This window comes from Loxodonta africana, chromosome 7, assembly GCF_030014295.1.
Source record: "Loxodonta africana isolate mLoxAfr1 chromosome 7, mLoxAfr1.hap2, whole genome shotgun sequence".
NCBI lineage: Eukaryota > Metazoa > Chordata > Mammalia > Proboscidea > Elephantidae > Loxodonta > Loxodonta africana.
This window is the reverse complement of record NC_087348.1, coordinates 23,252,691-23,307,145: the sequence shown is the minus strand read 5'-3', so window position 1 is coordinate 23,307,145 and position 54,455 is coordinate 23,252,691. Positions and strand designations below refer to the sequence as shown.

Sequence of the window (54,455 nt, the reverse complement as noted above, 5' to 3'; positions counted from 1 at the left end):
TTTTTTTTTTTTTTTTTTTGTATTTCATTTTGTTCTCCTCTAATTATTATGATTTGTTTTCATCTGGTGCCTGAGGGTTTCTTTTGTATCTCTCTTTCTATTTGTTCAAGTTGTAGGGATAATTCTTTGATTTTGGCCCTTTCTTCTTTTTGTATGTGTGCATTTATTGATACTAATTGACCTCTGAGCTCTCCTTTCGCTGCGTCCCAAAGGTTCTGATAGGAAGTGTTTTCATTCTCTTTGGATTCTATGAATTTCTTTATTCCATCCTTAATGTCTTCTATAACCCAGTCTTTTTAGAGCAGGGTATCATTCAGTTTCTTTTCCCTGCTTTTTCTGTTATTGATTTCCACTTTTATGGCCTTATGGTCAGAGAAGATGCTTTGCAATATTTCAATGGTTTGGATTGTACTCAGGCTTGCTTTATTACCTCATACGTGGTCTATTCTAGAGAATGTTCCACGTGCACTAGAAAAGAAAGTATATTTGGTTGCTGTTGGGTAGAGTGTTCTCTATATGTCTGTGAGGTCAAGTTGGTTGATTGTGGCATTTAGATCTTCCATGTCTTTATTGGGTTTCTTTCTGGATGTCATGTCCTTCACTGAAAGTGGTATCTTGAAGTCTGCCATTATTATTGTAGAGCTGTCTATCTCACTTTTCAACGCTGATAGAGTTTGTTTTATGTATCTTGCAGCCCTGTCATTGGGTGCATAAATATTTAATACAGTTATATCTTCTTGGTGTATTGTCCCTTTAATCATTATATAGTGTCCTTCCTTGTCCTTTGTGTTGGATTTAACTTTAAAGTCTATTTTGTCATAAATTAATATTGCCACTCCTGCTCTTTTTGATTGTTGTTTCCTTGATATATTTTTTTCCATCTTTTGAGTTTTACTTTGTTTGTGTCTCTAAGTCTAAGGAGTGTCTCTTGTAGGCAGCGTATAGACAGATCTCATTTTTTAATCCATTCTCCCACTCTCTGTCTCATTAGTGCACTTAGTCCATTTACATTCAGCATAATTATGGATAGGTATGAATTTGGTGCTATCATTTTGATGTCTTTTTTTGTGTGTTGTTGACAGTTTCCTTTTCCCACTTAATTTTATGTGCTGAGTAGATTATCTTTATATATTGTCCTTTCTTCACATTCTATGTTGTCGATTTTGTTTCTGCTGAGTCTCTATTTTTTCTTGTATTTCATTTTGATGAGTAGAATAGTTGTCTCCTTTGTGTTTACCTTTTTACCCCATTTTTCTAAATTTAATCCTAACATTTATTTCTTTGTATCGCTGTATCTTCCTCTCCGTGTGGAAGATCTATGATTACACTTCTTAAAAGAAGATTTTTTTTTTCTTAGTCCCTCTTTATTATTTTAATGTTGACTTCTTTTATATAATAACATCCTTGTTACCCTGTTTTGGCTTTTTTTTTTTTTAAACTTGCTTTGTTTTTTTAATTTCCCTTTCTGGGTTGACTTCTGATTGCTCTGCCCAGTGTTCTAGTCTTGGATTGATACCTTATATTATTGATTTTCTAACCAAAGAATTTCCTTTAGTATTTCTTGTAGTTTTGGTTTGCTTTCTATGAATTCCCTAAACTTCTGTTTATCTGGAAATGTTCTAATAACACCTTCATATTTAAGGGACAGTTTTGCTGGATATATGATTCTTGGCTGACAAATTTTTTCCTTCATTTTTTTAAATATGTCATCCCATTGCCTTCTTGCCTGCATGGTTTCTGCCGAGTAGTCTGAACTTTGTCTTCTTGGCTCTCCTTTGTAGGTGACTTTTTGTTTATCCCTACCTGCTTTTAAAATTCCCTCATTATCTTTGGTTTTGGCAAGTATGATTATAATATGTCTTGGTGACTTTATTTTAAGATCTACCTTATGTGGAGTTTGATGAGCATCTTGGATAGATATCTTCTCATCTTTCACGCTATCAGGGAAGTTTTCTGGTAACAAGTCTTCAACAGTTCTCTCCATATTTTCTGTTATCCCTCCCTGTTCTGGTACTCAAATCACTCACAGGTTTTTTTCTCTTGAGGCAGTCCCACATGATTCTTAAGGTTTATTCATTTTTTTTTAATTATTTTATGTGATTTTTCTTCAAATATATTAGTGTCAAGTGATTTATCTTTGAGTTCAGAAATTCTAGTTTCTACCTGCTCAATTCTGCTCCTCTAACTTTCTACTGAGTTGTCTAATTCTGTAATTTTGTTGTTAATCTTCTGAATTTCTGATTGCTGTCTGTCTATGGATTTTTTCCAGCTTATTAAATTTTTCATTATGTTCTTGAATAATTTTTTAAAATTCCTTCAATTGCTTTGTCTCTGCGCTCCTTGGCTTGTTCTGTATATTGCCTCATTTCCTTCCTGATGTCTTGAAGGATTCTATTCATTAATCTTCTGTATTCTGCCTCTGGGAACTCCAGGAATGCACTTTCATCTAGGAAATCCTTTGATTCTTTGTTTTGAGAGTTTGTTGAGGTGATCATGGTCTGTTTCTTTATGTGAGTTGATATTGACTGCTGCTTCCAAACCATGTATAAGTTATTGTATTAGTTTATTTCATGTTTGCCTTCTGTGCCATATCTCCTTGCTTTTTTTTTTTTTTTTTTTTTTTTTGATGTGCCCATATGGAATGCTCGAGTGAGTTAGCTTGATTATTTTTGTTTTTGGTGCTGTCCTGTCCCCAGATGGCTACACCTGTTATCAGTCTAGGAGTCCATTCAGTTTTCTTGTATGACTTCAGCTCAGGTGTCCAGGTAGCTGATCATCAAGTGTGTGGTACAGGCTCTGTCCTATGGTCTTGGAGGGGCAGGGGTGATTTGTGTAGTTACCAGTATCTGATTACAGCACGGGGTCATACTCTGAAGAAGGCAGGGTGCTGAAAATAGTCCCTCATGTGTCTCTGAGGAAAGTGCGTCCCTGCACCCTAGAGCATACAGGTGGGTGGTTTCTGTAGATGGACCATGGGCCCCCAATATTTTTGGTTCTATCAACTGGTAGGTACCAGTTAACCTTGAACCCCTTTTGCAGGTGGCTTGGTGACCTTAGTGGAACCACCAGTCCTTAGGCACCTGATGTGGGTAGGTGAGGACTCTGTTTAATATGCAAAGCAATGTCAAACATCAAACACCCACCTCTCTGCCACACAGCTGAAATGGTTGGAGTCTGCCAACAAGGGCCTATTTTTTAAAAATAGGCCCATACAGGTACTTGGAGAGGGGGAAGGTACTCAAAGTCCAAGGACCATTATGCCTAGACAGGAGCTGCTTCTGTCCTGAGCTCCCCTGGTTAGTGGAGCTGGCAAATTATCTTTTCCCCCAATTGCAAATTTATTCCTTCTCCAATGCCAGGAGGATGGCTCTACATGCTCTACAGGGGCTATCTCAGGCCCAGGAAAATCAGCTACTGAAGCCAGCTTGGGGGCTGGGGGTGTGCTAAAATATACACCAGTACTTCGAGAGCACTGTTCTTCTCTGGTTCCGGAGGTGTGAGTAGGCTGTGTGGCTGACTGCTTCTCCCTGAGGAAACTGCAGCCAAGTGCTAGTACCAGCCCACTGCCGCCATTCCCAGGAATGGTGCCTGAGGACTCCCCGAGATTCAGGTCTGATAACTCCTCTCTGCTTCTGAACTGTCCCTTTCTCCCCCTGCCCCTCAGTTCGTTTTCTAAGCTTGCCTTTGATGTGTAGGACTTCTAGCTTGTCAAAACTATACCAGTTTCACTTGTTTTTTCAGGTCTTTGTTGTAAAAGGGCTCACTGGGATCATCTGTCTATTCCACCATCTTGGCTCCACTTCTCCAATTAAATCTTATGGGTCATAGTCTGCCTACCCCTGAACTGGATTATATAAATAATGTATGCTATGTTTGTACATTAGAATTCTACATAGCAATAAGAATGATCTGCTGCCAACAACAACATGGAGAAATCTCATAAACATATTACTGAGTGGAAGATCATCAGAAATAAAAGTATAAAAAACTATGATCTCACTTCTATATAATTCAAAAATATATAAAATTATCTATTATATTGTATAACAAATGGTTGTGGGGCCCATGGACAGTCTCCGAAAACCTGATAATGTTCTGTGTTTTGGTCTGTGTTCTGGCACAGAAATATTTTCATATCTGAAATTTTATTTATGGTACAATTTATTACTTGAGAATTTTGTATAAGCACATTGTACCACAGAAGATATTTCATAAACAGTCTATTCACTATGAGACAGTAAACAAAAGAACTTCTATTATGATTTTTTAAATCTCTAGCAATTTGCTTTAAACAATAAGTTTTCATGTTTGTAAAAATCACACAGCTTTCATAGACTATTTCAGTAAATAATTATCCTTTATATTACTAAAAATGTACTGCCTTGATAAGAGCAATGATGTTCTTATAAACTCAGAGTCTCTGCTAGTCTCGTTTGCAGCACCATGGAGACTGAGTGACTCTGGTTCTCTTTGGGGCCAGTATCAGTCATTGAACTTCTTTTATAGCAGCCATGCTTCAATGCCAGACAACTATTTTCTGAAGCAAGATAGACAGATAGACAGTTGCTTACATAGTCATATGTTAAGGACACTGGTGACACCAGAAAAGTTGTTTAGATACAGGTTTAAATTCTACTCAAATCTTTTCTTCACTTTTGTATCTGATGTTTGAAGTTCCACTCAAATCTTTTTCTTTGCATGAAGAATTGTTTATAAATTAAATAGTCATTTTCATAGGATAGGTTAAGTAAATCAATGTACATAAATAAAAAGGAGTACAAAACTATTAATAATACTTGTATACATATAAAGTGTGTTTATTATGGTCATTTTTCTTTATTTTTTTTTTTTAATCAGGCAGATTATGTAACAAAACATAGTTATCCCTAGGTAGTGAGATTTTGGTTAGTTTTTTCTGTCTTTAAACAATTCTTTATTTTGTGCATGTGGTTAAAGGGATAGTGTGTGTGTGTGTGTGTGTGTGTGTAGTGTGTGAATGTGAGCATGTTTGTAGTGTATGTTATGAAATTAATACATAATGCTTACATACAATGAATGATAGTTGGCCAGAGATCATTTAAGTTTTTTTTTTTTTTTAAATCAGGTATAATCTTGGACATCAAAGTAGATAGGAATAAAAGACTAATGGGGAATAAGTTTGGACTATATTCAATTTCTGAACTTAAATATACGTCTCCATTATGGGGTCTAACTACAAAATTGGAAGGAAAATAACTTTTTTTATAAAATACGGTTGATTATCTGGATCAAGTAATTGTAAAAATCATGACCATGGACTCTAATATAATTAATTTTTTTATTCTATAAAACAAAAATTGTTAGTGTCATGGATTGAATTGTGCCCCCCCAAAATATGTGTCAACTTGGTTAGGCCATGATTCCCAGTTTTGTGTGGTTGTCCTCCATTTTGTGATTGTAATTTTACTATGTGTTGTAAATCTTAATTTCTGCATGTGGTTCATGAGGCAAGATTAGACTATGTTAAAGACGATTAGGGTATGATTATAACACCCTGACTAAGGCTACATCCCTGATTCAATGTAAAGAGAGTTTCCTTGGTGTGTGGTCTACACCACTTTTTATATTACAAGAGATAACAGGAAGGGAAGCAAGCAGAGAGTTGAGGACCTCATATCTCCAAGAAAACAGCACGGGGAGCAGAGCTCATCCTTTGGACCTAGAGTTCCTGCACCTGAGAAGCACCTTGACCAGGGGAAGACTGATGACAAGGACCTTCTTCCAGAGCTGAAAGAGAGAGAAAGCCTTCCTCTGTAGCTGATGCTCTGCATTTGTACTTCTAGCCTACTTGACTGTGAGAGAATAAATTTCTCTTCATTAAAACCATTGATTCTTGGTATTTCTGTTATAGCATCACTGGATGACTAAGAAAATAAGAATTACCATTGGTATTACATAGGTGTGTGTGGAAATAACATGATTTAACTTGAATGAAAGTCTACTGAAAACTCTGTACAAAACCAAACCAAACCGTTGTTGCTGAGTCACTCTAACTCATGGTGATCCCAAGTCTTGTAGTGCAGAAATGTGTTCCATAGGGTTTTCCTGGCTGTAACCTTTATGGTTAAGAAAAAATGATGAAATAAAAGAGTTGAACAGAAGATTTTCAAGGACTTCTTGAGAAGACAAAGTATTATAATGACACCTGCAAAGAGCAGGAGATAGAAAATCAAAAGGGAAGAACACACTCAGCATTTATCAAGTTGAAAGAACTGAAGAAAAAAATTTAAGCCTTAAATTGCAATATTGAAGGATTATACGAGGAAAATATTAAACAATGCAGGAAGCATCAAAAGAAGATGGAAGGAATACACAAAGTCACTATATCAAAAAGAATTGGTCAACATTCAACCACTTCAGGAGGTACATTATGAACAGGAATCAGTGGTACTGAAGGAAGAGGTCCAAGCTGCACTGAAGGCGTTAGTGAAAAACAAGGCTCCAAGAATTGACAGAATATCAATTGAGATGTTTCAACAAATGGAAGCAGTGTTGAAAATGCTCATCCATCTATGCCAAGAAATTTGAAAGACAGCTACATGGCCAGCAGACCAGAAGAGATACATATTTATGCCTATTCTCAAGAAAGGTGATCCAACAAATAGCGGAAATTATTGAATAATATCTTTAATATATCATGCAAGCAAAATTTTGCAGAAGATCGTTCAAAAGCAGCTGCAGGAGTATATTGAAAGGGAAATCCCAGAAATTCAGGCTGGATTCAGTAGAGGACATGGAACTAGGGACATCATTGCTGATTCAGATGGATCCTGGCTGAAAGCAGAGAATACCAGGAAGATGTTTACTTGTGTTTTATTGACTATGCAAAGGCATTCAACTGTGTGGATAACAAATTGTGTATAACATTGCGAAGAATAGGAATTCCAGAACACTTAATTTAGTTCATGAGGAACCTGTACATAGATCAAGAGGCAGTCATTTGAACAGGACAAGACAATACCGCATGGTTTTAAGTCAGAAAAGGTGTGAATCAGGATTGTATCCTTTCCCTATACTTATTCAATCTGTATACTGAGCAAATAATCTGACAAGCTGGACTACATGAAGAAGAATGGGGTATCAGAATTGGAGGAAGATTCATTAACAACCTATATTATGCAGATAACACAATGTTACTTGCTGAAAGTGAAGAAGACTTGAAGCACTCACTGATGAAGATCAAAGGCCACAGTTTTCAATATGGGTTACACCTCAACATAAAGAAAACAAAAATCCTCACAACTGGACCAATAAGCAACATCATGATAAAGGGATAAAAGATTGAAGTTGTCAAGGATTTCATTTTACTTGGATCCACAATCAACACTCAGGGAAGCAGGAGTCAAATAATCAAAAGACGCATTGCATTGGGCAAATCTACTGCAAAAGACCTCTTTAAAGTATTAAAAAGCGCAGATGTGAGGCGGGGCCAAGATGGCGGACTAGGTGGACGCTACCGCGGATTCCGCTTGCAACAAAGACTCAGAAAAACAAGTGAATCGATCACATATATAACAATCTACGAACTCTGAACAACAAACACAGAGACGGAGAACGAACAAATACGGGCAGACAGCGATCGTTTTCAGAACTAAGAGCCAGCGTACCAGCTGATTACCTGGAAAATCTAGTTTCCCAGTGATGGCTCGGAGACAGCAGTCCATATCAAACCACATAAAGAAGCAGACCATGACAGCTTCTCCAACCCCCCAAACAAAAGAATCAAAATCTTTCCCAAATGAAGATACAATCCTGGAATTATCAGATACAGAATATAAAAAACTAATTTACAGAATGCTTCAAGACATCACAAATGAGATTAGGTCAACTGCAGAAAAAGCCAAGGACCACACTGATAAAAATGTTGAAGAACTCAAAAAGGTTATTCAAGAACATAGTGGAAAAATTAATAAGTTGCAAGAATCCATAGAGAGACAGCATGTAGAAATCCAAAAGATTAACAATAAAATTACAGAATTAGACAACGCAATAGAAAGTCAGAGAAGCAGACTCGAGCAATTAGAATGTAGACTGGGACTTCTGGAGGACCAGGGAATCAACTCCAACATGGCTGAAAAAAAATCAGATAAAAGAATTAAAAAAAATGAAGAAACCCTAAGAATCATGTGGGACTCTATCAAGAAGGATAACTTGCGAGTGATTGGAGTCCCAGAACAGGGAGGGGGGACAGAAAACACAGAGAAAATAGTTGAAGAACTCCTGACACAAAACTTCCCTGACATCATGAAAGACGAAAGGATATCTATCCAAGATGCTCATCGAACCCCATTTAAGATTGATTCAAAAAGAAAAACACCAAGACATATTATCATCAAACTTGCCTAAACCAAAGACAAACAGAAAATTTTAAAAGCAGCCAGGGAGAAAAGAAAGGTTTCCTTCAAGGGAGAATCAATAAGAATAAGTTCAGAGTACTCAGCAGAAACCATGCAGGCAAGAAGGGAATGGGACGACGTATACAGAGCACTGAAGGAGAAAAACTGCCAACCAAGGATCATATATCCAGCAAAACTCTCTCTGAAATATGAAGGCGAAATTAAGACATTTACAGATAAACACAAGTTTAGAGAATTTGCAAAAACTAAACCAAGACTGCAAGAAATGCTTAAGGAGATTGTTTGGCTTGATGACCAATAATATCAGGTACCAGCACAATACAAGGTTACAAAACAGAACGTCCTGATATCAACGCAACTCAAATAGGGAAAGCACAAAAACAAACAAAGTAAGATTAATTCTAATAAATAAATAAATAAACAAAATAATACACATAACAGGAAATCAATAGATAAACGATCACAATAATCAAAAAGAGGGACTAAATATAGGAGGTATTGAATTGCCAGATGGAGAGTGATACAAGGCGATATAGAATGATACAAGTTAGGTTTTTACTTAGAAAAATAGGGGTAAATAATAAGGCAACCCCAAAAAGGTATAACAACTCCATAACTCAAGATAAAAGCCAAGAAAAACATAACGACTCAACTAACATAAAGTCAAACACTATGAAAATGAGGATCTCACAATTTACTAAGAAAAAGTCTCAGCACAAAAAAGTATGTGGAAAAATGAAATTGCCAACGACACACATGAAAAGGCATCAAAATGACAGCACTAAAAACTTATTTATCTACAATTACGCTGAATGTAAATGGACTAAATGCACCAATAAAGAGACAGAGAGTCACGGACTGGATAAAGAAACACGATCCATCTATACGCTGCCTACAAGAGACACACCTTAGACTTAGAGACACAAACAAACTAAAACTCAAAGGATGGAAAAAAATATATCAAGCAAACAATAAGCAAAAAAAGAAGAGGAGTAGCAATATTAATTTCTAACAAAATAGACTTTAGACGTAAATCCGCCACAAAGGATAAAGAAGGACACTATATAATGATAAAAGGGACAATTGATCAGGAAGATATAACCATATTAAATATTTACACACCCAATGACAGGGCTGCAAGATACATAAATCAAATTTTAACAGAATTGACAAGCAAGATAGACACCTCCACATTTATAGTAGGGGACTTCAACACACCACTTTCAGAAAGGACAGGACATCCAGTAAGAAGCTCAACAGAGACACGGAAGACCTGCTTACAACAATCAACCAACTTGACCTCATAGACTTAAACAGAACTCTCCACCCAACTGCTGCAAAATATACTTTTTTTTCTAGTGCACATGGGACATTCTCTAGAATAGACCATATATTAGGTCACAAAACAAATCTTGGTAGAATCCAAAACATCGAAATATTACAAAGCATCTTCTCAGACCACAAGGCAATGAAACTAGAAATCAATAACAGAAAAACTAGGGAAAAGAAATCAAATACTTGGAAACTGAACAATACCCTCCTGAAAAAAGACTGGGTTATAGAAGACATCAAGGAGGGAATAAGGAAATTCATAGAAAGCAACGAGAATGAAAATACTTCCTATCAAAACCTCTGGGACACAGCAAAAGCAGTGCTCAGAGGCCAATTTATATCGATAAATGCACACATACAAAAAGAAGAAAGAGCCAAAATCAGAGAACTGTCCCTACAACTTGAGCAAATAGAAAGTGAGCAACAAAAGAACCCATCAGGCACCAGAAGAAAACAAATAATAAAAATTAGAGCTGAACTAAATGAATTAGAGAACAGAAAAACAATTGAAAAAATTAACAAAGCCAAAAGCTGGTTCTTTGAAAAAATTAACGAAATTGATAAACCATTGGGTAGACTGACTAAAGAAAAACAGGAAAGGAAACAAATAACCCAAATAAGAAACGAGAAGGACCACATCACAACAGAGCCAAATGAAATTAAAAGAATCATTTCAGATTACTACGTAAAATTGTACTCTAACAAATTTGAAAACCTAGAAGAAATGGATAAATTCTTAGAAAAATACTACCTACCTAAACTAACACATTCAGAAGTAGAACAACTAAATAGACCCATAACAAAAAAAAAGAGATTGAAACGGTAATCAAAAAAATTGCAACAAAAAAAGTCCTGGCCCAGACGGCTTCACTGCAGAGTTCTACCAAACCTTCAGAGAAGACTTAACACCACTACTACTGAAGGTATTTCAAAGCATAGAACAAGACGGAATACTACCCAACTCATTCTATGAACCTACCATCTCCCTGATACCAAAAACAGGAAAAGACATTACAAAAAAAGAAAATTACAGACCTATATCCCTCATGAACATAGAAGCAAAAATCCTCAACAAAATTCTAGCCAATAGAATCCAACAACACATCAAAAAAATAATTCACCCTGATCAAGTGGGATTTATACCAGGTATGCAAGGCTGGTTTAACATCAGAAAAACCATTAATGTAATCCATCACATAAATAAAACAAAAGATAAAAACCACATGATCTTATCAATAGATGCAGACAAAGTTCAACACCCATTTATGATAAAAACTCTTACCAAAATAGGAATAGAAGGAAAATTCCTCGACATAATAAAGGGCATCTATGCAAAGCCAACAGCCAATATCACTCTAAATGGAGAGAACCTGAAAGCATTTCCCCTGAGAACAGGTACCAGACAAGGATGCCCTTTATCATCACTCTTATTCAACATCATACTTGAAGTCCTAGCCAGGGCAATTAGGCTAGACAAAGAAATAAAGGGTATCCGGATTGGCAAGGAGGAAGTAAAGCTATCACTATTTGCAGATGACATGATCGTATACATGGAAAACCCTAAGGAATCCTCCAGAAAACTACTGAAACTAATAGAAGAGTTTGGAAGAGTCTCAGGTTATAAAATAAACATACAAAAATCACTTGGATTCCTCTACATCAACAAAAAGAACACCGAAGAGGAAATAACCAAATCAATACCATTCACAGTAGCCCCCAAGAAGATAAAACACTTAGGAATAAATCTTACCAAGGATGTAAAAGACCTATACAAAGAAAACTATAAAACTCTGCTACAAGAAATTCAAAAGGACATACTTAAGTGGAAAAACATACCCTGCTCATGGATAGGAAGACTTAACATAGTAAAAATGTCTATCCTACCAAAAGCCATCTATACATATAACGCACTTCCAATCCAAATACCAATGTCATATTTTACGGGGATAGAGAAACAGATCACTAATTTCATATGGAAGGGAAAGAACCCCCGGATAAGCAAAGCATTACTGAAAAAGAAGAAGAAAGTGGGAGGCCTCACTCTACCTGATTTCAGAACCTATTATACAGCTACAGTAGTCAAAACAGCCTGGTACTGGTACAACAACAGGCACATAGACCAATGGAACAGAATTGAGAACCCAGATATAAATCCATCCATGTATGAGCAGCTGATATTTGACAAAGGACCAGTGTCAGTCAATTGGGGAAATGATAGTCTTTTTAACAAATGGTGCTGGCATAACTGGATATCCATTTGCAAAAGAATGAAACAAGACCCATACCTCACACCATGCACAAAAACTAACTCCAAGTGGATCAAAGACCTAAACATAAAGACTAAAAAGATAACGATCATGGAAGAAAAAATAGGGACAACCCTAGGAGCCCTAATACAGGGCATAAACAGAATACAAAACATTACCAAAAATGATGAAGAGAAACCAGATAACTGGGAGCTCCTAAAACTCAAACACCTATGCTCATCTAAAGACTTCACCAAAAGAGTAAAAAGACCACCTACAGACTGGGAAAGAATTTTCAGCTATGACATCTCCGACCAGCGCCTGATCTCTAAAATCTACATGATTCTGTCAAAACTCAACCACAAAAAGACAAGCAACCCAATCAAGAAGTGGGCAAAGGATATGAACACACATTTCACTAAAGAAGATATTCAGGCAGCCAACAGATACATGAGAAAATGCTCCCGATCATTAGCCATTAGAGAAATGCAAATTAAAACTACGATGATATTCCATCTCACACCAACTAGACTGGCATTAATCCAAAAAACACAAAATAATAAATGTTGGAGAGGCTGCGGAGAGATTGGAACTCTCATACACTGCTGGTGGGATTGTAAAATGGTACAACCACTTTGGAAATCCATCTGGCGTTACCTTAAACAGTTAGAAATAGAACTACCATACAACCCAGAAATCCCACTCCTCGGAATATACCCTAGAGATACAAGAGCCTTCACACAAACAGACATACGCACGCCCATGTTTATTGCAGCTCTTTTTACAATAGCAAAAAGCTGGAAGCAACCAAGATGTCCGTCAACGGATGAATGGGTAAATAAATTGTGGTATATTCACACAATGGAATACTACGCATCAATAAAGAACAGTGACAAATCTCTGAAACATTTCATAACATGGAGGAATCTGGAAGGCATTATGCTGAGCGAAATGAGTCAGTTGCAAAAGGACAAATACTGTATAAGACCACTATTATAAGATCTTGAGAAATAGAAAAAAACGGAGAACACATACTTTTGTGGTTACAAAGGGGGGAGGGAGGGAGGGAGGAAGAGGGTTTTTTATTGATCAATCAGTAGATAAGAACTGCTTTGGGTGAAGGGAAAGACAACACACAATACAAGGAAGGTCAGCCTAATTGGACTGGACTAAAAGCAAAGAGGTTTCCGGGATAAAATGAAAGCTTCAAAGGTCAGCGGAGCAGGGGCTGGGGTCTGGGGAACATGGTTTAAGGGGACTTCTAAGTCAATTGGCAAAATAATTCTATTATGAAAACATTCTGCATCCCACTTTGAATTGTGGCACCTGGGGTCCTAAATGCCAACAAGCGGCCATCTAAGATACATCAATTGGTCTCAACCCACCTGGAGCAAAGGCAAAGGAGGAACACCAAGGACACACGACAACTAAGAACCCAAGAGACAGAAAGATCCACATGAACCAGAGACCTACATTATCCTGAGACCAGAAGAACTAGTTGGTGCCCAGCCACAATCGATGTCTGCCCTGCTAGGGAGCACAACAGACAACTCCTGAGGGAGCAGGCCAATGGGATACAGACCCCAAATTCTCATAAAAAGACCATACCTAATGATATGAATGTGACTAGAGGAATCCCAGAGACAATGCTCCCCAGAACTTCTGATGGCACAGGACAGGAACCATCCCCAAAGACAACTCATCAGGCATGAAAAGGACTGGTCAGCAGGTGGGGGAGAGAGATGCTGATGAAGAGTGAGCCAATTAAATTAGGTGGACACTGGAGAGTGTGTTGGCAACTCTTGACTGGAGGAGGATGGGAAGATAGAGAGACAGGGAAGATGGCAAAATTGGCATGAAACGAGAGACTGAAAGGGCTGACCCAATAGGGGGAGAGCAAGTGGGAGAAGGGAGTATGATGTATGTAAACCTACATGTGACAGACTGATTGGAATGGTAAATGTTCACTTGAAGCTTAATAAAATTTAATTAAAAAAAAAAAAAAGCACAGATGTCGCCTTGAAGATTAAGATGTGCCTGGCCCAAGCCATGATATTTCCAATTGCCTCATATGCATGCAGAAGTTGGACAATGAATAAGGAAGACTGAAGAAGAATTGATGTCTTTGAATTGTGGCGTTGACAAAGAATACCGAATATACCATGGACTGCAGAGAGGAAAAAATCTGTCTAGGAAGAAGTACAACCAGAATGCTCCTTAGAAGCAAGAATGGTGAGACTACAGATCACATACTTTGGACATCTTGTCAGGAGGAATCAATTCCCGGAGAAGGACATTATGCTTGGTAAAGCAGAGCATTAGCAAAAAAGAGGAAAACTCTCAACAAGATGAATTGACATACTGGCTGCAACAATGAGCTCAAACCTAACAATGATTGTGAGGATGGTGCAGGACCTGGCAGTGTTTTGCCCTGTTGTGCACAGGTCACTGTGAGTCAGATCCATCAAGATGGCACCTAACAACAACAACAACAACAACCTTTATGGGAGCAAGTTGCCAGGCCTTTCTCCCATGGTGCTAACCTTTAGGTTAATAAGTGAGCGTTTAACCTTTTGTGCCACCCAAGAATCTTGCAAGCTCAATACAGAGTTATTAAAATGTAAAAGGTTTTATTGCCATTATTACTTAATAGATTTGCATTACAATAGAAATACTTCCAGTTGAGTCAATCCTACCATTCTTCCTTAACTTACTTTTAATTACAAAAAGTGAGAAAGGATCCGGGGGTAAAATATGAAGACAGTGTAATGGTGCTAAACTATGACTTCCATTTCCTTCTTTCAGGGATTTCATAGATCTAAGTGATGACTGCTGAGAACCACACTTTGTTTACTGGCTTCATATTCTCAGGGTTTTCTGGCAGAAAGTATGTGTAGCGGGGGCTCTTTGTGTTCTTTCTCCTGGTTTATGGTATAACCATGATTTCAAATTGAGGGATGATCCTACTGATCAATACAGACCCCACTTCACACACCTCTGCACTGCCTCCTCTCCTTTCTAAGGGTGAGCCATGCCACTCAGTGAGTGGTGAGAGAGAAATCACCACCACTCCACCCTATTTCTGCCCTGCCCCCAAGGGCTGACTCTCCCACCACATTTTTGTGTGTGTGTGTGTGTGTTTTTCTTTGTAATTTGGTTTCTTCTCTCTCTTTCCCCTCTTTCTTTTCTTTCTTCCACCTACCTTGCCCCATTCTCCACCCACGTCCCTTCTTGACAAGCTGAGCCATACCACTTGGCTAGAGAGCCACTGGCACATGGCCTCCCTGTAGAAACCTACCATCAAAAAGTGAAGAAAATAATGCGTTCCTTTAGTGTATAAAATGAGCTGAGTACTATGTACTTAAAAAAAAAAATCGTAAGAATGAAATAATTCATTAAAAATATGCAATATACAGTAGGTTAATTTTTGGCATTACTTATTAAACAGGGTTTGAAAGCAAATAAAATAATTTGATTATCTCTTTTTTTGTTTTTTGACTCTATAATCACAAATACCTTAATTGGTGTTCACAGAGTAATTTATATTATTTATCACAGCATCCCAATCATTGTCCAAACCTCTTCCAGACTCAATGTATTCTATTAGAATAACCTATTAATTAACTCTATCATCTTCTATGAAATTAAACCTACTCATGTTATCTAAAATTGGTTTTTATGAATATCTTTCATGTATATATTTAAGGAAAAATATATCCCTTACTATTTATTATTTTACTCTTTCCTTTAAAGATGCTGATTTAATAGTCTTTATATATAATCATAAAAACAAGATTTTTTAAATTTTATTTGATAGTTTTTAAGAAATTATCAAGATGAGAGAGAACTTAATCTAAGAACATGAACTTTGAAGTGAGACAGACTTGAGTTCAAATCCAAAAACTACCATTTACTTGTTAGCTGAATGTCCCTCTGCAGACTACTTAACCTTGTTAGACCTCAGTTTTCTCATCTATTAAAAAAAAAAAAAAAAAACCTATTTTCATCTAATTGATTCCTACTCATAGCAACCCTATAGGCAGAGTAGAACTGCCCCAGAGGGTTTCCAAGGAGTGGCTGGAGAATTCCACCTGCCAACCTTTTGGTTAGCAGCCTAGCTTTTTAACCACTGGGCCAGCAGAGCTTTTTTTTTTTTTTTTCCTCCATCTATTTAGCAGGGTTTACTGAATGTATTGATTTCATAAAGGTGCCTAACATTACTAAAAGTCCTAATATACTAATTATTATCACAGAAATAAATATTTACTTTTAAAAAGTGTACACACAACTACCTGAGTTTTATCAAGAGAGTTCCTAAGATGATATAGAGGAGCCCTAAATAACTAGTTCCCTATCCAGGGGCTGAACCTTGATATGACTGACCCCTGGGAAAAAAAGGTATTATTTATGGCATCATTTCATGAAAGCGAGTCCCCAAGCTCCATCTTTCTACCCTCTTTAGAACATTCTCACCCAGTCTAGAAGATTCCAGTTGTAGGTCCTAACCTCAAAACGTCCATATGCGTAGCTCTCTCCCCAGCTACTTTAAGACATGTTCTTCCTAAACCTGCCTTCACACCTAGTTAGAGCTTAGTAGAGGTTTCTTCATGTCTACCAGTTTTGGTCAAAACATTCCCATATCTGTTTCCATGGCCAACCACCTAGAACCATATTCCTGATCTAAGTCCCATACCTCACATTCCCAAGGAGTGAGGTTTAGATAATTAACCCCAGATTGCTTGACTTTATGGGATCCTGTATTAACCTATCTCCAGGGCCATGGCCAAATTGACACACTTAGCTGCATATGGATCAGTAGCTACCAATTATGATTGACCCATGCCCTTTAGAGAGCATTCTCTGCTTAGAATTTAGAAAAAAACCCTTGGTTCTCATCACCTCAAACAGCAATACACAACAGCCTTCACTGTTGAAAAGCACACACTAGCCAAAGCTCTGTTCCACCACTGATCTACACGGAGAAACACCTTCTGTGACAACAGATCCCATCCTAGTGGATTTTACTGTGGTCAGAATTTAGAATGCAGAGTACCGCTATCATAAGACTTTTCTTTCTTGATCTTCCTCTCTCCTATGCCTCTATCTCACCTTTGGGTGTAGTACTTTCTTTAGATTTTCCAGCTTTCTCCATAGGCCATGTCCCAGCTGAAATCAGGCTATCATCCCACCATTAGTGAGCTCCAGGTCACGTCTCCGTCTTTCAGAGTCCACCACGCTCAGAGCTTTCAGTTTGTTGATTACCAATGTAGATTTCAGACTATATATGTTCTTGATGGAATATTCTATGAATTGGGATTTTAATCTAGTCAATGTTAGCAAATTTTTTTTGTTTTTTTTTTTAAGCCATCAGACTCAAAAATATCTTTTAATAGTTATTGCATATACAGTGCCAATCCAGAAAATGAACCAAAAATACTGGGGAAAAAATAGTTTCTTCCCACTAGAGGTATATATTCAACATTAAAAAAAAACAATAAACAGTAAAATTACCTAGGATTTTTTTTTTTTTCATAAAAATTCATTTAGTAACTACACTGAGGAACATTCATGGTAGAGACGAGGGATCAAATAAGGAGTAAGGAATTAATAAGTAACCCTAACAGAGTTACTTTTTTTTTTTTTTTTAACAGAGTTATAGAACACAGTCACATGTAGCTTCAGATTAAGATGGAAATTGGTGAGGGTGTTAAAAGAAGCACACCTAAGATTTAAGTGGCATTCAGATTGCGAGTTATCATCTGTAGTTGAAGGGGGATTCAGGAAAAAAAAAATATATATATATATATATATATATATATATATATATATCTGTAGAGGTTGTATTTGAACAGGTCATTTTTAGAGTGAGTAGGATTTGAACAGCTAACCTACAAATGCACACATATATACACAAGATAAAACTTAATTGAAATAGAGGCTAAATGAATTCTATTTTTTTTTTTTTACATATTCATGAAACCAGGAATTTTAGTATGCCAATGGCTTATCCAATATTGAGAGTAGTCATGGTGGAAGGTTAGGATGGGAAAGGAAAGGAGTAAGGACATGAAATATAAGAGATAAAATGAAGGGTAAGCCTGTTCCAGAAATAATATTACAAATTGCACTTTAAAATGGCAGAAATAGACATAATTACAAGTGATATGAGAGGGCCAGTTCTGATGTTAGTACCTGACCTATTTTCTGGCTGAGATCTAATAACCAGCAAATTTGGAGAACATCCATATTGAACTTAATATCTCCAACATTCTAACCATAGTCCAAGAAACAGACACTGTTGAAACATTTTCAAGTCTTATTTCATCCTTTCTTAAGAAAGCAATTTTCAACTGATAAGTTTTCTAAAGGCATTTTTGACATCCTTGTTCCTTAGACTATAAATCAGGGGATTCAACATAGGTATTATCAATGTATAGAACACAGAGGCCACTTTGTCGACATTCAGTGAATGATCTGTGCTGGGGCGCAAATAAATGAAGATCAAGGTACCATGGTAGATAGTGACAACGATCAGGTGGGAGGCACAAGTGGAGAAGCCTTTCTTTCTTCCCTCAGCAGAACCTGTCTTAAGAATGGCTGCTATGATGAAGACATATGAGAGAAGAACTGTTAAAAGACAGATAACTTCAACCAAACTAGCAAAGACCACTAGAACAATGTCATGCATATATGTGTCAGTGCAGGACAGTGAAAATAATGGGGAGATATCACAAAAGAAATGGTTAATTTCTCTGGAGCAGAAAGAGAGGTGGAAGGTGTTAGTGGTATGAATAATGGAGCTCATGGTGCCCCCCCAAAAAGCTCCCATTGCAAACTGGCCACAAATTCTCCTGGACATGATAACAGTATAAAGCAGTGGGTTGCTGATTGCTATGTACCGGTCGTAAGCCATGGCAGCCAAGAGGAAAGATTCTGTATCAACCAACGAACAGAAAAAATAGAGCTGTGTAGCACAGCCATTGTAAGAAATTGTCTTCTTATCAGAAACCAAGTCCACCAGTAATTTGGGAGCAATGACAGAAGAGTAGCATGCATCTATGAAGGACAATATGCAGAGGAAAAAGTACATAGGGATGTGCAGGTGCGAACTGCTTGTGATTAATAAAATCATCCCAAGGTTCCCCATGAGCGTCACCGAGTAGATGGAAAAGAACACAGCAAAAAGAAGCCTTTGAAGTTCTGGGTGGTCACTAAATCCCAGGAGGAAGAACTCAGTCTTCTCTGTGCCATTCACTTCCTCCATCTCTTTGCAGTGCTTTGTGGTTTCTGGAGCAGTGACAGAGTAATGATGACAATGTCAACAATAACCTGGACATTGACAAAAAAAATTAAAAAATGCCAAAATAAATAGAACAGTCATTCTAAAATCTATTGGGGCATCCATATAGCACTCAGTCATGTGTACAGTTAATCCAACATAACTCATAGGTTTTCATATATTTTAGCAGCAGAAGTTTATATTTTTTAATCCAAATTGCTAATGTACCACTTCTTTTTCCTGAAAGCTATTTGTTTACACCTTAAATGGCACCACCCTCAAGCTAGTTGCTGACTCTAAACCTTGGCTTCACCCATAATTTCTCTAACTCTCCCCTCCACCACATTCTGTGCATCCAAAATTCCAGAACTAAACATCTCATCTCTGTCCAATCCACACAACTTCCACTAGCATATTAATCATTACTTCTTTCATCTCCTCCTCTATCTGTTGCACAAGCCAATTTATCAGCTGCTTCATCTCCAGTCTTGTCTGATCCAATCTGTTCTCCTCTGATTCACCATCCTCCAATCACACAAACTCCCTCTAACCCACTAAATCTTGCCTCCCTCAGCAGAGCCACTGGTTGTCTATACAGTGTATTGGTGGATCTAAGGGAAAGCTGTCACCTCTGAAATGATGTACCTCATGTGCCTACAGCTTGGTTAGTAAAAAATTGGTTAGTAGGCTCATGTTTTTTGCAAAGGAAAATGTAGCTAATTATTCAGGTTGTCTCTGCCTTTTGCCAGAGAACAGCTCAGCTAATGCAGAACAACGGGATTTTAGTTGACATTCACTCTCATAGGCTGGTGCTTTGGTGCAGTGCTGTGAGCTCTGTCCCACAGGGCCTTTGCGCATGCAATTTCTTCTCCCCAGGATATTCTTCTTCCTACAAGCATTATTCTCCAGGAAAAAAAACAAAACAAAACTGTTGATTCTGACTCATAGCAAACACATAGGGCAGAGTAGAACTGCCCATAGGGTTATCCAAGGAGCAGCTGGTGCATTCAAACTGCCAGTCTCTTGGTCAGCAGCTGAATGCTTAACCACTGTGCTGCCAAGACTCACTCAAGCTAAATGCTGACTTTTCAGCAAGGTCTCCACTGTTTAACTCTATGTGATCTCTCCATTATTCTCTATCTCTGCATCCTAGTCATTCTCTTCATAGCACTTATCGCAATTTAAAAACATTTTTCTTTATTCACCTGTTGGTTATTATATGTCTCCTTCCCTATATTTCCCTATATTGTATAATCTCTGAGGGCTTGAATGATGTCTTCATTTTTTTTTTTTTTAATTTCCAACGTTGTATAACCAATGCCTTGTATAATCCTGATCCATCCCATTGCCAATGAACGGATTCTGACTCATAGCGACCCACAGGGCAGAGTAGAACTACTCCATATGGTTTCCAAGGAGCACCTGGTAGATTCAAACTGCCGACCTTTTGGTTGATAGCCTGAGCTCTTAACCACTGTGCCACCAGGGCTCCTGAATCCTGACCCATAGTAGATTCTAATTCAACAAAGATTGAATAAATCAAGGATAATCCCTAATATATAAATAGTGAGAGATTAAGTGTACAAATGGGCAATGGCCAGACCATATACCACAATAGAACTCTGACACGCAACCTCTGCAGCAAATAGCCTAGGAAGCCAAATCCGAACATTCTCAATAATCGACCCAGAGCAATCACAATTTGGCCTATATATTGCCAGCTTCCCATAATTTTGTCTATCCCATTAACCCATTGCTGTCAAGTCGGGTCTGACTCATAGCGACCATAGAGGACAGAGTAGAACTGCCCCGTAGAGTTTCCAAGGAGCGCCTGGTGGATTTGAACTGCCGACCTTTTGGCTAGCAGCTGTAGCACTTTAGTCACAATAAATACAATTTGTTACACATATTTCTAGTATTTTCTGTGCACATTTAGGCTTTTAACAATTTTGTCTAGCTTTTGTTAAAAACCTAAATGCGTACAGAAACACCAGAAATATGTATAACGAATTGTATTTATTGTGAGTAGATACAATTCAAATGAGACAGCATCAACCCAAAAGTATCAAGAAGGTGCTCCAAAGACAGAACAGTGAAAGAAAGTAATATAGGTCATTGGGTCACCTTTGGATATAATACCGCAACGCTTGTTTAACAAGGGTCACATGTGTCGATTCTCAAGGTGGGCAGCTCTCAACAACCCTAAGTATCTGGGACTGGCAGGGCACTCCCCTAAATGTCACTCTCATGTTAATTTCTCGTGAGACAGCCTCAAAGCACTTACAAGGTTCCAGGGTCAGTCAGTTGTAGAAAGAGCCGATAAGGACATGCAATACGCCTTCCCGTCAGACCATGGAGTTCCTGCTTCTCCAACCTGGCTGCTCAAAGGTCATTCTCTAAAAGTGCCCAACGCCTAAAGGAAAATGGTCTCTGCTAATGTGCTTACTAGGCTGTTGTTTAACCTGAAGTTGACTCCAGGGAAGCCAGTTCCTTAAAGCCTCAAGGTTCAAAAGGACACCTAAGGGCAAATGGCCTGGGTGGCTCACCTGAACTCCATTAACCCAGAAACCTAGATTCCAAGAGAATAGAAACAGTTTCTCACTTCCAACTCAGGATCAACTCGAAAAAGACAAACATGCTCCCCAAGCCAATCAATTGCATAAAATGCCCTGTTTCTAATTAGCCCAATTCCAGCTTCCTGGTGTCAACAATTAAGCCTTCCTTTTTTCTCACTATAAGATTTGTCACATCCCTGCCTTCATTGAGTCCCTGTCAAACACAGGAAAAAAAGAAAAAAAAAACAGTGCTGTCAAGTCTATTCCGACTCATAGAGACCCTAGAGGACAGAGTAGAACTGCCCCATAGAGTTTCCAAGGAGCACCTGGCGGATTCAAACTGCCGACCGTTTGGTTAGCAGCCGTAGCCCTTAACCACTACACCACCAGGGTTTACAAGTGATGGTGATTTACTACCGTGCTAAAACGGAATAATTAGACTTCGTTCCCAGTTGTGTTGCATTTATTTATTTCCACAAAAAATAAAGTCATTACTTTCCAGGTGAAGAGTTGTGGTTGGAACACCAGAAGCTATGTATTTCTCACTTTCAGATGTAGTCTGCCTCTGAGGAAAAAAAAAAAAAAAAAGCATCCCTTAGATAGTTTGAAATCCACTGATAATGTATCAAGCTCAAAGACTAAATTAGTAAGACAAGTGCGGAATCCTTCCCCTGTCACTCAGTAGTTGGGAATACTTGGGCAAGACAATAAATCTCTTAGTGTCAACTTCATTTATCAAATGTCAATGACAGTACATTTCTCATCAAGTTATAACGGTAAGCATTAAATGAATTTCCATCCTCAGTTTCAATATCCTCACCATCTTGTTTCTTTACTGTTCAAAGGAGCAATACAGCAAGCAACTCTAGGTCAATTCAGATACCTATTTAAGTTTATTCAGAATCTAAGCTATGGAATGCAACTCGAGAAATCTTTACACTACCAGATTTAATATTTTTCAACCCAGGCAACTGCTTTATTTGTATCCACAATCATTTCTATTCTTTCTATAGGGAAGAACTGTAAGCAATTTTCAAATGGGCTCATCTATCCACCCATGTGGGTTATTTTCACTTTTATTGCCCTTGCCCTATTTTACAATTCTGCAACTTGTAGACAGTGAATAGTAATTCAAATGATGCTTGTCCATACACACATACATTCCCCCCGCAATGGAGAGGGAGTTGACTTCCCTCCCCCTTGTGGAAAAAGTCAGTTTTGTATCTATTTGTAAATGTATTTGTGGATATCTGATCGGATGAAATTATGCTTCTTTAAATTTCACTGTGTAGCCATTGTTACACCACGCTCTTTCCCCAATTTATTGCAGGTTTTTAAGAAAATTAACATTTTATTAAAACTTTGCGTACATTTAGAGTAAATAAGCAGAGTGTAACTATCAGAAGAGTTATTCTCTGAGTAGGTAGAACAAAGCAGAGATTTAACAATGATCCTGAACTCTGGAATATTGCTCAGTGTTTCTTTTTCTAACTTTGTTATGTTTCTGGCTAGCTAAATTAGATAAATTCTGGGCAAGTGTCATATACCTGGCTTCAACATATTTTGATCTTATAATCTTCAAAGTACTTTCACATTTAATTTAATTCTCACAACTCTTTAAAATATGTTGAGGGTGATGTCTTTATAGAAAAGGAACTGGTAATCGGAGGCCAGTTGAGCAGCCCAGATTTGCATACCTCTGTAATAAAAGGATCTGGTTAGGACCTTGGAGATTCTATGTTATTAGGATAGGGCATTCTCCAATAAGCAGATAATTCAATTCCTAATTAGAGTCCAGGAGTCCCTGGGTTATGTAAATGTTCCACACGGTGTTACTAGCTGAAAGGTTGGACGTTCAAACCCATCAAAATTTGCCTCATATCCATCCAGGTGTGCCTCGGAAGATAGGTTTGGTGGCCTGCTTCTGAAAGGTCACAGTCTTGAAAACACTATGGGGTAGTTCTACTCTGCACACATGGGTTTGCCATAAGGCAGAATCCATTTGATGGCCACTAACAACAACAATTGGACTCCATTTATTCTGTGTTTTGTCTAAAAAATAAAATGTGCTAAATGTGCTTTGTTATTATCGTTGTTTGACATGTTTGAGGATTTACAAACTGTCTTATTCCAGGCATGTTACCACTTCTAACATCAGATTTCTATGTGTAAAATCAATGGATATAAGAGATAATTTCATATAACCCCATGCAGCTGTAAAATTGTATGATTCTGTCGAGAATACTTACCAGACTGATTCCTCTCTTTTGCCCTTCTTCTTACTACAGTGTTGTTAGCCTCAGTTCGTTTTCTAGTGGAAAATCAAATATGACACTTAGAGACAAAAACATTCATTTAATTGCAACATTTATCAGAATCCATTTGAGGTGTGCCTTCTGTGTTCATAGAACAAGTGTTAACCTCTCATAGGAAGGCTTTGGTTCCTTAGGAGCATTTACAGACTTTTTATGCTTTGCTTTGAGAAGTTTGAAATCATCTTCCTGATCAGACATCAGTCCTTAGGGACCGACACTCTCACATCTAAATCCCAAAGGGAAAAATATGTGAGCAATTAAACATTTCTAATTAGGAGTTAGTTAAACACACAATAAAATGATGTAATATGTTTTTCTGTATCTTGAAGATATCCCAAAGAAGCATGTCTTGGCCTTTGAAGTGGTATATTATTAAATAGAAAATTGGATTGTGATATTTATTACTTATTTTATTTAACCAGCTCAAAGCAATTTATCAAACAACTATTGGAATATTCTATGTAAAGGGATGGTTCAACGAGCAGGGAGCAAACAAACATACATATCCACTGAGAGATATAAAGATCCAGAAATTTAACACGTCAAAGAAGAACCACCTGTGAATGAAGTTAACAACTCTAATATGTGGTATTATTTACTTTTTTCTGTGTTCAAATTGAACGTTGACCATCCAAGACCTGAACAGGTCAGAAAGTCTTCATTCAAACAATACAATTATACTGTGTATATTTTGTGCCAAATATTGTTTTAGGCACACGACAGAGAAGAGGAGGATAATTTGACTGGGCATTAAGGATTTAGTTAAGTCCAGAAGAGGAAATGACAGAGAGTAGAGAAACAACATAAACGATGTTGTGCTGTTAAGAAAGTCCATGGCAAACTTGCAGAATTTAAGATGAGGTCTAGAGAGAATGTCTTGTCTAATGAAGAAAGATGTGACAGGAAAGATATATTTGATTAAGACAAAATGGCCTTGAATTCTACTTCAAGCTTTGTAAAAACAAGAAAGTTCAATGCTGAAGGTTCTTATGAGAAGGCCAGATATATTGTATGTACATTGTACTAGTTTATTGATGCACTAGTTCTGTGGTTTCCAATATGAGTGGTTTCTCTCCTCAGGGAACATTTGACAATGCTTGGAGACAGTTCTGCTAGTCAGAACATTGAGGGCTGGGTCAGGGAAGAGAGGAAGGGTGCTGCTTGCATCAAATGGGAAGAGGCCAAGGATACTGTCCAACATCCTACACTGCCCAGGACAGAACTCCATAACAAGGATAGACAGAAGCACCATGCCATCCCTCCACAGTAAAGACAAAAAAAAACTAAGTAAAACAAACGTCCTTCCTGGAACCTGAAGTGCCAAATGAAGGGATAGAGAACTCAGCCAAGCACCGAGTGAAATAAGAAACTGACAGAGGACAGAGAGCAAGGAGAGATACGTACAGAGGGCCCCATCAGCTAATGCAGCACGGATCTGCCATCTTGAACTCCAGTCGGGGATGAGCAGACAGGAAGCATGGGAAAGCACCTTTGCGGAACTCCCAGCAGGAGACAGAGCACCTGGTAACCACCCATACGTGCTCTCCCACTCCCATTCTCTCCCACCGCTTTACCTTCAAGCTTCCTGGTAGGCTGTGGTCACTTGGCTGGCCAGAAAGTGCAGCATCCATGCCTCTTGGATTCACTCCATCCACACAGGAGATCAGCAGACAAGGAGTAGGGGAAAGCAGCTTCATGAAGTTCCCAGCAGGAGACAGACCACCTGGTAACCAGAAATATAAGCTTTCTTAGCCACCCTCTGTTCCCCCCCACCACCTCCAGCATCCTCTGCTTCCCGCTAGCCACGGTCTCTTGGCCGGGAGGCAACTGCTTTAGCCTCAGGCTGCTTGGATTTGTCCTGCTCACACTGGCTGGGCTTCTGAGCTGATATTGGTTCTTTCCATCTCTTTTGGTTTCTTCCTTGCCTCCTACCACCACCCCCTCCTTTCTCTGGAACACCTGGTTCCATGTGTCATCTTTGCTTCTTCTTGAAAATATGTGAAGCCATGCTTGTCTGGGGAACAACTCCCCAGGTCTGCAACACCACGCTGGAATCTCTGGGGCTTTATTTCCCCCCTTGTTTTGTTTTGTTCTGTTTTGTTTGTTTTCTTTTTGCAGCTTGGAAGCCCCTTCTAGCCAGGCTGCACTGCATGGCTCAGGAGCCACTCCCCCAATCTGAGCAGCTGCATGGGTGGGATCCCTGAGGCATTTCTTTTTTCTTCTTCTTCTTTCTTTTCCCTTTTCTTTTCTCTCTTTTTCTGTTTCTGTGTCTTGATTTCTCAGTTCTCTTCTCTCTACATTTATCTTCTTTTCCTGTCTCCTGAATACCCAGTGCTGTGAAACCCTGGTGGTGTAGTGGTTAAGTGCTATGGCTGCTAACCAAAGGGTCAGCAGTTCAAATCTGCCAGGCGCTCCTTGGAAACTCTATGGGGCAGTTCTACTCCTATAGGGTCGCTATGAGTCAGAATCGATTTGATGGCACTGGGTTTGGTTTCTTGGTTTGGTGTGACATCTATACCCCTTCTAGCCAGGCTGTATTGTGAAGCATGGGATTCACTTCCCCAGTCTTAGCAGCCCCACCAGTGGGACTCTGGGAGTCCTGAGGGCTTTTCTTTTGTTCTACTCCAATTTTTTATCCAGGTATTTTCTTTTCTTTTTTTTTTTTTTTTTGCTTTTCTCCATTTCTCAGTTTCTTATCTCTCCACTCCAATGGCAAGCTCCCTTAGCACTCAATTTTTTTCTCTTTCCTTGATTGCTTCTTTGTTTTTAGCCCCTGTTTTTCTCTCCTCTCTCTCTTCTTTCCCACACCCCTAATAGCTCCACACATTACAACCTTCCCCCTCTCTCCTGCCTACCTGTACCGTGCACTGAACACCACACCTCCAAGCAGCACAGGCACGGCCTACTGGAACCTTCCCAGCACTGATTCCTGGCCAGCCCTGTCAGTCCTAGTATGTACAAAAAAACAACCCATCTCAGCCCCTCCCCTTCAGCTGGACCTGCCCTGCTGCACCATAGCCAAATGACTGCCATGCCCATTGGACAAGGAGGTAAAAAGTATCCTGACTACAGATGAGCAAACAAGGAACTCACAGCCTACCTGCTCAGACATAACCAAATAAAACAAAAAAGCAGAAAAAAACAAACAAATCTACAATGAAGAAATGAAGAAAATAATTACTGAATGTCCCAAAGACAGCAGACAATACCAAAACATTAAAAAAAAAAAAAAAAGGGCAAGATGGGTCCAGTAGGTTTCCAAAATAAAACACCTGGTGACTTTCCAGTAGAAGAAAAGATACTAGAACTACCTGAGAGGGAATTCAAATCTTTAATATTCAGAGCAATCCAAGAGTTGAAATAAAAAGCAGATAAAAATGAGGTAAAAATAGACACGTTTTTGGAAAAAAATGGACTAATTCATGGCAAATACAGACAAAAAAATGGAACAATTCAGGAGAGTAACACAGGAACAAAATGCCAAATTAAATTCACAACTAGAAATCATTCAAAAACAACAATTACAAATCCAAAAGATAAACAACAAGATTTCAGAAATGGACAGTGCCACAGGAGGGGTGAGGAGAAGGTTTGAAATGATGGAAGACAGAACCAGGGAAATCAAAGACAGACACTTGAATACAACTCTGAGGAAAAATCAGAAAAAAGAATGTAGGAAAATGAAGAAACCCTGAGAATTATGTGGGATACAATCAAAAGCAAAACTTTGTGAGTGATCGGAGTTCCAGAACAGGGAGAGAAAATGGAAAACTCAGAGAGGGTCTTTGAAGAACTGCTAACAGAAAACTTCCCTAATATCATGAATGACGAAAAGCTGACCATCCAAGAAGCTCAACGAACCCCATAATGGATAGACCCCAAAAGAAAAACATCAAGGAATATCATAATCACTTTCTTTAAAACCAGAGACAAAGAAAAAATCCTGAAAGCAGCTCAAGAAAAACAAATAGTTATGTACAGAGGAGAAACAACAAGACTAAGCTCTGATTATTCGGCAGAAACCATACAGGCAAGAAGGCAATGGGATAACATATATAAAACCTTGAAAGAAAAAAAATTGCCAATGAAGAATAATATATCCTGAAAAACTTTCATTCAAATATGATCGGGAAATTAGGACATTTCCAGATAAGCAGGAATTAAGGGAACATGTAAAAACCAAACCAAACTTACAAGAATTATTAAAGGGAGTCCTTTGGTCTGAGAACAAACAACATCAAATTACAGCCTGAATCTAGGACACAAAATTATACCAGCCAGATACTGACATAGGAAATGAACTCTCAAAGAGTATCGAAAACCAAAACAATTGCAAAAGGGAACCAGAGAGGTTAATCTGTAAATGACAACAACATCAGAACAATAAAAGAGAGAATAAATGGTATAGTTATAAAACTCTATAATGGAGAGTAAGGCAAAGCAATACCAAGTAACAATAGGCTGGGTCAAACCTAGGAAGATAAGGGTAAATTTCAAAGTAACTACAAAGAAAGTTAACAAACCTATTCATCAAAATAAAGGAGAAAAACATAAAGTCTCAATGAAAAAAAAAACCTACAAAAACAAAAGAAATGAAAAAAGAAATCCATAAACAAAAGGAACTCAGCACAGGACCTTATGCTGAGTGAAATAAGTCAATCATAAAAGGACAAATATAGTATGAGACCACTACTGTAAAAACTCATGAAAAGGTTGACATACAAAAAGAAACAATATTTGATAGTTACAAGGGAGGGGAGGGGTGGGGATGGAAAAACACTTAATAGACAAAAGATAAGTGGTAACTTTGTTGAAGGGTAAGACAGTACACAATACTGGGGAAGCCAGCACAACCTGTACGAGGCAAGGCCATGGAACCTCCATAGACACATCCAAACTCCCTGGAGGACTGAATTGCTGGGCTGAGAGCTGTAGGGACCGTGGTCTCAGGGAACATGTAGTTCAATTGGCATAAAAGAGTTTATAGAGAAAATGTTCTACATTCTACTTTGGTGAGTAGCATCTGCGGTCTTAAAAGCCTGTGAGCAGCCATCTAGGATACTCCACGGGTCTCACCCCTTTGAGAGCAAGGAAGAATGAAGAAAACTAAAGACGACACAAGAGAAAGATTAGTCCAAAGGACTAATGGACCACATCTACCATGGCCTCCACCAGACTGAGTCCAGTACAACTAGATGGTGCCTGGCTACCACCACTGACTGGTCTGATAGTGATCATAATAGAGGGTCCCAGCCAGAGCTGGAGAAAAATGTAGAACAAAATCCTAACTCAAAAAGCAAGACCAGACTTGCTGGCCTGACAGAGACTGGGGAAACTCTGTGAATATGGTCCCCGGACACACTTTCAGCCCAGTAATGAGGCCACTCCTGAGGTTCACCCTTCAGCCAAAGATTGAACAGGCCCATGGAACAAAACAAGACTAAAGGTGCGCACCAGCCCTGGGGCAGGGACTTGAAGCAAGAGAGAAAAGGAGAGCTGGTAATAGGGAACCCAGGGTTGAGTGTTGACACATAGTGGGGTTGTTAACCAATGTCATATAGAATGTATGTACTAATTCTTTGATGAGAAACTAGTTTGTTCTGTAAACCTTCATCTAAATTTCAATGAGGAAAAAAAGCAAAAAAAGAACTCCATAGCAAAGAATTGCCTGAACCAAAATGTCAATAATACCAAGGATAATAAACTGCTTTAGTTGGAGCTTCAAATTTACCTTACTTTTATCTTAACATGAAAAATCTCTCAGGTAATATGAGAAATCTCACCTCATTTAAAATATTTGAATTTCAATACAGTGCCACATTTTCATCTCAAGCACATTACTCATTTTTTTTTCCAGTTAGCATTTATTTAATTGAAATAATAAGTAACCATTTGTGACAGGTATTCTGGAATATTTCTTAATGGCTAACACATGATTCTTGCCCCAAAGATACCGTTTTAAGAAACGTTAGTAAGAATGCTTTCTATGAGGCAAGTCCTTGCAGTTTTATGATTTAACACACATGTACACACACAGAGGAAGGTGTTTTAATGACAGGACAGAGAGAGGTTTGAAGATTCTGGCATTTTTAAGTTTGGAGTGACGGGGCCACAAGCCAAGGAAAACTGGAAGTCACAGGAAGCTATAAGAGGAAAGGACCAAATTCTTCCCAAGAGGCCCTAGAGAGGATGTGGCCTTGCCAAAACCTTTATTTCAGCCCAATGATACCGATTTCAGATTTCTGACCTCCAGAAGTTCAAGAGAATAAATCTGTGTTCTTTGAGTCCACCAACATTATGATAATTGGTTCAGGAGCCACAGGAAACTAATACTATAGGTAAGATTTACAAAGGTAAAAATGGTTAAAATCATTTCAGACAGACCACAACATTAACGAAGACACACAAACTTGAAAAACAGAGGGTATCAAACATATGATATACTTGTTTAATCAAGAATGAAAGTGAAATACAGAGCTAAAAGTATGGTAAAACACAGAGCATAGGCAACAACAAGAATAACAACAGCTAATTTATTAAGCACATATATTACACCATATCTAGCACTAAGAGTTTAATATTCATTGTTTATTTAATTTCCATGATAATATTATGAGAAGTGACCAACCAGCTGTCCTCAGTTTGACTCTGGCTCATGTCTACCCAACAGGTGCCAGAGTAGAGTTTTGTTCCACAGGGTTTTCAGTGGCCAGTTTTTTGGGGAATACACCATCTGGTCTTTCTTCTGAGGCACCCCTGGGTGGACTTGAACTTCCAAACTATTGACCAATAGCCAAGCTCTTTAACTGTTTGCACCACGGAGGAACTCACGAGATAGGTAGAATATTATTACAACATTCATTTTACAGATGAGAAAGTTTTTAAAAGTTGCAAAAATAATTGACATTGGAAAAGAAAAAGTAGTAAAAGAGAAAATAACCAAAAAATGATTAAAATTTAATTCCCACATATACCCATAAACACATGGGAAGGTTGCTCCAAATTAAAAAAATATACACATATTTTATACATATAATATATGCATACATGTATAATATAAATATAATATATATAACAAAAAACCCATAATATAAATATATAAATATAATATGATATAAAGTTCTACTCTGTCCTAGAGGGTCGCTATGAGTCGGAATCGACTCGATGGCAGTGGTTTTTTTTATTATATGTGTTATATCATATGTATTATATTATATGTATATATGTAATATAGTATATACATATAATATATACATATATAAGAAAAATGTATATTCCCTGAAATAAAAAGGAATTGAATTCAGTAAGAATGGTTACATGCATTAAGGACATTGGAAAGACATGTCTCTTTATTTTTGCTTTGTTGGAAATATATTGGTTTAACACAAACCAAAAAAACTGAGGCTTAACGGTGCCATTTTAAGCCCAAGCAAAATACTCAGAGAGACCAGAGGACAGCAGCAAAAGGTGGTAGGTGCATTTGAACAATGTTCTGTTTAATACTGGGTATTTAAGAGAAATCTAAAAGGTGAGTAGAGAACAAAGAATCATGCAAAGTACCCTGGTTCACTAATGTCTTTCCTGGATTTCCATTTCACTGATTTTCACTCAAACAAAAATCCCTTCTTAAAGGTCCTTTTTGAAACCCTAAGTCCAGCTAGGAGACCTGGTGGTACAGTGGTTAAGGCTCACTATGGGTCATAATCAACTCAATGACCATGAGTTTTTTGGTTAAGTCCAGCTAAGAAAATGGCCCCTTGGTGAGTAAATTAAATCCCATCACTTTCCTGAGAGCTTCTTTCACATCCTTGTTCCTCAGGCTGTAGATCAGGGGGTTCAGCATGGGAATTACTACAGTGTAGAACACTGTGGCTACCTTGTCTGTGTCCAGACTGTTGCTAGAGCTGGGCCTGCAATAAATGAAAAGGATTGTTACATGGAAGACAATTATGGCTGTGAAGTGAGAGGCACAGGTGGAAAACGCTCTACGCCTTCCCTCTGCAGAGCGCATCCTCAGGATGGTGACAAGAATAAGCAAGTAGGAGGTGAGGATGACCACAATGGTGATGCTCTCATTGACAATGGTCACAATGTACACCAGCCGTTCATTCATAGAGACATCAGAGCAGGCAAGAGATAAGAGAGGGGGTAGATCACAGAAGAAGTGGTTAATCACATTAGATTGATAGGACGGGATCTCAAGAGCTAAACACAAGTGCATCAGAGAGCACACTGTTCCACACAGGTAGCAGCCAGACACTAGCTCCAAACGGAGCTTCTGGGACATGATGACCATGTACAGCAGGGGGTTGCAGATGGCCACAAACCGGTCATAGGCCATCACAGCCAGCAGGATGACCTCAGTGATTCCATAAGCACAAAACAAATAGAATTGCACCATGCATTCCAGGAAAGAAATGGCTTTGTCCTTGTTGATGATATTGTCCAGTGTCTTAGGCACAATGACGGTGGAGTAACAGAAATCCACAAAGGACAAGTGGCTGAGGAAAAAGTACATGGGGGTGTGAAGCTGACTGCTGACCTGAATCAGTGCAATCATGCCCAGGTTGCCCACAACTGTGACTCCATAGATTAGAAGGAAAAACAGGAAGAGGAAGATTTTCAGCTCAGGGACATCTGATAATCCCTGGAGAATGAACTCTGTCACCACGGTGCAATTTTCTTCCACCATTTTCCACTATATTTCAGGTTTGGGAAAACAATTACATTTTTTATCTTTCTCCTAGAAGAGAATAAGAGTTTTATGTTAACTTCACAGAGATAGAATATTTATATGAAAAATAGTTTTTATAAGAAAACTGCCTATAAGAAAAATGTAATTGTCAAATCATTCAAAGTGTTAAAAACTTCTGTAGATCCCACTGGTTAAAAATAATCATCATCAAAAGCCTTAAATGATTCTCAGAATTTATCTGCACAGTAGATTGGGATCACCTACTAAATTAGTGTTTTGATGAAACTTTGTAAGTGATTCAATGTTATGCTTTACAGCTCCATTGAATTTACCTCCTGTTCCCTGAGAAACTTAACAAGCTGTGTCCAGTTGGGATTTTAGCTGTTGTGCTCCTGTATGATATTTATATTTTTGTTGTTGTTGTTTTTCTTCCAGTTTATTGGTAGCATAAATTATTAGTAGATGAGGTACCTGTTTTTTCCAATTTCGTGGAGTGTGACAAACTTCTTGAGTCAGTGGCTTAGAAAGACCTGTTTACATTTGGTATTATGCTGAATTAAAAGAAAGATAAAGTAGAGAGTGAAAGCCATAATCTTTTTAGCTTATCAAATTAACCAAGTGATTTTTGCTAATTATAAGGGTGATAATGAATGCTAACAATGCTAACTGTTGTATAAACTTTTTCTGGAAAACAGTTAAAAAGCAGATGTCCAAAGTATTAACTCCAAAGCAACAATGAAAGTTAAATTAACTTTTTTTTTTTTCAGAAGAGACATTTTATTTGTAGCAATCTTTTGTAAGAATTGTTTAAACGTATTGACAAATTACTTTGAAAAATTAAGTTCAAAGCTATATGGCAGCAATGTTTATGGCATTAAATATAAGCAAATACTAAATATAAGAAAATAAATTATTAAGCATGGGTACAGTGTGACTGTAATGGAAAATCATAATGGTGTTTGAAATTAAGTTTCAGACACAGTTAATTAAAAACAGGATGACTAATAGCACACCTGGGAACAGATGTAGCATTTTTTTTTTTTAGCTGTAGAGGTATGAATGGAGCTAGAGAGGTTACATGTAATCAATTTAATGTCAGGTTACAATCCTTAAAAGCACATGTTTTATCCATATTGAAAAATAGGCAAATAAATATTTTCCCAAGTTCTCACAGAGTAGATTGGGGGAGTGGTTATGTGATCTAGCCTATGTAAGCGGGAGCTGTGACCCAGACTTATTGCTTATAGGAAAGACGTACAGAAGTTGAGGAATTTTACTCTCTCCTAGACTCAGAGACACATGTGCCATCACGATTGTATGAGAAAAGATAGGATTAGGAACACACACAGCTTGGTATTTTCTCCATATGTTGGACTAATTTTTAAAAAGTGGGGACAATTACTTGTCCTGAAGTCATGGTTTGACCATCTACCTGATCGTAATTACATACTTACATACAACTCTTTGCCAACTCCTAAATTAAAGATTTTCTTTCAAATGTTTGTTTACAATCTAGGCTGATAGCATAAAACTTGGCCATGGTAAAGCCAATCATTGGTGAAAAGAATTAAATCCTTTCCTGAGTAAAGGTAACTGACAAGTCCATGTGTCCTCACACCAGCTGTAGGGCACATTAATGTAACCTCGGACTTAGGGTGACAATTAGGGAATATCTCTGTGGTCATCTGTATTAGAGTCAGTGAAGGAAATTTGTGTGAAAGAAGAAGGAAAGGGAAAGAAAAGGAGAAAAACAAAAGATCTACCGTTTTGTTTGCTGTGTATTCGAACCCAAATTATTAGCTGTCGCCCAGTGTTTGGTGTTACAGAGGAGTTGTTCTAATTTTCCATCAAATATCTCTTAATACTAAAGACAAAAGTATTTTAAAATTGACTAGATAATTTGAAATATTTAAAATTTTAAATCATTTAAATATTTAAATAATCAGTATATAGGAAAAGGGTTTCTGTATAAACATTCTCTAATTAAAAGAGAGCTTATAACTATTACAGAAGCATAAAGCTTATAATTATTATTGAAGTTTATAAAGTATTCTACATAACTAGAAGAATGAGACATATTTTAAAAATATTTTCTTGTTCACAAAGTGTATTTCTTTCAATATTCAAGTAACTAGAGTCTAGTTCTAGCTAACAAACCTGACTGGTAGACATCTCTTCCCTGGACTTGAAGATATCAGCCCGTGTGTAGTATAAAAAAAAAAAAAGTATAGAGACTTTATATTGCAATTTAAGCTCCTGGGGACTGGGTCCCTTCAGTTCTCAAAACAATTATTTGTCTCTATGGAACACTAAAGATAAACCGTTAAAAATAAAACTTACTTTACATATAAGACACAAATGATTGTTCATCTCTACGGCATGTCTACTGGAAATTAATATAACAAACCCAATACTGTAACTTGGGAAACAATATGGAAAAGCAAGCAAACATCTGCCAAAATTTCATGGTACGTTATATCAACCCAAAATCCCAGTATTGTGTATGTGGGTAAAGTTCGTATTAACATCCTGAAATGACATGAATATTTCTTGTTAATTTTTCCTTTTCCATAATGTTGCAAAATATCCTAATTTCCTGCAAGGCATAGCATTTATCACACTAACCCCAATCTAGTCAGTAGTAGAGCTGGGCTTCAGTTTTGCTATTTCTTTGATTACCTCAGTGCACCACAAGCTTCATATTTCTGTAGTGTTACCTCATGATTAGTGTGAGGGCTGGTTTGTCATAGATATACGTTTAATACAAACGAAGTTTTAGGTCTTTCCTTTCACCTCCGCCTCAGAGAGGTCCCCTTTCCAGATCATTCTCCCTCCCCTGACAGTGAAATGCTGGTACTGGTTACTCAGTGCTTGCCTTAGCTGACCTTCCAGTGACCTCAGTTATCTGATGTGTTCCAGAAAAGTTGTGATTTTGCTGACTATGCTTGTCCTATAATAATGGGGAAGCCCTGCTGGCATAGTGGTTAAGTGCTACAGCTGCTAACCAAAGGGTCGGCAGTTCGAATCCTTGGAAACCCTATGGGGCACTTCTACTCTGTCCTATAGGGTCACTATGAGTCGGAATTGACTCAGTGGCACTGGATTTGGGTTTTTTTTTTTTTTTTTTGTAATAATGGAAAAAAAAATAATGGAAGCAAATCTATTTTTTAGCTTTCTACCTCCTGAACTGAAGCTGGAGTCTGTTTGTATTATGTCACAGAATATTCAACTGAGTGCAACTGCAATAAGATTTTTAAATTGTTATTTAGTATATAACATACTAAAGGCCTTTTTAAATAATATTCTCAGATAACGAGATGGAGAATGTCTCTAATGACTACATAACAATTCCATTTGAAGATAAGGAGATTGACAGAGTTTCCTTAAACAAAAATGAAAAAAAAAATTTTAATAAATTGTTAAAATAAGCATTGATAGCAAGTGACTACAAAATTTTTGACATATTAGGTTCGTGATATTAAAAAAAATTGAGTGACTTTGCTATTTCAACAAAACAAAATACTGTTTGATCTTTGCTTTACTATCTAAGTTAGGGAGCTGAAACTTGCGTTACTCTGAGAATAATAAATACTCATCTGTGGACAGTCTTACTAATTGAAATAAAGAAAAATAAAATTCAGCTCATTAATATTGAGATGAATTTCCAATGACATTATGTAGTATCCCCTTGAAATTTTTATCAAAAATTATAAATATGCATAAGTTTTTAAATAATAATATAGTAATGATACATGTAATGATAATTCATTTATTGTAGGCAAAAATCACATAGAGTTTTATTACCACAGAAAATTATAGGTCCATTTATATTCAGCATCTACTTAGTTGCAAGGAAATCCTGGTGGTGTAGCGGTTAAGTGCTAGGGAGGCTAAACAAAAGGTGGGCAGTTCAGATCCACCAGGGGCTCCTTGGAAACCCTATGAGGCAGTTCTACTCTGTCCTATAGGGTGGCTATGAGTCGGAATCAACTCAATGGCAATGGGTTTGGTTTTGGTTTTTAGTTGTAAAGCAGTATGTTAGTGTGAATAATAAAGGATGCAGTTCTGGACAGTAAGTGAAATTTAAATCATTCAGAAGCAAAAAGAAATGATATAAAATCTAATGATCCATATATTTCAAATGAATCCAGACTGCTATAGTATACACTTGAAATTCCTTTTTCAATTTAAAATTTGATGGATAACACCAACAGAAATCATGCTTGACATAGCAACTATGAAAGCTACCAGAGAGAGTGTTGGACTCGAACATTAGATACTAGCAGAATATGAGATTTACCATCAGTGTTTGTTGAAAAGTGTTATTGCCCATGTGGTTGAAGTCCCAGATTTAAACTTTTGTCAGAGTACCTAAACTATATGGGTCTCTGTTCCCCCTGCATAAAAGTTAAAGCGGTTGTGTCTCTTCCTTCACAAAAAAATTAAACATCTTTTGCAAATTTAGGTGAAAAAAATAAGGGTTTATTCTTTTCAAAGTGATTATTCACTGTTTATTAAAATTGAGATTAATTTCTTTAGTGCTTTTCACTTGTTCCATGTGAAATAAATAAGAATTAAACCACAATGTGGATTGGAAGATTATTTATTTGTGAATATCTAAAACTATGCTGGTCATCATTAGACAAGCAAATATTAACCAAAACAGGGTGACTTTAACTCATCATTGTAAACTTACCATCACATAATCTTTCTGAATAATTTAATTGAACCGATATAAAAAATAGTTGCCCAGGTTTCATTTTACATTCATAAAACAGTCATTTCCCTATTATGTAGCTGCCAGGCGCTCCTTGGAAACTCTATGGAGCAGTTCTACTCTGTCCTGTAGGGCTGCTTTCAGTCGGAATTGACTCGATGGCACGGCATTTGCTTTCGTTTTTTTTTTTGGTTATATCTGACTTAATTTGGAATTCCATTAACGCACGGAGAGTATATAACAACAGAAGGATAAATAAGTAATTCAGGAAAAAAAAAATGATGCTATAAAGAAAAGATAAATCTGATGTTATAACGTTTCCAAATTAGATACCAATCTCTATGAAGGTTTTGTGTAGTAACTATTGTATTTAATAAAGGAAAATCAATTATCCCTAATACACACAACAACTTTGGTCTTTGATTATTTCTTCCTTCACATTGTAATTAGAAATGATAATTAATTTAAAATGATAGTAAAACCCAAGGAGGGAAATTAGCTCTCACTACTTATGATGACGCCATTCAGTTGTTCCATGAAGACTGCCTAGAGAGTCCTGATGAAGATTATGCCCTTGCTCAAGCTGCCATAATGGATTAATACTGTATTTACCTGTATTGATAGATGAGAGAAAGTATTCAAAAAATAGTACAAGAACATAGCATCTCTGTGTTTGTTCTCGACATTCTCAGGATCAATGTAATGTATTTAAACCTCTTTTTTATACCCTGTCTTCCTCCACAGTGGAATTAGTTCCTGAAATAATTTAGAATAATAACTATAAATCATTCTAATTTTTATTCCTTCCAGCACCTAACGAGATACCATTTATGTATATGCCAGAAAATAGTAGCTCAAAAATCTTTGTTGAATCACTGCCTTAATTACATACATTCTTGCCACCGGAACATTGTTCACACTGTTTGCTCCTGCATAAAACTTCTTTTTTTAATTTTTTAAAAATTATTTTTTTTTTATTTTGTTATTGTTGAGAACATACACAACAAAACATATACCAATTCTACAGTTTCTACATGTACCATTTAGTGACATCGATTATATTCTTCAAGTGTGTAACCACTCTTACCCTCCTTTTCTGAGTCATTCTTCCCCCATTAACTAAAATTCACTATCCCCTAAGGTTCCTATCTAATCTTTTCGGTTGCTGTTATCAGTTGGATCCCATACAGACAGTTCTTAAAGGGCATAATGCTCAAGGCAGACCTTTTTTACTAGTTAAGCTAATTTATTGTTTAGTTTTCAGAAGACTTCAAGGGATATTTTTGGTTTAAAGCTTAAGGATTATCTCAGGCCAAGAGTTTCAGTGGTTCACACAATATTCACGTCTCCAGAAATTATGGCGTCCATGAGAATTTAAATTCTCTTCTGCATTTTTCCCCTTTTGATCAGGATTTTTTTATGGAATCTTTGATCAAAATAATCAGTAATGGTGGCCAGGCACCATGTAGTTCTTCCGGTCTCATGGCAAAGGAGGCAGTTGTACATGGAGGCAATTAGCACACATTCCATATCTTCCTTCTATTCTTTACTATCCTTCATCCTCTGTTGTAAATAGAAACAACTTTTTATACCTGGGATGGCAGATTGAAAGTTTTTAAGACCCCAGGCACTGTTCATAGAGCTAGGAGGTAAAACAAAGCACAGAACATGTTATTAGGCCAATTGACCAGGATGTCCTATGAGATCATGACCATAAGCTTCCAAGCCAAAAAAAAAAAAAAAAAATCCCATGAGGTTTTTGATTGTACAGAAGCAGCCACAGCAGCTACTCTTTTTTTTTTTTTTTCCCCCACTGTTGTAAATATATCTATCACACAATATTTAACTATTCGGCTTTTTATACGTGTACCGCTTATTCTTTCTCTGTGTTTCTCTTAAACTCTTGTCTAACCTTCAAGGCCAAGTTAAAAGAGCATGTCAATTATGAAGCAATTCCTCCCATATCCACAAATGGATTTGAATTCTTTCTCCCCACTCACCCATTTACAAATTTTACTGTATTTAACATTGCAAATTCGTTACTTTTTGCCTGCCACATAACACCATTGGTTTTTTTAATGCAATTTTTATTGTGCTTTATGTAAAAGTTTACAAACCAAGTCCATCTCTCACACAAAAGCTTACATACACCTTGCTACATACTCCCAATTGCTCTCCCCCTAATGAGACAGCCCGCTTTCTCCCTCTGCTATTCATGACCATTTGGCTAGCTTCTAACCGCCTCTACCCTCTTATCTCCCCTTCAGGCAGGAGATGCTAACATAGTCTCAAGTGTCCACCAAATCCAAGAAGCTCACTCCTCACCAGCATCCCTCTCCAACCCATTGTCCTGTCCAAACCACGTCTGAAGAGTTGTCTTTGAGAACGGTTCCTGTCCTGGGCCAACAGAAGGTATGGGGGCCATGACCACCAGGGTCTTCTAATCTCAGTAAGACCATTAAGTCTGGTCTTTTTATGAGAATTTGGGGTCTGCATCCCACTGCTCTCCTGCTCCCTCAGGGGTTCTGTGTTGTGTTCCCTTTCAGGGCAGTCATCGGTTGTAGCCGGGCACCATCTAGTTCTTCTGGTATTAGGATGATGCAGTCTCTGGTTTATGTGGCCCCTTCTGTCTCTTGGCCTTGATATTACCTTCTGTCCCTGGTGTTCTTCATTTTCCTTTGATCCAGGTGGGTTGAGACCAATTGATGCATCTTAGATGGCTCCTTGTTACCGTTTAAGACCCCAGATGCCACTCTTCAAAGTGGGATGCAGAATGTTTTCTTAATAGATTTCATTATGCCAATTGGCTTAGATGTCCCCTGAAACCATGGTCCCCAAACCCCTGTCACTACTACACTGGCCTTCGAACCGTTCAGTTTATTCAGGAAACTGTTTTTGGTTTAGTCCATTTGTGCTGACCTCCCCTGTATTGTGTGTTGTTTTTGCCTTCACCTAAAGTAGTTCTTATCTACTATCTAATTAGTGAATACCCCTCTCCCACTCCCCCTCCCTCCCCCTCTCGTAACCACAAAGAAATATTTTCTTCTCAGTTTAGACTATTTCTCAAGTTCTTATAATAGTGGTCTTATATAATCTTTGCCCTTTTGCAACTGACTAATTTCACTCAGCATAATGCCTTCCAGGTTCCTCCATGTTATGAAACGTTTCACAGATTACTCACTGTTCTTTACTGATGTATAGTATTCCATTGTGTGAATATACCATAATTTATTTATCCATTCATCCGTTGATGGGCACCTTGGTTGCCTCCAACTTTTTCCTATTGTAAACAGTGTTGCAATTAACATGGGTGTGCATGTATCTGTTCGTGTAAAGGCTCTTATTTCCCTAGGATATATTCCAAGGAGTGGGATTGCTGGATCATATGGTAGTTCTATTTCTAGCTTTTTAAGGAAGCGCCAAATTGATTTCCAAAGTGGTTGTACCATTTTACATTCCCACCAGCAGTGTATAAGTGTTCCAATCTCTCCACAGTCTGCATTTAACTAATGGCTAACGATCATGAACATTTCCTCATGTATCTGTTAGCCACCTGGATGTCTTCTTTAGTGAAGTATCTATTCATATCTTTTACCCATTGTTTCATGGGTTATTTGTCTTTTTGTAGTTGAGTTTTTGCAGTATCATGTAGATTTTAGAGATCAGGGGCTGATCGGAAATGTCATAGCTAAAAACTTTTTCCCAGTCTGTAGGTAGCCTTTATAATCTTTTGATGGAGTCTTTGGATGAGCATAGATGTTTGATTTTTAGGGGCTCCCAGTTATCTAGCTTTTCTTCTGCATTCTTAATAATTTTTTGTATACTGTTTATGGCGTGTATTAGGGCTCCTGTTTTTTCTTCCATGATCTATATTGTTTTAGATATTATATTTAGGTCTTTGATCCACTTTGAGCTCATTTTTGTGCATGGAGTGTGGTATGGGTCTTGTTTCATTTTTTTGCAGATGGATATCCAGTTATGCCAGCACCATTTGTTAAAAAGTCTGTCTTTTCCCCATTTAACTGTTTTGGGGACTTTGTCAAATATCAACTGCTCATATATGGATGGATTTATGTCTGGATTCTCAATTCCGCTCCATTGTTCTATGTATCTGTTGTTGTACAAGCACCAGGCTGTTTTGACTACTATGGCAGTATCATAGGTTCTAAACTCAGGTAAAGTAAGGCCTCCCACTTTGTTCTTCTTTTTCAGTAATGCCTTATTTATCCGGGGCCTCTTTCCCTTCCATATGAACTTGGTAATTTGTTTCTCCATCTCATTAAAAAGTGTCATTGGAATTTGGATCGGAATTGCATTAAATGCATAAATCACTTTTGGTAGAATAGACATTCTTATACTGTTAAGTCTTCCTATACATGAACAAGGTATGTTTTTCCAGATATGTCCCTTTTGGTTTCTTGCAGAAGTGTACTCTAGTTTTCTTTATATAAGTCTTTTACATCTCTGGTGAGATGTATTCCCAAGTATTTTATCTTCTTGGGGGCTACTGTAAATGGCATTGATTTGGTGATTTCCTCTTCGGTGTTCTTTTTGTTGGTGTAGAGGAATCCAACTGATTTTTGTATGTTTATCTTGTATCCCGATGCTCTGCTGAACTCTTCTATTAGTTTCAGTAGTTTTCTGGAGGATTCCTTCAGGTTTTCTGTGTATAAGATCATGTCATCTGCAAATAGAGATACTTTTACTTCTTCTTCTTCTTTGCCAATCTGGATGCCCTTTATTTCTTTATCTAGCCTAATTGCTCTGGCTAGGACCTCTGACACAATGTTGAATAAGAATGGTGATAAAGGGCATCTTTGTCTGGTTCCCGATCTCAGTGGGGAAGCTTTCAGGTTTTCTCCATTTAGGGTGAGGTTGGCTGTTGGCTTTGGATAAATGCCCTTTATTTTGTTGAGAAATTTTCCTTCTATTCTTATTTTGCTGAGAGTTTTTATCATGAATGGGTGTTGAACTTTGTCAAATGCCTTTTCTGCATCAATTGATAAAATCATGTGATTCTTGTCCTTTGTTTTATTTATGTCATGGATTACATTAATTGTTTTTCTAATGTCAAACCATCTCTGCATGCCTGGTATGAATCCCACTTGTTCATGGTGAAGTATGTTTTTGATATGTTGTCAAATTCTATTGGGTAGAATTTTGTTGAGGATTTTTGCAACTACGTTCACGAGGGATATAGGTCTATAATTTTCTTTTCTTGTGTCTTTACCTGGTTTTGGTATTAGGGATTTGGTGGCTTCATAGAATAAGTCTGGTAGTATTACCATCCTTTTCTATGCTCTGAAATACCTTTAATAATAGTGGTGTTAACTCTTCTCTGAAAGTTTCGTAGAACTCCCCAGTGAAGCTGTCCGGACAAGGGCTTTTATTTGTTGAGAGTTTTTGATTACCTTTTCAATCTCTTCTTTTGTTATGGGTCTATTTAATTTTTCTACTTCTGTTTGTGTTAGGTTGGTAGTGTGTTTCTAGGAATTCATTCATTTCTTCTAGGTCTTCAAATTTGTTAGAGTACAATTTTTCATAGTAACCTGATATGATTCTTCTAATTTCAGTTGGGTCTGTTGTAATATTGGCCATCTCATTTCTTATTTGGGTTATATGCTTCCTCTCCTGTTTTTCTTTTGTCAGTTTGGCCAGTGTTTTATCAATTTTTTTCAAAAAAAACAGCTTTCGGTGTTGTTAATTCTTTCAATTGTTTTTCTGTTTTCTATTTTATGTAGTTATGCTCTAATTTTTATTATTTGTTTTCTTCTGGTGCCTGAGGGTTCCTTTTGTTGCTGCCTTTCTATTTGTTCGAGTTGTAGGGATAATTCTTTGATTTTGGCTCTTTCTTCTTTTTGGATGTGTGCATTTATTGATATGAATTGGACTCTGAGCACCACTTTTGGTGTGTCCCAAATGTTCTGTAGGATGTGTTTTCATTCTCGTTGGATTTTATGCACTTCTTTATTCCATCTTTAATGCCTTCTATAATCCAGTCTTTTTTGAGCAAAGCATTGTTCAGTTTCCAAGTGTTTGATTTCTTTTCTGTGCTTTTCCTATTATTGATTTCCACTTTTATGGCCTTATGGTCAGGGAAGATGCTTTATAATATTTCAATGTTTTGGATTCTGTTAAGGCTTGCTTTATGACCTAATATGTGGTCTATTCTAGAGAATGTTCCATGTGCACTAGAAAAGAAAGTATACTTGGTTGCTGGTGGGTAGATGTTCTGTATATGTTCATGCGGTCAGGTGGGATGATAGTAGCATTTAGATCTTCCAAGTCTTTTTTGAGCTTCTTTCTGGATTTCCCGTCCTTCATTGAAATTGGCATGTTGAAGTCTCCTACTATTATTGTTGAGTTGTCTATCTCACTCTTCAATGCTGACAGAGTTTGTTTTATGTATCTTGCAGCCCTGTCATTGGATGCATGAATATTTAATATGGTTATATCTTTTTGGTGTATTGTATAGTGTCCTTTCCTATCCTTTGTGATGGATTTAACTTTAAAGTCTATTTTCTCAGAAATTAATATTGCCTCTCCTGCTCTTTTTTGACTGTTGTTTGCTTAATATATTTTTTTCCATCCTTTGAGTTTTTTTTTTTTTGAGTTTTAGTTTGTGTCTCTAAGCCTAAACTGTGTCTTTTGTAGGCAGCATATAGACAGATCTTGTTTTTTAATCCACACTGCCACTCTCTGTCTCTTTACTTGCGCATTTAGTCCATTTACATTCAAGGTAATTATGGATAGGTATGAATTTAGTGCTACCATTTTGATGTCTTTTCTTGTGTGTTCTTGACAGTTTCTTTTTCCCACTTAATTTTATGTGCTGAGTAGTTTATATATAGTCCTTTCCTCATATTTGTTGTTGTTGATTTTGTTTCTGCTGAGTCTCTATTTTTCCCTTGTATTTTATTTTGATGAGGAGGATAGTTTGTCTCCTTTGTGTTTACCTTATTATTTACCCCTATTTTTCTAAATTTAAAACTAACTTTTATTTCTTTGTATCACGGTATGTTCCTCTCCATATAGAAGGTGTATGATTACATTTCTTAGTCCCTCTTTATTATTATAATGTTGTCTTCTTCTATATAATAACATCGCTGTTACCCTGTTTTGAGCTTTTTTTTAATTATTATTCTTGCATTGTTTTTTTGGATTTCCCTGTCTGGGTTAACTTCTGGTTGCTCTGCCCAGTGTTCCAGCCTTGGGTTGATACCTTATATAATTGATTTTCTAACCAAAGAACTCCCTTTAGTATTTCTAGTAGTTTTGGTTTGGTTTTTACGAATTCCCTAAACTTGTGTTTATCTGGAGATGTCTTAATTTCACCTTCATATTTAAGAGACTGTTTTGCTGGATATGTGATTATTGGCAGGCAATTTTTTTCCTTCAGTTTTTTAAATAAGTCATCCCATTGTCTTCTTGTCTGCATGGTTTCTGCCAAGTAGACTGAGCTTATTCTTCTTGGCTCTCCTTTGTAGGTGACTTTTTGTTTATCCCTAACTGCTCTTATAATTCTCTCTTTATCTTTGGTTTTGGCAAGCTTGATTATAATATGTCTTGATGATTTTCTTTTAAGATCTACCTTATGTGGAGTTCGATGAGCATCTTGGATAGATATCTTCTCATCTTTCATGATATCAGGGAGGTTTTCTGGCAACAAGTCTTCTATAGCTCTCTCCATATTTTCTGTTTTCCTTTCCTGCTTTGGTACTCCAATCACTCATTGGTTTTTTCTCTTGAGGGAGTCCCACATGATTCTTAAGGTTTCTTCATTTTTTTTTAATTCTTTTATCTGATTTTTCTTCAAATATATTACTGCCAAGTGATTTATCTTCGAGTTCAGAAATTCTAGCCTCTACTTGCTCAATTCTGCTTCTCTGACTTTCTATTGAGTTGTCTACTTCTGTAATTTTATTGTTAATCTTCTGAATTTCTGATTACTGTCTGTCTATGGATTTTTCCAGCTTATTAAACTTTTCGTTATGATCCTGAACAATCTGTCTTATTTCTTTAATTGCTGTATCTGTGTGTTCCTTGGCTTGTTCTGCGTATTGCCTCATTTCCTTCCTAATGTATTGAAAAAAGGGTTCTGTATATTAAACTTTTGTATTCTGGCTCTGGTAATTTCAGGAATGAACTTTTTCTAGAAGATCCCTGGATTCTTTGTTTTGAGAAACTGTTGAGGTGATCAGGGTCTGTTTCTTTGTGTGACTTGATATTGACTGTTGTCTCCGGCCATCTATAAGTTATCGCATTCGTTTATGCTTGCTTACTGTGTCATAGCTGCTTGCTTTGTTTTCTTTTGGTATACCTCTATGGGTTGCTTGAGTGAGCTAGCTTGATTATTTTCTCCTTTGGAGCTCTGAGATATCTTGTCCCCAGATGGCTAGAGCTGTTATCTGGTATATCAGTCTAGGAGCTCATTCAGTTTTCTTGTATGAATTCAACTCAGGTTTCCAGGTAGCTGATCAACAAGTGTGTGGTACAGGCTCTGTCCTATGGTCTTAGAGGGGCAGGGGTGACTGGTGTTCATACCAGTAGCTGATTGCAGCAGGGGGTCATGCTCTGAACAAGGCCGGGGGCTGAGAACTGATCCCCAAGTGTCTCTTAGGAAAGCACATCCCTGTTTCCTTGATCATGCAGGTGGGTGGGTTCTGCAGACGGACCATGGGGACTTAAAGTTTTTGGTTATATGGACTGGGAGGTACCAGTTATCCTTGGACCCATGTTGCTGGTGGCTAGGCGACCTGAGTGGAACTACCAGTCCTTAGGTCCCTGATGTGGGTAGGTGAAGACTTTGTTTAATAGGCAAAGCAATGTCAAACATCAAACACCCACCTCTCCACAGCATAGGTGAAACAGTTGTAGTCTGCCAACAAGGGCCTATCATCCTGAAATAGGCCCACACAGGTCCATGCAGAAGGGAAAGATGCTCAACATCTATGGACAGTTTATGCCTGAACAGGAGCAGCTTCTGTCCTGAGCTTCCCCGGTTAGTGGAGCTAGCAAATTATCTTTCCCCTCAAATGCAAATTTTTTCCTTCCCCCAGGCTGGAAGGATGGCTTTAGATGCTCAATAGTGTCTATCTCATGCCCAGGGAATTCAGCTGATGAAGCCAGCTTGGGGGTGGGAGGGGGCACAGTATAATATACACAAGTACTTAGCTTTTCCTGAGAGCGCTGTTCTTCTCTGGTTCTGGAGGTGTGAGCAGGCTGTGTGGCTGGCTGGCTCTCCCCAAAGAAACTGCAGCTGAATGCTAGCACCAGCCCACCATCACCGCTGTTCCAGGAATGGTGACTGAGGGCCCCCCATGATTCAGGTCTAGTTACTCCTCTCCACTTCTGAACAGTCTCTTCCTTCCCCTGCCCCTCAGTTCATTTTCTAAACTTACTTTTGAAGCTCAGGGCTCCCAGCTTGTCACAAATATACTTGTTTCAATTGTTTTTTTCAGGTCTTTGTTGTAAAAAGGGTCGCAGATACTATCTGTCTATTCCACCATCTTGGCTCCACACACCATTGGATTTTAAGGTCCTCGAAGATGAGGAAGATTTTTTTTTTAAAACTGTTATTTGTTTCACTCATTTTACGATAGTAATTTGGTTGTTTATTTAGCACCTATAATCTTCCAGGTACCAGGGAAGAAACGATGAGGGAACCAACATTTATTTCGTGTATACAATATGGCAGATGTGGTATTTCCATTTTATTTTGCTTCACATAGCATCTGGCTTATACGAGCAAAGTCAAGTATAGTTTCTGTGACCTAAAACTCATAGTATTTCTATTGTAAATTGTTCTCTCTAATTGAAGATATAAAATGATGTTTAAAAATGAAACTTTAATGGATAATTAATTCAAACTTTGAGAAATGTCTTCTGTAATAAGTGCAATACATGTTCATCTGTGCATGCATTCAATATGAAAAATACAAATTGTGTTCATTATTTTGTTGATTGTATCTTTGACATCCTTATTCTTCAGACTATAGATCTGAAGATTCAACACGGGGATTACCACTGTGTGAAACATAGAGGCCACTTTGGCTGTGTGTCTGGAGTTTTTGTAGTTAGGCACATAGTAGAGAAAGGGTATGGTGATGTGGAAGATGATGATGGTGGTGAAGCGAGAGGCATGGGTGAAGAAGACTTTGTGGTGTTCATCAGCTGAATGCGTATTCTGGGTAGTGACAATGATGAACACATAGTAAGTGAGAATGAATAGTATCATCACCTCACTAAGGGTGGCAATGGTGAAAAGAAGCTATCGGCAGGAAAGAGGTCAGGGAGGAAGACTCACAGACGAATTGGTTGATTGTGTTGAAACCACAAAAGGATAATTTCAAAGCAGAACAGGTTAGAGCCAAGAAACATGCTACTCCTTTTGTACATGATCTGACCACCAGCATAGCACAGTCTCTGGAACATCCAACCATGTAAACCAGATGGTTGCAAATGGTCACAAAGGAGTCATAGGCCATCACAGGGAGTAAAATTAATTCAGTCACTATGAAGGTGCCAAATTGAGGAGGCGGAAGCACCATGAACCATCAAAATGAAATGGTTCCGTCTTTCACAGTTAGATTTATCAGTATCTTGTGAGCAATGATGGAGGAATAGCAGAAATCTATAAATGAGAGGTGGCTGAGGAAAAAGTACATGGAGATGTGCAGTTTCAGGTAAATTTTGACGATTGTGATCATTGCAAGATTCCAACCACGCTGAAACTCTAGGTGGACAGAGATATTAAGAAGTTAGGCATCTGAAATTCTGAGTAATCTGAGAAGCCCAAGAGAGTGACATGGGCCCAGCATCTATATTTTTCTCTGCCAGAAAGACGTTTCCTGTTGGTGGAATCAGAAAATCAGTCTTGAAAACTAGTAAGAGCAAGTAAACTGAGACACTTGACTAAGGTAAAGTGGTTGCTTTAGAATTCGGGGCCCTATTTCATCTTGCCGTATTTTTACATATGTATAAACCTCTGATTTATGGTTTAAAGCCTGTGACTAAGTGCAAACTAAAGAAAGTTTTCTCCATTTTTCTGTGGTTAATCTGAGATAATAACAATGAACTGTTTCACAGGAGCTATCAAGGCCTTTCCTGAAACAATGACTCAGGAAGAAGACCTTGATGATGGCTCTTATCTAGGCCTCTTAGGCAACTACTGTCAAGAAAAACTTCATTTGAGCAAGATGTTTCTAAGAAAGAAATGTCCTATAGCTTTCCTCTACCTAACATCAATCCAGTGATCTGCTTTGTATTAATCTAATTTTCAATGTTCCATCAAAATAGTATAGCTCAAGTCCTTTGTTCTTAACCTTTAAAAGGCCTTCGCAGAGTCACCATTTTGGAAGTGTTTGCTCTTTCTGTAAAATTGGACATTTTAACCAGTTTGCACTGTTAGCAAACATACAATAAATCTGTTTGCTTTACTTTGACAGAGTACACATTTATTACTTTTAGACATAAACTGGTCACCATGAAGGGACTGAAGAAGAATTTACCTCTGTAGCTACGAAGAGGCCAGGGATTTTTGACTAACAGTACTGAGCTGGGCCATTTTGGGGCCCTCCATCCTCTGGCAGATTTTGGAGTGCAGGAAGATAAATCCCTCTCAAGTCAGATTCTTTTTTGTGTAGAACTTCCCTCTTGAATTTTATTGTAGGATTCGTCATCTATATGTCTACCTTTCTCCTCTTTGTTCACATTTGAATTTGAATATACTGACCAAGATGCCATTCAGTATTGTGACATGATATTTACCTAGGAATCTCATGGTCTTGTAAACCTTTGGTTGGCTCTGGGAAACTGCAAGTAACAGTCAGGTTTGGATTGTGCTGTGTGCACGTTTATTCTGTCCATCTGACAGTTTGGAAAAATGTAAATGGCCACTTTAACTCTTATTTTCTCTGTTTCTTTTCTCTCCCACATGCAAGTTAATAGTTTTTACAAATAGGCCTACTTTGACTAGTTCATTTGGTTGTCTGTAAACAATTTAAAGTTGGTGAAATCTTTGTTAAAGCTTGAGCTTCCTTGTTCATACCTGCTAGTCTGTACAATTAACAGGCAAAAGGAGGGGCTGCCTCTGGGTTACCAAGCAACAAAACTCAGAGATCACCATGCTGCATACATTTAAGATAATAGAAGCATATCTCTATAAATAAGGCAGAACTCTGCAATCTGTAACCAACTTTAAAAAAAAAAAAAAAAAAACTTTAACCAGGCAACTGAAAAAAAATGCTTCTAAAAAAGGCTTTTAAAATACCCTTAAATGGACAGACTTCCGGCTAACATGGCTTTATAGGCAGAAGGACCACGCAGTCCGTCCACAGCAAAGACCTGAAAAATTAAGTAAAACAGAGACAAACGTCATTCGTGGAACCTGAAGTGTCAAATGAAGAGATAACTCAGCCAAGCACTGCATGGAATAAGAAACTGACAGAGAGGACAGAGAGCGAGGGGAGATATGTACAGAAGGCCCCATCAGCTAATGAAGCATGGATTCACCATCTTGGACTCCGTTGGGAATTGGCAGACAGGAGCATGGGAAAGCAGCTTCGCAAAACTCCTAGCAGGACACAGAGCACCCGGTAACCAGTGATACCCTCTTTTCCACCGCCCATCCTCTCCCCACTGCTCTATCTCCAAGCTTCCTGGTTGACTGCGATGGCTCAGCCAGCCATCTGATCTGAGATCGGCGGACAGGGATTATGAGAAAGCAGCTTCACCAAGTTCCCAGCGGGAGAAAGTACCCTTTTCAAAGCCCTCCTTCTACTGCCACCCTTAGCCGCCTCTGCTTCCCGCCAGCCGCTGTCTATTGGCTGGGAGGCAACTGCTTTGTCCTCAGGCTGCATGGATTCGCCCTGCCCACACTGGCCGGGGCCCTGAGCTGGTGTTGGTTCTTTCCATCTCTGTTGTTTTTTTCTGCGCCTCCTATCACCTCTGCCTCCTTTCTCTGGAACAACTGGCTCCATGCACTGTCTTTGCTTCTTCTTGAAAGGTTGTGAAGCCCGGCTCAACTAGAGAACGACTCCCGCATCCTGTGACACCACTCTGGTGGGATACCTGGGGCTTTTTTTCCTTGTTTCACTTTGTTGTTTACTTTTCCTTTGCACAGCTTGGGAGCCCCTTCTAGCTGGGCTGCACTACACAGCTTAGGAGCCACTCTCCTAATCTGTGCAACTGCATAGTTGGAATCCCTGGGAGCACTTTCTTCCCCCCCTTCTTTCTTTTTTTTCTTTTCTCTCTCTTTTTCCCTTTCTGCCTTTCTCCATTTCTCCACTCTCATCTCTCTATACTTACCTTCTTTTCCTATCTTCTGAATACCTGGTGCTGTGCAGCATTTATACCCTTTCTAGCCAGGCTATACTGTGCAGCCTGGGAGCCACTTCCCCAGTCTTAGCAGCCCCACCAATGGGACTTGGATACTCCTGGGTTCTTTTTTTTTTTTTTTTCCAAATTTTTATCTAGTTATTTTTCCTTTCTTTTTGCTTTTCTCCATTTCTTGGTTTCTTGTCTATCCACTCCAATGGCAAGCTCCCTTAGCACTCTTTTTTTTATTATTATTATTCTTTACTTCTTTGTTTTTGGCTCCTTTTTCTCTCTCCTCTCTCTCCTCTTCCCATCCCCCTATTAGCTCCACACATCACAACCCCGCCACTCCTGCATACCTGCACTGTGCTCTGAGCATCGCACCCCCAAGCAGCACAGGCGAGGCCAACTAGAACCTGCCCAGCACTGATTCCTGGCCTGATCTCTTGTCCCTAGTATATGCCACAAACAACCCATCCCAGGCCCCTCTGCTTCAGCTGCATCTTCCCTGCTGTAACATATCTGAATGGCTGGACCTGCCCATTGTACAAGGAGGTGAAAAGTACCATAACTACAGAAGAGCAAACAACAAAGAATACACAGCCTGCCTGCTCAGACATAACCAAGTAAAACAAAAAAGCAGGACAAAACAAACAAATCTACAATCAATAAATGAAGAAAACAACTACTGAATGTCCCAAAGACAACAGACAATATCAAAACATATAAATAAAACAGGACAGGACGGGTCCAGTAAGCATCCAAAATAAAACACCAGATGTTTTTCCAGTAGAAGAAAAGGCACTAGGACTACCTGAAAGGGAATTCAAATCTCTAATATTCGAGAAATTCAAGAGTTGAAGCAAAAAGGAGACAAAAATGAGGGAAAAATAGACAAATTTATGGACAAGGCAGACAAATTCATGAAAAGTACAGACAAAAAAATGGAACAATTCAGGAAGATAATACAGAAAAAAAAGCTAAAATAAATTCACAACTAGAAATCATTCAAAAACAACAATTACAAATCCAAAAGATAAATAACAAGATTTCAGAAATGGTCAGTGTCACAGAAGAGCTGAATAGCAGGTTTGAAATGATGGAAGACAGAATCAGCAAAATTGAAGACAAACACTTGGATACAGCTCCATTTCAGGAAAAATCAGAAAAAAAGAACAAAGAAAAATGAGGAAACTCTGAGAACTATATAGCACACAATCAAATGCAAAAATTTGCAAGTGATTGGAATTCCAGAACAGGGAAAGAAAACGGAAAACACAGAGAGGATCATTGAAGAATTGCTGACAGAAAACTTTCCTAATATCATGAATGATGAAAAGCTGACCATCCAAAAAGCTCGATGAGCTCCAAAAAGGATAGACCCCAAAAGCAAAACACCAAGGCATACCATAATCACTCTCACTAAAACCAAAGACAAAAAAAAAAAAAAAATGCTGCAAGCAGCTCGAGAAAACAAAAAGCCACCTACAGAGGGGAAACAGTAAGACTAAACTCTGATTGTTTGGCAGAAACCATGCGGCCAAGAAGGCAATGGGATGACATATACAAAACCTTGAAAGAAAAAATTGCCAACCAAGAATAATATATCCTGCAAAACTTTTTTTCACACATGGTGGTAAAATTAGGACCCCTCCAGATAAACAAAAATTAAGGGAATATGTGAAAACCAAACCAAACTTTTAAGAGTTATTAAAGGGAGTCCTTCGGTCTGAGAACAAACATCAAACCATAGCCTGAATCTAGGAAGCAAGATTGTACCAGCCAGATAGCCACCTAAGAAATGAACTCTCAAAGACTATCCAAAACCAAAACAATTGCAAAAGGGAACCAGAGAGGTTAATCTGTAAATGACAACAACCACAGAACAATAAAAGAGGAAATAAATGGCATAGGTACAGAACTTTCTAATGGAGAAACACTGGTGGCATAGTGGTTAAGTGCTACGGCTGCCAACCAAAAGGTCAGTAGTTCAAATCCACCAAACACTCCTTGGAAACTCTATGGGGCAGTTCTATTCTATCCTATGGGGTCTCTATGAGTTGGATCCGACTCGATGGCATTGGGTATAACAGAGAGAAAGGTAAGGTGATACCAAGTAATAAGAGACTGGTTCAAACCTAGGAAGATAAGGGTAAATTTCAAGGTAACTACAAAGAAAGTTAACACACCTACTCATCAAAATAAAGAAGAGAAGCATAAAGTCTCAATAAAAACAAAATCTACAAAAACAAAGGAAATGAAAAAACAAATCCACAAACAAAAGGAACTCAGCACAGGAGAGTAAGAAGAACAAAGAAAATGTTAGCACCACACACAAAAAAAAAGTGCTACAAAGTGACAGCAATAAACTTACACATCAAAAATTACACTGAATGTAAATGGCCTAAATGCACCCATAAAGAGACACAGAGTGACTGAATGGATTAAAAAAAAAAAACAGGATCCATCAATATGCTGTCTACAAGAGACACACCTTAGAAACAAAGATGTAAATTTATTAAAAATGACAGAATGGAAAAAAAATAAATCAAGCAAATAACTACCAAAGAAGAGCAGGAGTGGCAATACTAATCTCAGATAAGATAGACTTAAAAACAAAATCCACCATAAAAGACAAAGAAGAGCAGTATGTAACGATTAAAGGGACAATCCATCATGAAGACTTAGCCATAATAAACATCTACGCACCTAATGTCTGGGCTCCAAAATACATAAAACAAACTCTAACAGCACTGAAATAAAATATCCTTAAATAAATGAGCCTGGATTTCCCCTCTACCACAATGCTGATATAAAGTTCGTGTTTATGACAATTATAAGCTAAATATATTTACAAATAACTTAGAACATCAATAATCACTTTAAGAAAATGAGTTCCCAATTGTGTTGTCTTCTCTTACCTTGGAAGACCTTTCATTTGGTTTTTAGTGGTGAGAGGGAAGGGGAAAGAAGGAATGTTTGCTTTGGGGGGCTTTGAGTTTACATTAATGGTAGCAGAGTGATTTGGAAAAGGACAGTGAGAAATGGTTGCACAGCTTGAAGAATGTAATTAAGTTCAATGAATTTACATGTAGAAATTGTTGACTTGGTTTATGTTTTGTTATGCATAATTTCACTACTAGATTGATGATAGATGATAGATAGATAGATGATAGACAGATAGACAGACAGATAGGTAGATAGATAAATCTATCTTTTCTTGAAAGCATAATCCTAACTTATGTATTTTCTTAAGAAGAGTAACCATGTACCTATTCACTGTATAAGAGACAGCTCTTAAAGTCTATTTCTACTCTGCTCATTATCCACCAAACGAACGGAATATATTTAAGAACAAACATTTAATGATCCATTACTTCTGAAAATCTTTGTGCTAGAGACTGTGAGAATGTCTAAAGAAACAAATATGAACAGAAAAAAGTAATTCAAGACAGAGTGGGTGCCTTAGTTATCTAGTGCTGCTATAACAGAAATACCATGAGTGGATGGCTTTAACAAAAAGAAATTAATTTTCTCACAGTCTAGTAGGCTAGAAGTCCAAACAGGGCCTCAGCTCCAGGGAAGGGTTTCCCTCTCTGCTGG

General features: G+C 37.8%; 2 protein-coding genes across 2 annotated transcripts; both read right to left on the bottom strand.

Annotated features, from left to right (window-relative positions):
- Nucleotides 1-18,273: 18,273 nt before the first annotated feature.
- On the bottom strand, nucleotides 18,274-19,121 carry LOC135231829 (olfactory receptor 5I1-like). The gene has a single exon (XM_064289024.1). The coding sequence runs from the start codon at nucleotides 19,119-19,121 to the stop codon at nucleotides 18,321-18,323; it is 801 nt and encodes a 266-aa protein (XP_064145094.1). The 3' UTR covers nucleotides 18,274-18,320.
- Nucleotides 19,122-31,800: 12,679 nt separating this feature from the next.
- LOC135231828 (olfactory receptor 5L1-like) lies at nucleotides 31,801-32,815 on the bottom strand. The gene has a single exon (XM_064289023.1). The coding sequence runs from the start codon at nucleotides 32,813-32,815 to the stop codon at nucleotides 31,865-31,867; it is 951 nt and encodes a 316-aa protein (XP_064145093.1). The 3' UTR covers nucleotides 31,801-31,864.
- Between the last annotated feature and the right edge of the window lie 21,640 nt (nucleotides 32,816-54,455).

What these genes read in the sequence shown, in the direction of transcription:
- LOC135231829 (XM_064289024.1), bottom strand. Translation starts at nt 19,121, where the DNA reads ATGGGGAACCTTGGGATGATTTTATTAATCACAAGCAGTTCGCACCTG.
- LOC135231828 (XM_064289023.1), bottom strand. Translation starts at nt 32,815, where the DNA reads ATGGTGGAAGAAAATTGCACCGTGGTGACAGAGTTCATTCTCCAGGGA.